We start from the raw sequence: 72089 nt of genomic DNA, 5'->3' as shown, positions 1-72089 counted from the left end.
TACACTGGGGTGAGTGGTTCTTTGTTGTAAAGTGCTTTGAGTGCCTTGAAGGTGGAAAAGTGTTAAATAAAAATGTGACCATTTACCATTTTGTTTTTCCTGTATCCATGGAGACTGTGCATGCTAGCTAAGGAGCTAACTACGGACATTTGTGGAGTTACAGGCCTTTTACACCATCTGTGGCAGCAAATGTGGCAGAAGACCTTCCAGAGGAAATACTCCTAGACTTTCTAGAGGAAACACCTGAGAGACTGAACCATTTCATTACAAACCCAAACTGGAGATGTCCTTCTGTTGTGTTGACCTGGTTCTCTCTGGACACTGCTGTGATGCTGCAGGACACACAGCAGAGACACAAAGTGTCCTGACACAGACCTGCTGACCCTTCCTGACCCATCCTCCTGTTAAACTGCACTCAGACTTTTGACTGAGACAAAGGCCACAGAGAAGTGCGGTGTATATTCTACAGTAAAACAACAACAGTTTACTGCAGCAAAAACTGAATTTCCCTTGGGATCAATAAACTCTGTATCTCTGTCTGGGGACAAGTTAATGGAATTTAAAATCTAAATCTTGCATACAGCTCCTTTAAGTCTAGAGCCACTAAGTGTGATAAACATGTACAGCCACTAGAGGGCAGTCTGTGCCTGTAGGTCAGGGCTCTCCAGCCTTTTTCCTCTCGTGAGCTAATTTTACAAAACAAATATACTAGAGAGCTTCTCATTTTAGTGGTCGTAAGAAATTGATAGAAGAAAGAGGGCAAGCCTTATACAAGGAACAGTTAGAAGTCTGTTAAGCATCATCCGTTATCCTTTCACTAGCGCACAGTGTTAGGCACCAGTGCTAATGTCATGTATCTATTTGGAGTTATTCAACATTCAGCAGTCCACTGGTAACACCTGAGCTACAGGCTGGAGACCCCTGCTGTGTGTTGAATGAGCTGGGAAAGTAATCACAATTGTGTCCACCAGGTCTGAGAGTGAAGTCACAGTCTAAAACAGGATGGACCATAATCTGACAGTAAAACAATCCTCTTTCTTTGTAAATAGTTTGAGAAATAATAAAAAGACACTAGTCACAGATAGTCACGGATAGTGTAGACCTGCTGTAGACCTTGTTAAGACCTGGTTTAGGTCCGAGTTTACACCTGGTTTAATTCTAGTGGTAAGTTTAGTTTGGGGACTGGACGTTACTTAAAAATATACTGTAAAACTCTTGTGGAAAATGTCAAAAAAGTTCTTCAGTATTCATGTAAAGGTGGTGTTAAACATGTACATCCACTAGAGGGCAGGCTAAGCCTGTAGACAGCATGAGTAAGTGTCACAGCTGTGTCCGCCACACTCCTCTGGCTGTGCAGACAACATCTTCACTTAAAAGCTCCAAAAAGTGAAAGTTTGGTGTGATGAGATGATGTGCTATGTAACTTTTATGGTGGAGGTTACACCACCTGCTTATCTCCATTCAATTAGATGTTTGGGATTTTTTTCCCCTCAAAAACATCTTGAATAGTTCAATTCTATAAACTAGGACCCGTGAGTTGCCTCTGTCTCCATGGTAACAGAAAAGCTTAAAACTATACTGTGGAACATTCAAGCACATGGGCCGTTTCCCAAAAGTGACAGTACACCTTTAAATATGACATGCTCTTTGGGGAGTCAGTTCAGAGCTATAATATATGCTGACCATTATTTTATATAGAAATATATCAGAAATATATCTAAATGGGCTTATTAATAGAGGCATGTTAAAAAGTGCAGAGCTAATAGGCCACACCCCCCTTTAATATCACTTCACCCTTTTATATGTTATGTTACATGTTCTGTGTTGTACCTGAATGCGTTCAGTGAACGATAGTTCATGAACATGTTTGTATTTTTGGGTAAACGTGACCTGAACTCACTGTATCACTGCCTGATGAACAAACTGTGAACCATTCACTCTAGAGTCTGACAACGGCATGTGCTTCTATTTAACTTCGTTCAATATGGTGCCACATTTCTTTAGTGTTCCAGGTGAAACCAGGCCAAACACACCGTAAAGAGTCTGTCAATCTCACAACACTAGCCACCAGCATCACATCGCCACATGCGTCATCAAAACAAGACAAAACAAAAAAGAATAGACTCCACTCCACGCTCTACTGTGCATGTCTCCTACACAAAGAGCTTCTGTCCACTCTGGTATCATGTCTCCTGCAGAAGACTCTCTGTCCTGTCTGTCCTGTCAGTGTCTTGTAGGATTTCAGTAGATTTCAGGCTCTCCCAGGGGGCGGGGATAGGTGTATGGATCAGGTATGAGTCTGGATGTCCAGCTGCTGAAGTTTGAGACGTTTCTTCTGGTCATTTATGAACTCGCCTGATTAACTCATATGGGTTATTAAGATGTATCCCCTTCACTAATGTTCATTTATTATCATCAGTTATTTTATCACATGGTGATAAACTGTTTTAGTGCTCACAACATCACTAGTTAGTGTTCCAACTTCATGTTAAGCTCACAGACAGCGGCGCTTTCTACACTCAAACTAATCATTTGTCTGTTCTGTCGGGGTGAAAGCTGCAGCGGCTCCTCGTGTGAACGGACAGCAGCACTGGGGAAATGCTCTTCTGATGCTAATGTGAGCCCTGGTTGGATAAAGATTCACAATTTGATATGAAGATGAAATCTAACACATAGTTTCATTGTTAAAACTGATCAAATAATTGCCACGTGTGGTTCGATATTTGGCAATGATGTCGAAACATAATTGCTCAGAGCAACATATTGAAAAAAAAATAATAATAAAATAATGATAAACTAGTTTATTTTTTTGGAACTATGAACTAACTATTAACTATAAACAATTATGAACTATGAACAAACTAGTTCATTTTGAAATGTGTGAACTGAACTTTGAACTAGTTCATGTAGAAACTAAAAGTTCCCAACACAGGTTATTGGTCAGTACAGAGAATAGGGGGCAGGTGAAAAACAAAAATGACAGGACAATACAGGATCACTGGATGCATGAATCAATCGAACAACAACTCTGACAACTTTCATGATGAGGGAACACTGTAATAACATGGTTAACCCTCATTAAAGTTCATTTCTCATAAGATGTCCTATTTAAAGCAAAATTATGTAACTTTCTTGAGGTAACACATTATCTCTTTTGTCGAAATGGCCTATCTGTTGATTTACACACGACCCCCAAGCGCTATTACAGTTTAAATGCCTGTCAATTTGAGATACTCAAAGCAGAAATGTTGTGGCAAAATACCTACGTTATGATTGAACAGTTTGGATTTAATATTTGATTTTATCATTTTCATTTTTATTACATTGTATTTTATTTTATTTCCATGTGTAGAAAACATTGTAACTTTGTTTTGAAAGGTGCTGTATGAATAAAATTGAACTGCATGGAACTGTCTCATCTTCAGTGTCTCCAGTATCACAAAGGCGACCTCTAGTGGAGATATTTGGGAGAAGATGTAGGCCTGTCAGGATTTTCTGGATAATGATAATTCTACAGTGGGAGAATTATTCGATGGACAAATTGTCCTGTGGATATGTGCTCCCTTTAGTCGGAGCCCTTTTTGAGCAGAATACAACTGTCCAAATGAAGTACACACATTCAGATAAATGAGTTTGACATTACTAAGGTATAATAAAGTGTGATCACTGTGTGCAAACAGCATCAACATTGCATCTCTAATCCAAAGACATCTGTGTCAAACCGGGGAGGTCAGGGTCAGGGTTCACTGGATCTATACAACTGTAGACGGAAAAAACATACAGTCGCTTATTTCGACGGAGCAGCCCATTGTGAGAGAACACTGGGCTGAGAGCCGGGTCCGGAGAGCAAATAGTGCAAGTGTTTTATAAGAGTACCCCCACTGACATGTATGCACGGATGTTGATCTCTCTTTCTCTGCGTGTGACCAAGAATGACACAATCACATCACAAAAATAAAAAAAAAAAAAGAGACAGAATCAGTTTGTGGTGCTCAGTTTTCAGTCTGTGGTGCTGCGTCACAGATTGACAGTGTTGGGAAGGTGACTTTTAAAATGTATTCCCCTACAGATTACAGATTACATATCCCAAAATGTAGTTTGTAACAGAATCCATTAAATTACTTAAAGTGAGTAATGTAATCTGAACACTTTGGATTACTTGATTTGCTGTAGAGAAGCAAAGACGAGGATATTGTAACATAAGATGTTTTGTCTGACAATGAAAAGCCCAGACTTTACTTAACCATATTAAAAATATTATTAATAGAGGAGGAGGAGACATGTTAAATCCTGTTTTAGTCCTGGTTCAGTCCTGGTTTAGATCTGATTTAGACCTGGTTTAGATCTAGTTTAGACCTGGTTTAGACCTGGTTTAGAGCTGGTTTAGACCTGGTTTAGTCCTGGTTTAGTCCTGGTTTAGATCTAGTTTAGATCTAGTTTAGACCTGTTTTAGTCCTGGTTTAGTCCTGGTTTAGACCTGGTTTAGACCTGGTTTAGATCTAGTTTAGATCTAGTTTAGAGTTTAGATCTAGTTTAGATCTAGTTTAGACCTGTTTTAGTCCTGGTTTAGTCCTGGTTTAGTCCTGGTTTTAGTCCTGGTTTAGTCCTGGTTTAGACCTGGTTTAGTCCTGGTTTAGTTTAGACCTGGTTTAGACATGGTTTAGACATGGTTTAGATCTAGTTTAGATCTAGTTTAGATCTAGTTTAGACCTGGTTTAGTTTCCGGCAATGAGTGGAATTAAAAAAAGGGATATAGCCCAAAATGTGACAACAGGAAAATCCCACCATGTAATCGATTTATTTCAATAAAGTAACTGTAATCTAATTACCACTCACTGAAACAGTAACTGTAACTGAATACAGTTACTCAGAATTTGTACTCTGATTACGTAACTCTGGTACATGTAATCTGTTACTCCCAACACTGCAGATTGGTTTATGTATGAGAAACACTGACACTATTTGTACCCGAAAAAAGCAGTTACATTACTGCCACGCCTTTCACCCAACGCTGTTTACACTGTACTCTGAAGGATTACAGCCAAAGAAACTACATTTCCATGGAAACAAGCAAGAAAAATCCCTCCTCCAAGTCAAAAAAGAGTCAGGTTTGTGGAGATGCAAGCCCACTCAGAGTAAGCGTGCATTTGTTTTGTTTTGTTTGTTTTTTTTCCAGTGCAATAAAACAACTAAAATGAAAAGAGAGGACAATTTTAGGCTTTAAAGTTACATAATGGGGCTTTAAGGACTTGAGGATAACTTAGTGCTGCTCCAGAGGACAGAGTAGGAGAGAAGGCTGGGGGCAACCATCCAATCACATGCAAGACTGAACTCAGCCCCGCCCCCAACACGAGTGGCCGATATGACAAACCGTTATATCATCTCATTTGATGTTGCGTTTCTATGAGTGAGAGAACACACCATTCAAAGGAGCGCCAAATGCAGGAGAGTCACTGTATGCAAACACAACACATGAGGAAAATGTCCCACCTTACTCATCAACAGAGATCATGTGACACATCACGTGACATCACTCCACTGTCCATCTTTGAAAAAGAGGTTGAATACTATGGCAGAATCATAGACTGTTTAAAGAAGTGGACATCATCTCCAGTTGACTACGTTCTGTTCATTATGAAACACGATTGTAGTGAGAGAGGCCCCGCCCCTGCACAGTGGCATTTCACAGTAGCAATGAATTTTAGTTTGGTTAATTTTAGAAAATTACTATTTAAAAAGCCTAACTGTATGAATAATCCCAAGTAAGTGCTGAGATGTGAGTGGGGCTAGCGGGTAGGTGAAAACATAACATTTTGTCAGCATTGATGGTCTCAAATACAGAACAACAGGGTCACTCAGACATGCCTGAATAAGTCCAAATACAAGCGTGAGTGAGCTCATTCTGAAGGGAAAGCATTATGACATGGTTTAAAAGCTCCTGATGTTTTTTCTCTGTGCTGAAACATGTGTTCTTCTGTCCTAAGACAAGCTTTACCCATGGGAGACAATAATGGAGTATCTTATGTGAAATCAATTTTTCCTTTAAACGTGCTGGGAGCTTTACTGTGCTGCTTATTTTGAGTCTTGCCAAAAACAAAGCTTCTAAATATAACAGCAGTGAGGGATGTGCAGGGACAGAAAAATGCATCTGATCTCACTGAAATACTAAAAATGGGACATCACAGCTCTGTGATGTAACAGTTCAGCCTGTGAGCAGGCCTTTCAACAACAGAGGACACTGACGGACACTGTACTTTTACTCCTATTTACCTCTACTTATTCAAGTAACAGTGCACTTGCTTGAGTAAAACTGCTCTTTACTCTCCCTCCATTTCAGTAAATAGTCTTATAAATCATTTTAACATAAGTGTTTCTTGTGCGTCATCTTTAAATGCACTACTTTGACTCTGTTCCATTAGTTTATGCATCATTAACACCCATTTTAAAGCCACCATGTGTAATTAAATTGGTTGACCAAACCCAGTTGTATTCTCACATGTCACCACTAGATGCTGCCTATGTTACTACTGTCTGATGTGTGCTACTTTTGGCCTAACAGAAGACCAGAGGGCACAGGTGAGCCTAAAGGGCAGGTGAGAGGAGGGAAACAGGTTTCACATCTCACTTCTACTGGCAGGTTTAAAATATCTCATTCTGATGGTAGCTTTTAGGTAACGGTCACACTGGACTACATTTTTGGCCACTACCCTCCTCTGAACAATTCAAATCCTGATTTATTCTGACAAAAACACTGGGCAAGATGTTTAATTTATTTAAGTTATAATTTGGTGTTTTGGTTCTTATAACCTTCATATCAGAAAGCTGAATGAGCCTCACATGAGTCTCTCATTTGTGTTGCAAGTTTCAAAGCTGAAATCCAGTGTGTTTAAACCTAAAATGTCTCTCTCTTTGATCTAAATGGTCTCTCTCTAAACTCCAGCTTCTGCACCAGTCATGAGTCAGTGCTAGTGCAGCATCTGCAGCTCAGGGAGGGAATTCTGGAGGCAAAATTTGTCCTTTGAAATTTGACCCATTCTTCAAGAGCGCGAGAGCAACCTGTCAGGAGTAGCTGGTACATCTCCTGATCTTGGGCTAGTTTTGGTCTTTGGACAGTTGCAGGAAAACAGTGACCTCACACAACTGGGATTCGTGCAATATTTGTGAGTTCACAAGTTCACGAGAACACACAAGAACACACTTTCCGCTGTACGGTTCAAATTTACCCAGCAGTGGATGGACCAATCATGGACCAATCACAGAGCAGCACTGAGACTGTCGTGAAAGGTAAAGCGCCCAAGCGAACCAAAACAAACATGGCAGCACCAACAGATGGAGCCTGGAGCCTGTATTTGTTCTGCTGCTGTGATGCTTTGGCCAATCAGATATTATGATCATGGTGATGATGATGATGCTGCTGCTGCTGCTGATGATGATGATCCACCTTTTCCTGAGTGTCAACTCAGAGAGAACTGCACTTGTCAATGTCGCATGAACCAGAAGTGCCACACACCCCACTCAGACACACGGAGAACATGCAAACTAGGGATGGGCATGATTAATCGATTAATCGATAATTGATCATTAAGAATTTAATCGATTATGTTAATTTTAATCGACAAACCGAATGTAGGTTGCTGTGTGTAGTGTGACCAAACAGGGGTCCGTACATGTGTCTCTGCATCAGAAGGAGCGAGACACAAACGGTAGGTCAGCCTGCAGTGTGCCGAAGCACAAATGTGTATTTAACAATGATTTGTACAAGAAATTCCACACTTTCTGTTGCGTTCAGGACAAGTGTGAGTCCATGTGCATAGTGTATAAAGCAGCACATATGTTTCGGTGTCCAGTGGGAAAAAGCTTTACGAGGTGAGAGTCGCGCAATGTCGATGACGAGGCCCCACCTCCCGTACAGTGTCCTGGTTTTGACAAACGCAAATATGGTCACACTAACCTGTATTCCACTGAATCATGTCTTTTAATCTGACAGAAATTGACCGCATCAGCGACACAAGAGTACTGTATTTTTATCTTCACTGAGTTTATGCAAATTAGCGATGTGGTTTTAAGTTTTGTTTCTGTGAGAGTTGCGCAAAAATGAATTAAACACATTATAATGTCAAACGGGCTGATGTGGCTCTAGAGTCGTTACGGTTTATATGTCGTAAAGTTGAATTTATTTATGCAGATTAGTAGTGCAGATAGTAATAATAATGATGATCATTTTAATATAAAAACGTTAATGATTAATCGATAATCGATCGTTAATTCTTCCGACGATCGATTAAGAAAATTTAATCGAATGCCCATCCCTAATGCAAACCCCACTCAGACACATGGAGAACAAGCAAACTCCACAGAGACAGGCTGGGTGTGAGCATGTGCAGTTGAGGCACTGGCCCTGGCTCAGCTGTTCCTTTATGAAATATGCATGTTCTATCTGTTCATTGTTGTATTGATGATATGATGACTTGTGTTGCACACTCTGTCATGTCCAGTAGAAGCTCTGCCCTCCTGCCCCAGCAGCTCCTTCCGCCCCTGCCCTGTTTGTGGCAACAGTGGCATTTGTGGACATTTTGCACACAGACACGGTGCACACATACACCTGCACATGCACATACACGTGCACATGCACATACACATACACATATACATACACGTGCACATACACATGCACATGCACACCCCCATACACATACACATATGCATAGACATACACATAGACATACACATACACATGCACATACACATGCACACCTCCATACACATACACATGCACATATGCATAGACATACACATACACATAGACATACACATACACATACACATAACATACACATGCACATACACACCCCCATACACATACACCTAAACATACACATACACATGCACATACACATAAACATACACATACACATAAACATACACATAAACATACACATACACATACACATAAACATACACATAAACATACACATACACATACATACACATAACACATACACATACATACACATACACATAAACATACACATAAATATACACATAAACATACACATAAACATACACATAAACATACACATAAACATACACATACACATACACATAAACATACACATAAACATACACATACACATAAACATACACATGCACATACACATACACATAAACATACACATAAACATACACATAAACATACACATGCACATTTTGCACATACACATAAACATACACATACACATACACATGCACATGCACATGCACATACACATACACATGCACATACACACATGCACACATGCACATACACATACACATAAACATACACATACATATACACATACACATGCACATACACACCCCCATACACATACACATAAACATACACATACACATACACATACACATGCACATGCACATACACATACACATACACATACATACATGCACATACACACCCCCATACACATACACATACACATAAACATACACATGCACATGCACATGCACATACACATACACATACACATCTGCATACACATACACACAAAATGTCCAGAGGCTGTGGGAAAGCTTGACTAACGCAGAGGCTAACAGTCCAAAACAACAGAAAGGCCAGGCCCTGAGGCAGCTGCCAAAATGTGATCAGCCAATCCCAGCACATTTCACTGAGGATGAGCAGTGTCATTCCGCTTCACCTGAGCACAAGTTACGGCTGACACGCGCCTCTCTGCGGGCACATCGTGTCTCCAGCCCCCGTACACGAGTCTACACCTGTAGCCTTTGGCGCGCGTGTGTGCGGAGAGCGGGGAGTCACTGGGCGCGCGCTCACCTCAAGACAAGTGAATCAAAGCTTGACAGATATTCTGGACTCGAGCTCATGTACTGGCACGAGCACAAGTTATCACCAGGCAAAAAGCGGGAGACTGGCACACGGTCAGGACGCATCTGCAGACAGGGACGCACAATACGCTCGGGCACACGCACAGGGACACGCAGAAGGACGCGCTTGGACAGAGCTGGTCTCAGGGTGCGTGAGGAGAGCCGGGTGTAAGGGTGGGGCGCGGGTCACGTTCGGGCCCGCCGTCTCTGTGCATGTGTGTATGTGTACGGGTGCGTGTGGCGCGGGGCAGAGGGAGCGGAGACATGCGGGGTACTTGCCTGGCGTTCACCGAGCCCTCTGCGGTGGCTCCCGGCGCAGCGCGCGGTGTCAGCCCGGATCCACAGCGCGCAGTGCCCGCTCCTGCCCTCCACTGTCCCCCGCTCCTCCGTCGCTCTGGTGCCGCCCTAGTGCCGCTCTGGTACCGCCCTGGTGCCGCGGTCAGCAGCGTGGATCAGACCCGGAGCGGCACGGCTGGCTTCAGGATGCGCACAGCACTGCACAGACCGGACCGGACCGGAGCGGAGACGAGAGGTTTTGTGACGAGAGGTCTCACTCCCACCAGAGGAGTGAACGTGCTCAAAGGAGACGTGCTCTACTCCAACCACGAGCACGTTCTGACATGTACACTGTACCCAGTGATGAACAATACTGTCAACACGGGTTTACGAACTCAAATACCCACTGAATACCCCAATTAAAGTATTTTGTAACATATCCCGAAGCACGGTCCAATCCGAGTATTCACAATACTCTGAATACTTTTACACCAAGTTGCCTCTATCATTTCACAGCTTTATTTTTATTTTTGTTGCCTCGTCTATCATGCCGTCAGTGTAAGAGCAGTTTTCTTATTTTCTCACTACTACTGTGCAGTTCAGAGCCAGAATTACACAATGAAGTACCGCCATGTATTACTTTTAAATTCAGAAAAGTAACTGTAACTGTACTTCAGCTTATGTCCAAATGAAAAAAAGTCATTTTACTGGAAAACAGTACAGTTAGTCAATTTTATTACTCCAGATAGGTATTTTAGTCGCCTGCATGTGTTCTGTTTGTCCTACCTCCCAACACTATCATCATTTTCACAGTCAACTGCAGGAATGATCTAAAAGAGCTTAAGAACACAAGTATCAGATCATTACATTTTATTAAAGCCAACATCACATTTGTAGTGTGTTATTTTGAGGATCTAGTCATAGAATAAATGTCTGGTGGCTCAGTCTAATCAGGGATGCACCGATCCGTTTTTTCAGTTGAATGTCTCTCATTTACAAAAAACATAAAATAAAGATGAGTGGCAAATAGAAAATGAATCAAACCAAACACCATGTGACCTGCCATAATCTCCGTGCTCTGCATGTACACACGTTCATTATACCTTGTGTTGGTCAAGAACAAATAAACGTACTGGCTTCAGGAGGAGGGGGAGGGGGGCAGCTTCTCCACACAGGACTGTACAAAAGAGACATATGGATCTTCAACTCATGTAGTTTACATATTCAAGTCGATTTTCAATTGCTAAAAATGTGTTTTGTGACTTGGCCCATTGTCATGACATGGACATGACTCTGCCACCAGCGGGAGCTCATATCACCAGGATGTTAAAATCCTTCCACTGGCTCCAGGTGTTTTTGTGTTTTTTGCTTTTGTTTTTGTTTTTGTTTTTGTTTTGTGTGTGTGTGTGCGCGCGCGCGTGTGTGTGTGTGTGTGTGCGTGTGTGTGTGTGTGTATACACTTGCACAGTCACATCACCATGTTACCTTGAATTGTTTTGAAAATGCTTTAATCAACTTACCTTTTTCCTCCATCCCTTTGCTCTCTGTGCTTAGTCACTTCCCCTTCAGAGCGACATCACAACACAATCAGTGGTTTGTCCAGTTGTCGTCTATTGTTTTGTATCATGTTTTTGTATTTTGATTTTTTATATTTCAGGAGAAATGTTGGACTGGATTGTACTGTCAACTGCAGAGGGTTCAAACTGGGCCCAGGAAAGATCGCAAGATGACTCAAACATGCATGAACCTCTTTAAGCATGTTTTGGATGAGGGAACATGGCAGAAAGCTCCAAAAAGTCGATTTTACGTAATGCCCCCTCTTTAATCATTATTTTTGTTTGGCAGGTTTTTTTTGTGTGTGTTTTTTTTGTTGTTGTTGTTGTTGTGTGTGTGTGTGTGTGTTTGTATATGGCCTGACTTTAAAGTTCAGGAGCTTCTACACATGCCTGAGGAAAGCTCCTGAGTTTCTAGAAGCGCTGATCCACTTCTGAAGTGACAGTGTGCACGAGCGCGTGACAGCCGTGTCGCGCTCTTCTCGATCACAGTGACACCTCACGCTCGCAAAGATCGTTTATGAGAGCGGCAGCGCAAGCCCCACCCCCTGAGGGGCGGGGTCAACGCGGAGAATGCGCGCGGAGAAGGTGGAGGATGAAGAGGAGGAAGAGGAGAAGGAGGAAGGAAGATGAAGAGGAGAGGAGAGAGGGAGGAGGCGGAGAAGGGGGGAGGAGGAGGAGGATGAAGGGGGGGAGGAGGAAGAGGAGGAGGATGAAGGGGGATGAGGAGGAGGAAGAGGAGGAGGATGAAGGGGGATGAGGAGGAGGAAGAGGAGGAGGAGGATGGGGGGGAGGAAGAGGAGGAGGATGAAGAGGATGAAGAAAATTAAGAGGAGGAGGAGGATGAAAAGGAGCAGGAGGAAAAGGAGGAGGAGGAGAGGGGGAGGAGAGGAGGAGGATGAAAGAGGAGGAGGAAGGAGGAGGAGATGAAGAGGAGGAGGAGGAGGAGGAGAAAGAGGAGGAGGAAGGAGGAGGATGAAGAGGAGGAAGAGGAGGAGAATGAAGAGGAGGAGGATGAAGAGGAGGAGGAGGAGGATGAAGAGGAGGAGGAAGAGGAGGATGAAGAGGAGGAGGATGAAGAGGAGGAGAATGAAGAGGAGGATGAAGAGGAGGAGGAGGATGAAGAGGAGGAGGATGAAGAGGAGGAGGAGGAGGAGGAGGAGGAGGAGAGGAGGATGAAGAGGAGGAGGATGAAGAGGAGGAGAATGAAGAGGAGGAGGAAGAGGATGAAGAGGAGGAGGATGAAGAGGAGGAGGATGAAGAGGAGGAGAATGAGGAGGAGGATGAAGAGGAGGAGGAAGAGGAGGAGCATGAAGAGGAGGAGGAGGATGAAGAGGAGGATGAAGAGGAGGAGGAGGATGAAGAGGAGGAGGAGGAGAGGATGAAGAGGAGGAGGATGAAGAGGAGGAGGAGGATGAAGAGGAGGAGGAGGATGAAGAGGAGGAGGAGGATGAAGAGGAGGAGGAGGAGACTTTGTGATGGGGCAGGCTGATGAAGCTGATGAAGAGGAGGAGAAGGAGACATTTCCACACACATTTTGCCCTAAAAAACCATGAAGCAGAAGTTTGGTGGAGCGTTGAGCGCCACACGTCCAACCGCTGTGAAAAAACACCCATTGCTCTGAGACTATACAGCTCCTCCCTATAAAGGGGCCAGAATTGTTCTGCACGTTTAACTGAAAATGTTCACATTTTGTACACTATAAAGGAGCACTGTGTAACTTTTTGGGCTGTGTACATGGAGATGTTATTGCTTTGCCTGGAATGTTCCTTAGTGTGGGATTAAATTTACGGGTAACACTTTATAATAACTACACCTTATTTAGCCTTAATAAAGCATGAACAAAGAATTAATTAATAATGATTCACACTTAGTAACTACTTAATTACTACCTGAATTAGCACTTAACTTGCACTTAATTCGTCTGTAATGTAAATAGTAACTCATAAGTATTTCTTACTTAATTACTCATGAACTAACCATTTGTGTGTGCATTTGTAAATGTATATTTAAGTACAAATTTGAGCATTTATTAATGATTAGTAAGCCATGAGAGAATGATTTATTAGTAACAAATAACACATTAACCTTAACAAATGCTTCATAAAGCATAATTCGTCTTCACTTTAGAAAAGCTCTCAGAAAGACTTAACTAACAGATAACAGCTGACTGAATGATCATTGTATTGTATTATTAGTAAATCACTCTCTCATAACTTACTAATCATTAATAAATGCTCAAATGTTTACTTAAATATGCATTTGTAAACATGCAAATGGATAGTGCATGAGTAATTAAGAAGTATAGGCGAGTTTCATTGTTGACAAAAGTGTGCGAATTATTTTGGTCGGTGGCAAGAAACACTAATTCAACATGACGGACGGACCGAGAAAACACGTAAAAGGTATTGATCCCGGTTATTTATCCACTCTAACAGCAGAGGACCCAAGACCATTTGACCAGAAATTGGTCATAAGCATCGACGGACGACAAATCACCCTTTTCAACCCCGACAAAAGGTGAAACCAAACCAAATTTCTGGTCTGAATCACCAACTACCTGGACAAATATTTACTTTGGCGATATCCACAATGACTTGGTGGAAACTCCTGGGCCATTCACAGAAGAAAAGAGGAAAACCTCCAAGAGTCTCGATGTGTTGTTGAACTTGTTGGAGTCCACGGTTTGTTAGGATCTTCTACGTTTGCTCTGTGAATGTTTGAAAACCATTTAATTCACCGTTAGTGGTTCTTTTCACTCAGAATACGAAAAAGACATTTTCCTTCTTCCGTGCTTCTATTTGTGCATCTGATAATGCAGCAGGAATTTACCATTATCACTAACACTAACTGTGTTTGACCGCTATCCTGTTTCTTGCCTCCGACCAAAATATTTCCCAGCATGCAACGCGGCCTTTTAATAACAATGACGTCAGCTGAAACTCGCCTATTGAGTTACTATTTACAGCACAGGCGAATTAAGTGCAAATTAAGTGCTAATTCAGGTAGTAATTAAGTAGTTACTAAGTGTGAATCATTATTAATTAAGTGTTTGTTCATGCTTTATTAAGGCTAAATAAGGTGTAGTTATTATAAAGTGTTACCAATTTACGATTATATTCTTTTACCATTAACAGTTTGAAACAGAGCAGAGTTTGGCAGTGTGTCAGGACAGTCTGCGCTGGCACTAAAATGACCTGGGACAGTCTGAAGCTACAACTGCAGAGACTCTCCTTCATTCAACAACACTCCCAAACCTCCAGACAAACACTCCACGTAGTAAAGACCTATACCTTACCAAGCTCTTTATTGGTAAATACAGCAGTGCTACACTCTGTATTTTTCTACAAAACAGATGAGATGAGTTCATATTATGTCCAAATGTGACGCTCTGTTTAATGAGAGTTAATCCCAATGTAAATAAACTCACACATAATCCCCCGGTCCAGCTCTGTTGGTCTAAAACAAACTCTTTCCGTCTTTATGAGTCAAAGTAACTGTATGTTCCAAACCTACTAACACTACAAGGATGATGATTATTATTTATGTTTTGATTTGTTTCTATTGTGATTTTGATGTCATTCTTATTAGCAAAGCACTTTGAATTGCTTTCTTTTCAAATTGTGCTATTCAAATAAACTTGGTTTTCCTTGATTTTCCAAGGATAGCAGGATTTGAACTGGCAACCTTTGAACTAGAAGATAAGCACTCTACCTGCTGCTGTGGGCTTTGGTGGTGAACTCTGGTGATGGGATGTTGGTGGGTGATGTTGCTTGGGCATTGTGTTTGTTCCATACACACTCCCATGCCCCTGAGCGCACAGATATAAAGGCGTCTGATAAGAAGGGAGCTGCATTTTCCACAGTGCAGAAGTAGGACAGTGTGCATCAGGGTGAACAAAGCACACAAAGCCCTCACACAGGCTCAGACCTCCTCCAGCTGAGCGAGGGACTGCAGGCCTATCAGAACATCACAAACACTCTGTGGTTTCTAGAGAGGGACCAGGAGGCAACAAAAGGTTGGGTTCATGTGCCATCAACAGAACCTCATAACACTCTAAAGCTAAATACTATTCTGCATATGCACACACTTTGTATTGGGGACAAGGCTAGAAAATGTTTTGTTTAGTTTTTTGTCTAAATGTTTATTTTTGTCTAAATGTTATTTCACTGTCAAGGTTAGTTTTAGGAACAGGAACATTTTGGATAAAGGCACAGGACAATATTTTTCACAGACCAAGTAGCATTGTGTGGCCCGCCCTCAGAAGGCGAGTTTTATAATATATGTTCTTAGAATGTACACAATATGTATACTTTCATTTCACTTTCTATGTATGGTACATAACAAGTATGTATAACGCAATTTCTGCTCATGTCTTTTGACGTAGGAAATTTGCCGTGTTTTGTATAGAGGGAATATAAACCTGGATATGTGTGTTTTTTGTGTTTGTGTGTGTGTGTGTGTGTGTGTGTGTGCGTGCGTGTAGTGTGTGTGTGTGTGTGTGAATGTGTATATACATGTGTATGTATATATAACATATACACTATAATATGTGTATATGGGTATGTGTGTTTATTTAGATGGTGTATATATGTATTATATATATGTATATGTGTGTGTGTGTGTGTGTGTACATATGTATCTTGATGCCCATCAATAGGGAGTTTAAGGGTGGGGGGGGTTTAAAAGGGAGAAAAATGCAATGCTAACTGGAATATGTATAACTGCAAATAATAACACTTAAATAAAAATTTGATCACAAAAAAGAAGGCGAGTTTTTTATTTTGGTTTTCATTCTGTGGGGCTGCGTCACAGATTTGTCTGTGTATGGGAATCAGTGCAGTACATAACCCAGTATAGAACCTTCTGGAGGTGGCACATCACCTGCATGATTCCACTGAAATAAGAAGACTAAAAACTACTGTATTTTCTGCACTTTAAGACTCTCTGGATTATAAGGCACACCGTCATTGAATGGTCTATTTTCAAACTTTTTTCACATATAAACCGCACCGGACTATAAGGCGCATTAAACGAAACACAACAGTTAGATAAGTCAAAATTGATTTAACACATTCACAATAACTCTCAAGTTTGTTCAACTGTAACATGTAAAAAAAAATACTGTGTGAGACGCTAAATTGTGATCGTATTCACAGTAAATCATAATTGTCATTGGCTCCCTTTGCAGCAGCCTCTCACCATTAGAGCTTTACACACGCTGCTCTGTTGAACCGAGAGGGGGCTGCATACGCCTGACCTCCTGCAGCTGAGAGCGCGGTGCCAAGTTAACGAGTGTGTAAAAGTCCGCATCTGCAGCCGCCTCTTTATAAACTTTTATGAGTTTATAAGGTAAACTGACCAGGTATAATCCTAATTCTTTAGCCCTTATTCATGAACATATCCAAATTCATAAATCATTGATCTTTTTAGTGCCGCTGTCTGATTGCGAGCCTGGCACTGCTACACTCGCAACACGCTGAGCTTCACAGTGCATTCTCGTGCGCCCTAGTCTTTGGCAACAGGTAATGAATGTCTCCTGCTCCTGCTACCTGGTCATAGAGGACGGAGCGCCTTACACAAGGACCCAGAAATGCGTGGGTCCCTTATAAACTCATAAAAGTTTAAAAAGAGGCAGCTGCAGCGCCGCTCCTCCTCGCGCGCACACTTAAAAAGGCAGACTTTTACGCACTTCTTAACGTGGCATCTCTAACCTGGCAGCGTGCATAAAGCTCTGCGCGCTCTAATGGAGAAAAGCACACCAAATACCCTGCTAGACGGGATCGTGGTTCTCTCTCTCTTTCTCTTTCTCATCCAAGATTAGTCCTGGAGTAGTCCTGGTTCATCGGTGTTGGTATGACGGCATCAAAAAGTGTCGGAATGGGGGCATCAAAAAGTGTCCGAATGGGGGCATGTCAGGTTGGAGGGTTGTCGGAGTGATGATGTAGTGGTCGGAGTGGGGTCGGATGTCGGAGTGGTCTGTCGGAGTGGGGGTCTGTCGGAGTGGGTATGTCGGATGTCGGAGTGGGTCTGTCTGTCGGAGTGGGGTCTGTTGGATGTATGTATGTCGGAGTGGGGGTCTGTCGGAGTGATGGTATGTCGGAGTGGGGGTCTGTCGGAGTGATGGTATGTCGGAGTGGGGGTCTGTCGTCGGAGTGATGGTATGTCGGAGTGGGGGTCTGTCGGAGTGATGGTATGTCGGAGTGGGGGTCTGTCGGAGTATGGTATGTCGGAGTGGGGGTCTGTTGGAGTGATGGTATGTCGGAATAGGGGTTGCGGCCCCGCACGGTGTAAGTCATACTAACACTCGAATAAATTCATATATAAGGCGCTCTGGATTATAAGGCGCGCAGTTTTTGGATGAAATTAAAGGCTTTTAAGTGCGTCCTATAGTGCGGAAAATACGGTACTTCAGAACATTCTCCATGGACATAGTTTCAGCCATACTTTGGAAGACTACAGCCAAAGGAACAACATTTCCATGGAAACAAGCAGAAGGAGGTCAAATAACAGTCAGGTTTATGGAGATGCAAGCCCGCAAGGGAGGAGGCATTTTTATTGTATTTTGTTATTTATGTATTATTGTTAGTAGTAGTAGTAGTATTTTCAGTACAAAAACAACTAATTAGAAGAAAAAAAAAACAAACAAAAAAAAAACATGATGTTATTTAAGTTTATTTTGGGGCAAAAACGTTACATACACTGGCTTTAAATTTTGGGCCTTTGATAGGCTACCTGGGTCATGAAAAAGACTGCTCCTACTTACATTTAGATGAGTCAGAATTCTATGGAGAAATTTGCTGTTTAACTGTCAAAATGCATTTGTTTTGTCCTGGTGTGTGGTGGTTCTAAAACTGCAGCACAAATTAAATAAGATGATGTTTTTTGGGGTTTTTTTTTTAGTATAGCTTCAAAGTGATGGTCGGACAATGGGATCACATACTAAACACAGCAACCTGGATCTAATTTAGCTGGCTGTTAATAATGTAATAAAGTCCACATTTTTCCCTCACTGATGTTCTTACTGACAATAGACCTCAGATAATATGTGGAACAGAGTAAAACATCCCCAGGGCCCAAACACAAACGTGTCTTATCTCTGAGACAAGAGTGGAGGCCTTTCAAGAGAAATGGAGCAGAATCAAACTGACTTGTAGGTTTAGGAGCGTCGTCATGGTTTCAAGCTCAAAGAATTTGCCTTTGTCAATAGGATTTCTGTCTTATTTTTAGTCACAATAATAACCGTAGTATAATTCTTTACAGCCCACATCCTTGTTACCTTTCTATAATCAGTGCATATTTCTTTGAGCGTCTGCATTGACTGGCATGCACCTCCCAAATTTTAACTACACGTCGAACCAACGCGGACAGCGGTTTGCTCTACCACTCCTCTACAGACATGTCCAGTATTCCGCTTTCCCTCTTCATTTTGTGAAGAAGATGGATCAATAAGATTAATGTTTGATCGAAGAGGTTACAATTCCTCTTTCAAAAGCTACAAAGAAAAGCTACAAATGTCAAGTAATTCATGGAGGGACACTGGCAAAAAGTGGTGTGGACACCAACAAGTTCATGCAATTTCGCAATTCAGAGCCCCATAGCATTGTGGCACTGAATTACTTTGAGGTGTATAGGCCTCGACGCAAATCCATAAATCAAAAACAATGGTGGCATTGTGCGTTGAGAACACAGAAGTATAATTCGGCCTTTACTCTGTGAGCGACACTTCTGAGGATCTACTGTTACTCTGTGGTGGCATCAGCCTCATGCACTGTATTGTCTGCTGGATGTAAGAGTATTACGGAGAGGGAGAGGAACAAGCTGGACATCAAGAAGTCCAACTCTGTCCTGGGCTGTCCCCTGGACTCAGTGCAGGAGGTGGGGGACAAGAGGGTCCCTCTCTGTGTGATGGAGAGGTTCCACAGGTCTCACAAACTTTACTGATCCACAGGGGAAATTATTTGGACCCTGTCCCTCACCCATCACATTATTTCATCATAACAAAGAGCTAAAATATAAATGGTAATTAAGTCCCCCTCCATGAACTGCCACCTTAACGTGGTGGAGGGGCCTGAGTGCCTGAATGATCCCTGGAGCTATGTTGTGGGGGGCTTTATGCCCCCATTAGAGTCAACCAAGGCAAACAGGTCAGGAGGGATGATGAGTTCAAGAAAGAGGCCAGTTACATTGTCCAGATTGGTGTGGGCCTGCTCATTGCCCCACAGCTCAACAGTGACACTTGGAGAGGGGTGATTGGGAGGAACAGCCTCCCTGATCTGAACCTGTGCAGTGTTTTGTTATTGAACTTCTGTACTAGTCACAGCTTGTCCACAACAAACACCATGTTCAAGCACAAGAATGTCCATCAGTGCACGTGGCACCAAGTCACCCTAGGTCGGAGGTCCATGATCAACTTTGTGGTCATATCATCTGACCTCCAGCCGCATGTCCTCCTCAGGCTCCCCAGTAAGGTCTATTCCTGGGACTGGAGAGGAGAATCCAACAGATAGTCGAACCTCGTATCCAGGAGGAGCAGTGTGGTTTTTGTCCCAGTCATAGAACACTGGATCCCTCCATCGGGTGCTCGTGGTTTGCCCAACCAGTCCACATGTGCTTTGGTGGACCTAGAGAAGGCATTTAACCATATCCCCCGTTGTGTCCTGTGGAGGGTGCTCTGGGAGTATGGGGTTCAGGGCCCTTTGCTAATGGCTGTCTGGTGCCTCTATGACCAGAGCAGGAGTGTGTTCACTTTGCCGGCAGTAAGTGAGACCTGTTCCCAATCGGTTTGCAGCTGAGTAGCTGGGATGAAAATCAGCTTCTCCAAATCCGAGGCCATGGTTCTTCACCAGAAAAAGGTGGCTTGTCCTGTGGGTGGAGAGTCCCTGCCTCAAGTGGAGGAGTTCAATGAACTCGGGGTCTTGTTCATGAGTGAGGGGGAGGATGGAGCGTGACATTGACAGGTGAAACGGTGCAGTGTCGTGATGCCGTCGCTGTATCAGACCGTTGTGATGAAGAGAGAGCTGAGTTGAAAGGCAAAGCTCTCGATTACCTTCAATCTTTGTTCCTACCCTCACCTATGGTCATGAGCTCTGGGTAATGATCGACAGGACAAGATCATGGATACAGGTGGCCAAAATGAGTTTCCTCCGCAGGATCCTTGGGTGTCTCCGTAGAGATAGAGGGAGGAGCTCAGCCACACAAGAGAAGCTCGGAGTAGAGTTACTGCTCCTCCCCGTCGAGAGGAGCCAGTTGAGGTGGCTCGGGCATCTGTTCTCAGTGTCTCCTGGACGCCTCCCTGGGGCATGTCCCACCGGAAGGAGGCCCCAGGGAAGACCCAGGGCACCCTGGTGGGACTGCGTCTCTTGGCTGGCCTGGGAATGCCTTTGGTTCCCCGGGAGAAGCTGGAGGAAGTGTCTGGGGTGAAGGAAGTCTGGGAGTCCCTGCTGCCCCACAACCCAGTCTCTGACTCTCTGTTTATGAATTGTTGTTCAACAGAATTATTTTTAAAAACAAACTAAAGAATCTGGCCTGGACAAAAATGGTGGTTCCCCTAGAAAAGCTGGTAAATACTTGGACAATAGGGACATGTTAAACTTAGGTGTGTCTCTAATCTGCATCACAGGTTCTTCAAACTTGTCCTCAGTCAGTGTGTCTGTTTAAAGGGGACATGTGTCATTGTGCTGTTTGGAGACATGATGAACACAACACTGAACATGGACCAGAGAAAGAGAAGAAGAAAACTGTGTCAGGAGACTAGAAAGAAAATGACAGACAAGCAAGTTAAAGATAAAGACAATAAGACCATCTCCAAGCAGCTTGATGTTCCTGTGATTACAGCTACACATGTTCTTCAGAAGTTTAAGGCTCACAGGCTGAAGCCAACCTCCCTGGACACGACTGCAAGAGGAAAACTGATGACAAATTGAAGAGATGGATCATACGAAAGGTAAGCAAAGAGCCCAGAACAACCTCCAAACAAATTAAATGTGAAGTTGAATGGCAAGGTACATTAGCCAGGCTGATGCCACCTAGTGCCTCCGCTTAATTTCATTTCTCTCCAGTGACTATGTCAGGAATCAGAATACACTACACGATTTGCAAAAAACCCCAGAAGTGCAAGTTCAGGTACCAGCCAATCAGCAAATAGCCATATATTCAGTGTTGGCAATGATTCCCAAGATCGAAGATTTAAAGCCGAAATAAAGAGAATGTTTGATGAATTTTATCAAGGGGAAAGACGTTACTGTCCTTCTTCCTACAGCATTTGGGAAATGTTTAATATACCAATTAGCCCCGTTAGCGGAGCATTACATACGTCACTGCCAAATAGCAGTGACTGGTTAAATAACAAAAGTACCCACCTACCATTGAGTGAATGAATTTCAATGCTGCAAGGTCAGACGGTTTCGCCGAAGTGAAACAAAGTGAAACTGGCTGATGAATCAGGCTAAAGGTACATCAGTGTCAGATCACACCATCCATCACTGTTTGAGCCAAAGTGGACTTCATGTGAGGACACCACTGCTGAGAACAAATCATAAAAAAGTGAGACTGGAATTTGTCACAATGCAGATTGACAAGCCACAAAGCTTCTGGGAGAATGTCCTTTGGACAGATGAGACAAAACTGGAGCTCTTTGGCAAGACACATCAGCTCTATGTTCACAGACGCAAACATGAAGCAGAGCAAGAAAAGAACACTGTCCTACTGTGAAACATGGAGGAGGTTTGGTTTTGTTCTGAGGCTGTTTTGCTGCATCTGGCACAGAGTGTCTTGAATCTGTGCAAAATACAACAGAATCTCAAAACTATCAAGGTATTTTGGAATGAAATGAGTTGCCTGGTGTCAGAAAACTTGGTCTCAGTTATAGGTCATAGGTTTTCCAACAGGATAATGACCCAAAACACACAGCTAAAAACACACAAGAATGACTAAGAACAAAACATTGGACTGTTCTGGAGTGTTCTTGTGTGAGCTCAGATCTCAGGCCTACTGAACATCTGTGAGAGGAGCTGAAATATTCTGAAACAACCTGAGACAACTACAGCCGTTTGCTCATGTGGAGTGGGTCAAAATACCTGTTGACCAGTGCAGAAATCTCATTGACAGTTACAGAAATTGTTTGTTTGTAGAGTTTGCATCAAAAAGTTGTGTAACAAAATCTGAAGTTAAGGGAAACATCATTTTTGCCCAGGCCAGTTTCATTATTTTGTTTGTTCTAATAATTCTGTGGAACCACAGGTGAAAAACAATGTTTGATTTTTGTTGGACACTTTTCAGTAAAATGTCATTTATAATTTTTTTTTTTTTAGTTTCACATTATTTCAGTGAGCATTGTTGATTTTTCCAGAGGGAACCACCAATTTTGAACACATCTGTACAAGAGGTCAGTAAGATGAAACACTGCAAAGGTGAAATAGTGATTGACATGACAGAAGGTTATAAGGGTGAGTTGTTTTAGGGAGTTTTATCTGTTCTGTAAAGGTGAGGTGTTGTTTCGTTGTATGGAGTATGGTATGAATGGTTCTGTCAGACTGAACAGTGAACAAAGCTCTGTACATGTGTTCTCAGCCTTTAATCATGTGCAATACTGAATCTTCTGCTGAATCATGTGCAATACTGAATCTTCTGCTGTGAAATTCCCAGTGCTGTAGACTTTATTTTATTATACTTGCACTGTGTTGTGTTTATTTTCTAATATTTTTGTGTATTTATTTATTTGTTTATTTATTTCATTCATCTAGTATAAAAAGACATCAGCAGTGTCCCAACATCAAACATACAAGAAATGAATGAAAAGGAGCAGAAAGAAGAAGAGACATCTTATGTTATCTGTCTCCTTTTCCCTTTTCCAGACAAAACATCAACACTGATAGTTACTAAACATTTCAAATCTGTACATTTCAGTTCGGTCACAAATAACCACTTCATTTCCTTTTTCATACATACACATTGCACTGGATTTTATGTGAGTGTGTTTTTTTTAATGCCATCATTGTACGTGAATCTTTTATATTTTTGTCAAGACTATTCCATAAATGAACTCCTTTCACAGCGATGCTTCGCTCCATAACCTTGGTTCTGAATCTGGGTTTTTTAAACATGTATGTTTCTTTTAAATTGTAGTGACTTGTTCTCATCTCAAACAGGCCTTGAATATTTACAGGTGATTCATTGCACTTTGCTTTATACAAGAATATCCTGCATTTTCAACATATTAATTTGAACGAATAATGGGTTGATGGCTCTCTGCAATGACTGTTGGTGATCATTCTCAAGGCCCTTTTCTGTAAAATAAATAATGGCTGTAGGTGAGTTTTACATATTGACCCCCACATTTCTACACAGTCCATCAGATCTAGTGCAGTTTTAGAGTTATACAGAGATAATAATGCTGCACTATTGAGTGAGAACTTTACTTTACCTAGAACAGCAATTGGTTTGGACATTTTACATTTAGTGTCATTTATATGAAACAAACTCAAGTTTAGATCTTTATCAATCATGACTCCTAAAAATGTGGATTTGTTTACTCTTTTAATCTATGTCCCATCTTTTTCTAATGTTATGTCGTCTTTTTTTTCTTTTTATCATTAAATAAAATCATTATTTTATTTTATGTATTTATTTATTTTTTTTAACCCATTTAATCCCACCAGTCACAATAGTGACCGTAAAAAAAAAAGTTTGATTTCTAAGGCTATAAAAATGTTACTGAATGATCTATCAATGCATTTTCAGCAGATATTGACAGAATAAAGGGTCTCGATGAAATCTGTGCAGTGTCACATGTTTACTGTAAATTGTCACATAACCAGAGTTGTTTACTTCTTGTTTGTGCCGAGACAAGAGGATGACAACAAGAAAGCTCCCAAAGAAAAGGAGAGTAAAGTATGTTAACATAGAGATAGGACATAGATTTTTGGTACACATCATGTTTAAGGTGTCTAGTAATGATATCTGCATTTGTAATGACTCAACTTTGTTTAATGTGCTCACAGAACTCACAAACATTTCACCAGAAACAATAGTGACCAATGGGAAAACCCATTGTACATGGAATACACACAGACTCACTGTTTTACTTGACATTCTACTGCTACACAACTTTCTAATTTTACACACATAGAAACACACACACAGACACACACACACAGACACAGACACACACATGCATGCACACATACAAACACACAGACACACACACACAGACACACACATGCATGCACACATACACACAGACACACACACACACAAACAGACACACAAATATAGACACTCACACACAGACACACACACACACACACAGACACACACACAAACAGACACACACACAGACACACACATGCAACACACCAGGTCTGGGTGCAGATTCATTTTCGGCTGGTTCAATAATGATACTTAAAGGAGGAGGTTTGTCTTTGCACTCGTTTGAACCTCATATGCACCACACACACAAAAACACTCACACACACTCACACATACTCACACACACATACATCATGGATCTATAATAAGAACTATAATAAGTTAATAGATAATAATATAGAATAACATAAAATAAATAAAACAATAAGATCTATAATAAGAACATGAATCTGTAATAAGATGTTATTATACTTCCATGACACACACACACACAAACACACACACGCACACACTGCACAGGTCATATAGACCTATATTGAGTCTGTCCAATGGTTGATACAACACAGTATTCCACTGGTCACAATTGTGACTGATCATAAACACACTTTGTTCACACACTTTTCACTTTTAATGATTTGAGATATTTTTGTGTCTGGGAAAAAATTGGGAATAAATAGGTTAAATTAAGAAACAATCCATTTAAATCAAACCATTTTTATGATGCAATCATATCACAGAGTTGTATGTTTGATATAAACTGCATGCCATCTTTGTGTTTTAAGATCTTCATTTAGTGCCTTTAGGGCTTTCATTCATCTGTTTCTTGATAATTTGACACTCTTACTTTGTTTTATTTTGTGCTTGTATTTACAAGCTGTAAATATGGGTCAATGATCACTAATGTCTGTTATTAGAATCCCACTTAATACAATATCTTCATTTACATTTGGAATGATATTGTCAATAAGTGTTGCACTTTGTGCTGTAATTCTGCTTGGTTTGTGTATCAATGGAATTAAACCCAGACTATTCATTGAGTTTAAGAAGTTGGCTGCTCCTGGTTTACCAACTTAATGTTAAAATCTCCACATATAAACAGATTTATATTTCTATAATTATCCAACATTTCTATTAGTCTGTCAGTAAATTGTTGAGCACAAGAGTCTGGTGGTCTGTATACACTTATTCAAATATTTTTGTTGTTGCAGATGTAAGTTAAACAGTTACAATTTTGATTCCATTCTTTTCAATTGTTGTTATTTCATTTACCATTTTGCTGTTCCAATCAGAATGTTTATATAATGCCACCCCTCCACCTCTTTTTCTCTTTCTATTTACTGAGAAAAGTTCATATCCATCCAACTGTAGCTCATTCATGATGTCATCTCTAAACCATGTTTCTGTGGTTGTAATAATATTGAACTCTTTCTTAAAGTTATTCATGTATTCTTTTATTCCTGATCATTTACTGTAGAGACTTGGGCTGTTTATGTGGATGATAGTCAGTATTGTCTTCAATGTTTTGATTGTTAAATTGTTCCTCATTAAAATATCCACAGTCCTTTGTAATTATATGTTCATTTATTTTTGTATCTAATTCCTGTATATGATTCAGATTTGTTTGTTTGTTTGTTCACAAATGCTAGTTGTACATATCCAACCACATGTTTTGACACACTTCATAGTTAAAGCATTTCATTTTGCTTGTTTAAATGTGTCTAGATCATCCACATCCTGACCTGTATGGCATTTGTTCCTTCACTGACCCTTATCCAGACTCGACAGTTCCAGACCCATGTTGCTAGGATTTGGTTTTGCCTTTTTAAAAGCCTTGCCTCTCTTGCAATATCTGCTTTTTTTTTTTTTTTCCTGTGAAGTGCTCATTCACATATACATTTGTGCCTTTCAATTTTTTTTGCCTGTTTCAGATCATTTTTGTGTTTTCTCTCACATGTCTCACAATATTATATCTTTATATATAATATAATATCTCACAATGATGGATGGTTTGTTTGTACAGTTCTCTTTGGTAGTGTATGACATGCACATATTGTGTCTTGTTGAGCGTTGATACCTTTATTGAGAGAAAAAAAGTGTGTTTTGTAACAGTGGAATTTTCCTGCTTGCAGGACAAATTGTTCAATCCTTTGATTTTTTTTTTTTTTTCCATTGGCTTTTGTTTTTGCAAAACTCTAAATGTCTTATTTATTAAAAAGATGTGGATTGTATCATCACACACTCAGAGATCTTCAGTTAGCCCAAAGGAGAATTATATTATTACTGTTTATTCTGTACGATCATAAACAAAAACAAAAAATCCCTAAATTTTTCATTCTCATTACTGTTTATTTTATACGATCATAAACGATAAACTCTGTGCCTTCTTCATTGCTGTTGTTGGTTTGTACGATCATAAACGAAAACAAAAAATCCTTACATTTTTCATTCTCATTGCTGTTTATTTTATATGATCCTAAATGATAAACTTTGTGCCTAGAACAGTGTTATTAGTTTGTATGACTATAAAAGAAAACATGTTTCTGCATGTGTGTATATGTTGATATGCATATGTGTGTAAACATTTATATTGAGTATATGTACTGGACATGTATGATGTGTATATGTATGTTTGTATGTACATATGTGTGTACAAGTGTGTGTACTTGCATATGTATGTAAGTATATGTGGATATGTTTTTGTATATATGTGGGTATATTTTTTTGCAAATGACAGGTAAGCACTCCAAAGGTGATAAAAAAAAAAAAAAAAAAAAAAAAAAGTGAACCACGTGATTATGTAAAACAATTGGGGTATTTTTGTTATTGTTTTTGAATTTTGTTGTACCTGGCTCAAACAAAGAAATAAATGAAATGAAATGAATGAGTATGCTAAGTACTACACATAACTCTCAGAAAAGCTCTTAACCAGGTGATAAATGAATTTATTAGTCACCAGCAGCTATAGGTGTTCACATTCAAGAATGTGATGATCTCATAATCACAGGGAGTGGACAAAGGCCTTTGTAACTTCATGGGAGAGTCACTGTATTTGAAAGAAAATAACCAAACTGTAAAGCATGAATGTTACTGTGTTGTAATCAGAGCCTTAACATGGCAGACGCAAGGCAGACTCAGCAGATACTACAAAGGCCAGTGCAAAACATTGAATTCATATAAACATGCTGAAAAGTAACTAACGTTTTGTTCAGTCAAATCCTGGACGCGCCTACAGCACCACCTACTGGTGACTCTGTGTAGTGTCCATAACTTCAAGCCTACAGAAGCTATATTCTGACCTATGAAATATTGAGAATAAATTTAGATTTTTGTAAGATAAAAACTAAATTTGGAAAGCCTGTTCTTTTTTTTTTTTAATGGTCTGTAGAGAGGTAGAACATGACATTTAGCTTGAACTGGTTCTAACTGGTCCAGACTGGTGTGAACTGAGTCAAGATTGGGTTTATCACTGGGTCTGAACAGTCAGGACCGTTTTGGACAGATTCTTAGTTTGGGTTAGTTAGGATTTGGACTAGGAATGTACCGATCTGATACTGGTATCAGATATCGATGCTACTGGTTCAGCCAATAGCCAGACATATAAGACTATGTAATGAGACTATGTAGCAGTCGTAGTTTACCCAGAAAGTTCTGGGGTTACATGAAAGAAAAGTAACAGATACACAACACATTTGGATCGTTTTTTATAATTTTATTTTATTTTAAAATGCTGTTTTTAGTCTGCACTTTTATCGGTTGTTTATTGGCAGATACTTAAAGCTACAATATAGAAATTGGTATCAGAACCACATCCCTGATTTGGACTGGCCTAAAATGAGCATGGACTGGTTCCAAGTGAGTATGGACTGGATCAAAGTGGGTCTATACAGGTTCCAGTGGATTTGGACCGGTTCTGACTGGCTGTTATTGTAAGTCGATTGAGTAACTATCTGTTCATTTCTGCCCCGGCCCATGCTCCACATGAACACCAATCACTGCACGTCTGTCCAGACAGTCAGATCACATGATGAGATCACAGAATGGCACAGCTGACCAATGCCCAGATGCAGTAGTAGCCAAAAATTGTACTCAAGTTAAAGTAAAGTCCAATCAAAATAACATTTCTCAAGTACAATAACGCAAGAGAAAAAAAATATTTGTGAAAACTATACTTAAATTTGAAGTTATTGTAATTGGAAGAACTAAATGAAAAGCACAAAATCTGGTATTCTGTGTCTGGTCTGGTAAAAATGAGACAAACTAAATCATATCTCCAATGATTTCATATTGTCAGCATAAAGCTTTTGTCACTTGTCGCTATTCACAGTGGGAAGCACAACCACAGTTTTTACTCAAGGAAATGTACTCTCACTTTAAAAAAAACAAACAAACTCAAGAGTAAAAGTATGATGCTAAAAAAGTACTCAGAAAAGTAGATTTTTTTTTTTTTTTAGTATTACTCAAGTAAATGTAACAAAGTAAATGTAACAGAGTACTACCTCTGATCCTGACTGGTTGTTACTGAACGTCGACCTGTGCCCCAGCCCACGCCCCAGTCGCCCTCCTTCATCTGTGGGATTCATTAGATTCTATGATGACATAAGTGACCAGGGCAACAGTAGCAGGGTAGTGGACTTGGGACTGGTTGCATAAGTCGGCTCACTGATAATTTATGCACAAAAACAGACTAAACATCAATTAACTTTATAAGACCAGTTTCTGTCACTTTAAACTACTGTAATTTAACCCACTTGACCTGCTAATTTATGCACATTCTGTATTACTGCTGTCAAATACTAACATTTCAGATTAATTGTGACCTGATTCTCAATACAGATTGAACATAATATTAAATGGTTGTACTTTCTTGTATATTTCTATGTGGTCTTATATGTGTGTAATGGTCAGTGGTGCAGTAGGTTCATAATGTCCATGTGTGTATACTAGTCTATGTGTCTTCTACATGTTCTGATACAAATAAACATCATTCTAAAACTATTCAGGAAATGTTCATTTCTGTCCTCTGAATGGGATATTTTAGTATCAATACCTGCTCAAATGTGTATTGCATTTGTATATCAAATTTAGTACATGTCTTTGTTATTTCTTGGTTTTATGTTGCATCATCATCACTGACAATGGCAATAAAAGCTGATTCTGGTTCTGATTGTAAAGATAATTCTTGTGGGTCAGAGACAACAGCTTCTCTGGCTTCTGGAGCAGTTATGTGAGCAGTGCTGATAAGACAGCATGATGTCAGTGGCAGACAAGAGCAGAGGTGAAACAGTCCACCTGAAGAATAACCACAAGTAATGCAAGTCCAAGAAAGCAAACATGTCCAGGATTAAAGGTTATATTGTACTATTTTCAGGTCTGTGTTATGATAGTTTCCTCATCACAAACTTACCTGGGGGTACACCGTCCACCCACTTCTCCCAATGTGAGATATAAAAGAGTGATGTTTAAAACCATCACTTAATGACATCACAAGGTGGAACAGAGCATTTTGATCTCTGGAGACGTAAACAACCTAGTAATCCAGGATTACTGAAACATGTGTGAATGAAACAAAACCCAACTCCAGGTGTGTTTTTGAAGAGGTTACAGCATTATAACACTGCTTAAACCCCAAGGTCGAAAGATGCTCAAATGGCAAAAACAGTGTTCAAAACAATAAAATAAAGAAATTAATTTTAAAAATTCCATATTAGGTTTTATAAATCACTGCAGGGGATAACTACATTTGAACAAGTTTAAAATAGTGAAGCAAACATGGGGGGGTGGGGGTGTGCCCACGTTCATTAAAGGTTCTAAATCAACCCCATTGGAGAGGGTGACGCAAAGAGAAGGTATTTTAGAGCTACAGAAACACTTTTGATGGATAAATGTAAGATAATTAAGCATGAATCACATTATGCATTATGGAACCAAGTGCTTGCGGAGGCACCACGTGCCCACCCCCAGCCTCGATTTTTACAGCCCGGGGCGGGGCACATCAAAGCGCCTGTGTGCAGAGTACCCGGATGGCTACGGCTCTGTAATGTAGCATTAAACAGGGAGCTGTTGCAGCGCAGAGCCGAACACCGCGGCACATAACGCACTGTTATGTTTATGTTTGTACTTCATCAACAAGTCAGGAGTCAGACTGCGCTCTGTGTCTGGGAAGGGATATGTGACAAGTTGGGTTTCCTAGATAACTGTACAGTTCAGTAGTTTGTGACTGTAGCAGCCCCACACAGTCTTCTTACACAGACCTGTGCACCAGGGCCCGAGGTGTAAGAGAAGTGTCCCTCTGGAGTCTGTACAGCTCAGATCAAACCATTACATTTACATTACAAACCTCCTCTCACTCTGGGACACGTATAATACACACGTATAATACACACGTATAACACACACGTATAATACACACATATAACACACACATATAATACACACATATAATACACACGTACAACACACACGTATAACACACACGTATAACACACGCGTATAACACACACGTATAATACACACGTATAATACACACGTATAATACACACGTATAATACACACGTATAACACACACGTATAATACACACACACACGTATAATACACACATATAATACACACATATAATACACACATATAATACACACGTACAACACACACGTATAACACACACGTATAACACACACGTATAATACACACGTATAATACACGCGTATAACACACGCGTATAAGACACGCGTATAACACACGCGTATAACACACACGTATAACACACGCGTATAACACACGCGTATAATACACGCGTATAACACACGCGTATAACACACGCGTATAACACACGCGTATAATACACGCGTATAACACACACGTGTAACACACTCGTATAAGACACGCGTATAATACACGCGTATAACACACGCGTATAATACACACGCGTATAACACACGCGTATAACATACACGCGTATAACACACGCGTATAATACACGCGTATAACACACACGTATAACACACGCGTATAACACACGCGTATAATACACACGTATAATACACACGTATAATACACACGTATAATACACACGTATAATACACACGTATAACACACACGTATAATACACACGTATAATACACACATATAATACACACGTATAATACACACGTATAACACACACGTATAATACACGCGTATAACACACGTAAAATACACACGTAACACAGCTGGAGTTACAGGTTAGTGTCAGATGTTTCAAAACGATGCAGTCAGACACAGTGTAGCCCGGTAACCGAGCGGCTGAGTGGCTGCTTATACGTTACTGTAGTCTAATAGCTACAATCATAATTTGCATGTAGTTACGGACCACAGCGCAGTTTGCTCGATCATTACCGGTGATGAAAGAGCGTAGCACGTGCGCACGAGACATGCGTGTCTCTGTGTGCGTCAGCTTCCTGGATAGCAGGCGTGCGCGTCCACAGTACGGGCACGCCTGAATACCGGCTCAAGCCGGTAAAGAGCTGCCAAAACAGGCCAAACAGCAAAGGAGACAGAGCCATAAGCAGCCCGTAGAAGAGGCGCAGAGCGCGGAGCAGGAGGCTGCGGGCACACGGGCCGGTCATACAGGACAGGATGGTCTAACATCTGGGGTTGTAGCCTACGACACGGACCCGCGTCTACACGTGTAGTTGCTCCGAGGTGAGTGTATGAGAGCGCAGACGTGCTCCTCCGCTCTGCTGGAGGAGGACAGTCCCGGGGTGGGATGCTCCGTGCCTTCCTCACACATCAGCTGTACCGGCTTGTTTCTCACAGTATTTAGCCGACGTCATTGTGCTCACTTTGTCTCTGCTGCTGCCACTGCTGTGCCTAAATAACACTGATCATGACCGAGGAGAGCAACAGAAGCCCGGTATGACATCAGGTCTCTGAAGTCCGCTGCACTGCAGTAGTCTACATACTTCACTCAGAGAAGGCCCGCGGCGTATATTTTCACAATGACCAAACATGTATATATGTATGTATGTATATATATATATGTGTGTGTGTGTGTGTGCGTGTGCGTGAAAAAAGAGAAGTGGGTGTTCGCAGTACAAATACAGAGCGGGCACGCACAATAGAACAAAAGAAGTTTAAACCATATTAAATTCAATAGTTTCATCATCAGATCATGTCAGGAGACAGAGTAACACACACTATGGCAAACTGTTTAAACGCTAAATTTGACTATCTGGAATTAACCTTGTAGATATTAACAACGTCTTAATTGTTAGTCATAGTCATAATTTCTGAGAATTGCCATTTGAGAGATCTGCAACTTAATTTTGACTAGACGAAAGGACAGATAGAGATATCTGCAATTCAGTTTTGACTCAGCAGAATTACAGATAACTGCAATTACATCATTTAAAACAACATTCAACTCGTCACACATCATAAATGAAAACTGCAGGTATCTGTTATTCAGTTTTGACTAGGCACATTGAAAGTTAAAGATATCTCAGACGTCATTATGACATCATGACAGAAAGCACCACGTTGACTCAGACTACAAGCAGTGCACGATTTGTCCAAAAAGCCATTTGTCTCTAAAGCTTAACAACTGTCTGTGTTAAAATTTGCTTTTGTTTTTAATGTCATTTTCAGTGAACGTTTCACTAGAGTCCATTAACAAAAAGACCCTATTGGCAATCTTACTGATAAATTAACTTTCCGTTAACAGCTCCGCTCCTGCCTGAAGTGGATCATTTGCATATAGATCTCTGCAACATCATTTCGCCTCGCCAAAACTCCAATTCAAGATATCTATAATAATATTTTGATTAGGCAGAATGACATTTACGGATATCTCCAATTTCAGATATCTCTAATCAAAATTCATTACAACATATCTAAAACTTGATCAGAGAAATCTACGACAGTTTGAGATACAACATCATTCTGACTAGTTGTAATTCCAGTTAGAGATATCTTCTATGTCATTTTGTCTAGTGAAAACTTCATTTAAGATATCTGAAATGGAGCACGTAGATATCTTCAAATGAAGTGAATTAAATATATCTTGAACCTGAAGTCAGAGATATCTGCAATACATATCCAGTTTAGGGTTTAAAATGTTAAAATGGCTTGCCATACACACACATGCACTCATGTTTGAAACACAGCGTCGCACTCTCAGGTTGCAGATATCAAAACATGCTCTATTAGATAACTGAGAGTGTGATATGTTTTTGAAATTCCTCATCAAAACATATTAAGGGTTGTGTTTCACACATGTGTGGGTATTTAGTCCATCTCCCTCTGTGTCACCTGCTGTTGTCACGAGGGGAACAGAAGTTCACCTTCGTAAAGCATCTCTTGCTTTAACAGTAATTGCCTAGTGACATCTGCTAAGAACTATGACGTTTTGTATGCACATTGATTATGGCTAACTAACTTAATTTGGTGTTTTGGTTCCCAAGATGATTGTCCAATCAGAAATTAGTCTCTCGTTTGGGTTGCCAGTTTCAAAGCTGAAATCTAGTTGGCTTAAACCTAAAAGGACTCTCTGGGATGTGGGACTATAAACCCCAGCACCTGCAGCCACTGAATACTGGAGATTCTGAGCTTTAACATGAGGCATGTCCTGTCCATACAGTGTGAGCATTATAAGAGCACAGACTCCCTACACTACATATAATGTCTTTAAAACTGCAGTGTGCTTTCACTTAAGTATGCATTAAATACTCAGCACCACTAGAGGGCGTTCTACATTAACCCTCTGCCTTCCTAGCACCTGTACTCATGTCCCTGTTGTCTCCCATAGTCCCTCCTCCTCTGTGCTGCAATGGAGGGCTGCCTGGGGACCCGAGTCTACAGCGAGGTGCCGGAGGGCGGGTGGGGCTGGGCTGTGGCTCTGGCCTTCTTTGTGGTGGAGGTTTGCACCTATGGGACCCTCAAGACACTGGGCGTGTTCCTGCAGGACCTCATGCTGGAGTTTGGGGAGAGCAACAGCCGAGTGTCCTGGGCCATCTCCATCTGTATCTTCATGTTCTCCTTCACAGGTGGGATGCAGCTTTGTTATGGAAGGAGGATAAATGTTTTTGCTGCCTTAAAACGTGAAAAACAGAGGTGTTTCATATTCAAGGGTTTGCAGTGGTCTGAAGTTCTTCCGTCACTTACCTCATGTATTCTGAGCATTTGAATTATTCACCATGATAACTTTAGAAGCACTTTCTAAGACCATAGAGTAAGGCTAACACGCACTTACCACTTACTAAATAATAAAACTATTTATTTATTGTTACTATATGTGGTTCTTCCTCACTCACTTATGCTTTCTGATATTCCTATTTATTCACTGCAATTAGTTTGTAAGCACTTATCAATAATTTTATATTATATTATATTATATTATAGTGTGTGTGTGCGTGTGTGTGCGTGTGTGTGTGTGTGTGTGTGTGTGTGTGTCGTGTGTGTGTGTGCGTGTGTGTGTGTGTGTGTGTGTGTGTGTGTGTGTGTGTGTGTGTGCGTGTGTGTGTGCGTGTGTGCGTGTGTGTGTGTGTGTGTGTGTGTGTGCGCGGGACAAGATATTTTGCTCAGATCTGTGGGAAACAGGTACAGGTCCTTCATGTATTGAAGTAGCAGTTATTTTTGCTCCTGCTGTGTGGCTCTGGTGGCCTGTGTGCATTGCTAATAGTGGGTGTGTTGCAGCACCTCTGGCCACTCTGCTGAGCACCTGTTTGGGTCACCGGCCCGTGGTGATGATGGGCGGATTCCTCATGAGCCTGGGCACCATCACCTCTGGCTTCATCAACTCCATTCACGACATGTACCTGACCATCGGGATCATCACAGGCATGCCTCTACCATACACTGTAGAAAGACTAAGAAAATGTGACGCCAACCATAGCTCCAGCCAAATGAAGCTAGTTGAGTCTAGCAGTTAGAGCAGGGCCAGATTTGGAGCTAAGATCTTTGACAAACTTCATTAATCCCAAGGGCAATTATTTAGACACACATTTGAAATTGCAACTGTGGTATCATAGCAACCAAAGAGCCAATCAGGAGGGAGGTTGATGAAGATACTTGCTCCTTCTCGTCTGCACTGCTGCTTTGACGGGCTGGGCACTTAACAATGAGTCTGTCAATCAACCTGTTTCTAACCTTAGCCAGAGCCAGCTGGAGATAGGAGCAGCTGATTGGTCTGTTATTAATGTTTATATATTTTATTTATGGACAAAATTGTGACATAAAAACACCAGGATCATGTGGAATGGACCAGACATTGGACAGACATTTCAAGACCAAAATGATGAGTCTGCAGCAGTTACAGAAATAGGGGACACCGTTCTGAATTAGACTAGATGAAGCTGAATCGCTCTCAGCAGCACTTAAACCAACACCATCCTCTCTCTCTACACATGTCTGGGTTAAACTTGTGTCCTCTCTGGTCCTCCTCCACAGGTTTGGGCTACAGTCTGTCCTTCCTGCCTACAGTCACTCTGCTGGCACAGTACTTCTCCAAGCGCCGTGCTCTGGTCACGTCTCTGGCTTCCTCCGGAGAGTCCTTTGCCATGTTTACCTTTGCCCCTGGTATGCACTGGTACCATCCATGGTGATTCTGGCTCTAAGCCTGCACTGCTGGTGCATTTGAAATAAAAGTCTACTATCTTTTCTTTCTTCCTAGCCTTTACAATACTCAAGGAGAATATTGGTTGGCGACACTGCATGGTGCTCATTGGGACCATTCAGGCATGTGTGATTGGCTGCGGTTTTCTCCTTTGTCCAATCAGCATTCAGCCTGAGCCGGACAAGGAGGAAGCCCTGTGCGAAAAGAAGCTGGAGGTCTTATTTGAGCTAGAGAATGAACAGACTCGTACCTCCATTGGCTCCTCGACGTCCCAGTGTTCTGATGACTCTGGGGTGACCTCCCTGAGCTCCTCAGAGGGAGAGCTGAAGGAGCAGGCTAGAGCAGAGCTGGGGAAACAGACTAAGACACAGCCCAGGGCCAAGCTGTTGGACTTCTCTGTGCTGAGGGATGGGGCCTTCATCTGCTACTCTCTGTTCGGACTGTTTGCCACGGCAGGCTTCTTTGCTCCACAGCTTTATGTGATCGAGCTGAGTAAGAGCCGGGGGGTGGAGCCACACATGGCCTCCTACATGCTGTCTGTGATGGCTGTGGCAGAGATAGTGGGCCGCCTCACCATCGGACTCATCCTCACCAGGGCGCCCTTCAAGAAGACGCTGGTTCTGCTGGCCTGTGTGCTGGCCATGTGCCTGGTGCTGGGGGCCTTCACATTGGCCTCAGGCTTCTGGGCACTGGTGATCTGCTGCGCCATCTATGGGTACTTTATGGGAACTGTGGGTTCCACACACATCCCACTGCTGGCGGAGGAGGATGTGGTGGGCGTGGAGAGGATGGCCTCAGCAGTGGGTGTATACATCTGCATCCAGAGCTTTGCTGGGCTGGCCGGTCCACCACTGGGAGGTACAACCCTGTACTCATCACACTACAAGACTGTAAAGCTGCATCTCCAAAATATCCACATCACAATAATTGTTATTGCAAGAAAATACATATTGATACTTTGCTGCAACATCACACTTGGGGTGTTCTACATGTATATCTATGGAGGAATGTTCACCAGTTTCCATGGAAACACAAGACACACAATAGCAAACACTGCCAAAACAGTTGTAAGATGAATAGATGAAAAAATACAAAAAGGATTTAAATTACACATTTTCAGAAGCCCGTGCTCAATACATGTTCATGGTTCCTGTTTAAGAGTTGGATTTTCAAGAAAAAGGTGAACTGAAAAACAGTTGGCTAATGCTAGCTAGCTTGAAAAGTTATTTGAGAGGGACTTGATCAACTGCACAAATCATGTTGCAGTTGTTCTAGTTAAATCAGTACTTTATGGTCAGATTGTGTTCAAATAAATCTCAGATTAAAGTCTAGCTTGAGTAACATTTCCAGACAGAGTAGTGCTTAAAGCCAGAATCATAATCCCAGGGAATGTTGATGACATCAGCTGCAAAGTATCAATATTGGCAACACAAAGTTAGTAAGTCCTGACATTAGATCTGAGTTGGTCTTGGTTTTGTCTTTGTTAAGTTTTTATTTTGACCCAGTTTGACTAGTAAATGAAGTGATGCATTTTTTGTTTTTCATTTGACGGAACTTACTATGTCAAAATGTAAATTCAAATAATAATATTATTATGACAATACAAAACATAGTATTGGAATATCGCATCTTCTTCTCATATCTTGCAGCCTTAACTGACTGTGTGTGTTGTGTTCAGATCCAGATGTTTGCATTGCTTGCTTCCTTCACAGTCATGTTGTTGTGTTGCAGGGCTACTGGTGGATGTGATGCAGAACTACGGTGCTGCCTTTGCTCTCTGCGCTGTGGGCATGGCTCTGGGCGCCATATGCCTGGCTTTAGTGGGGCCAATCAAGTCCTGCAGATGTTCTGGAGAGCCTGAGGAGCAGACTGACAAGGACAGTGAAAAGCTGGATTTCCTGGATGTGGACCTGCCCCTTGAAGACAACCCCTGAGAAGAGTGTTGCTGCTATTTGAAGTCCACTGCTCTCAGGGTCAGAGCCTCAAGGAGCTCAATTATATCTGACTCTTCCAATGAAAACCTGTGCCCTCTGTGCACCCACCTGTGATTTCTGAGCACCAACTACACTGGACTTCAAAGTGTGTACATAGCAATACCAATGAGCACAGTGCAGTGTGCCATGGTCTGGTGCGGTGGAGTAGCAGATGGAGCAGGTTTGAACATCTCAGGACTGTACACCTCACCACGCTGGAGATGACACCAAACACACATGCACACTTGTGTTTCACAGTGCAACCCTTTGGTGGTTGAGGCCTTTTGGTTTGACTTGAAAATAGACAGACTTCAGAAGCTTTATAGATCAATGCATGACTCTCTTATCCAGGGGCCTTGGTTCAAACCAGGGATGATCAAACCATTAGTTTTATGCCTTAAAGGGCCCATATTATGGTGTCTTCTAATTAGGGATGGGCATTCGATGAAATTTTCTTAATCGATCGTCAGAAGAATTAACGATCGATTATCGATTAATCATTAACGTTTTTATATTAAAATGATCATCATTATTATTACTATCTGCATTACTAATCTGCATAAATAAATTCAACTTTACGACATATAAACCGTAACGACTCTAGAGCCACATCAGCCCGTTTTAGATTATATTGTGTTTAATTCAGTTTTGTGCAACTCTCACAGAAACAAAACTTAAAACCGCATCGCTAATTTGCATAAACTAAGTGAAGATAAAAATACAGCTCTTGTGTCACTGATGTGGTTCAATTTCTGTCGGATTAAAAGACATGACTCAGGTGAATACAGGTTAGTGTGACCAGATTTGCGTTTGTCAAAACCAGGACACCGTACGGGGGGAGGGAGACGGGGGAGGGAGGCGGGGCCTCGTCATCGACATTGCGCGACTCTCACCTGGTAAAACTTTTTCCCACTGGACATCGAAACATATGTGCTGCTTTATACACTGTGCACATGGACTCACACTTGTCCCGAACGCAGTGGAAAGTGTGGAATTTCTTGTACAAATCATCGTTAAATACACATTTGTGCTTCGGCACGCTGCAGACTGACTGACTGTTTGTTTCTCGCTCCTTCTGATGCAGAGACACAAGTACGGACCCCTGTTTGGTCACACTACACACAACCTACATTCGATTTGTCGATTAAAATTTACGTAATCGATGAAATTCTTAATGATCAATTATCGATTAATCGATTAATCATGCCCATCCCTACTTCTAATGTTACTTAATTGTCAAAAACATTCCTGAAGTTGTGTTTTGTTTCATTCACACATGTTAACAGAAGATCATTCATATTTAGACTGTGTTTTTCTCTAAAGCTGAAAACACAAAACACAACTCAAGGTATGTTTTTGAGGAGGTAACAACATTCTAATATGTTTGAGGCTCACAAGAGTTAATTTGCCTAATGTAGGACCTTTAAGGAGCCTTAAATAAAATAATATTGCAGATTGCCAAGACCAAATTAGATCTACGATGAAGTTTTATTTAAATATTGTACTATTAACAAGTACACTCTACATGAATTTCCAGAAGCTGAACAACAACCTTCTCCTCCCAATGCTCTGATTGGTTAACAGTGCAAATGATGCCTCTACAAAGCAGCATCACACTGAATTACTCTGTACAGTTCACCTCAATGAGTAATGCAGTGACTAAAGTGACTGACCAAACAACCAGCTTTGAACAGCCCTGGTTTGGACCTTGCAGAATCTTGAATCCGCTTTATGTCTCTAGCACCTCCTCTGGCCAAGGGAGGCAGTTTGGGGCTTCAGATGGAGTGGATAGACACATGTACCTCGTTCACCTCATACCAGCCTGTACACCCATAGACTGCATACTTATATTATAACACAAGTGTGACAGTCCTCACTTTGCTAACAATAAGTCTTAAAATCAGCAGAGTAGTAAGTGGAGTGTTCTGGTTGATGTGTCCTTTGTGAATTAGCCACATGCTAGCTACATGGAGTACGAGAACATTGGAACAGGACTTGAAAGTGTGATGAGGTTTTACCAGAGCCAAAAAAACTGTCAACCCAAACAAGAGAAAAGAAAAGCAGAAGTAAGTAACTTTCATTGATAGATGTGTGTAAAATTCCTGTTGTCCAGGTAGAATCCATGGCAAAAGGAGAAATAAAATTTGTCAACTGGACAAAAGTTTATTTTGGTTGAATACGTTTCTCAGCTCAATGAAGCTGCTTCTTCAGTTCTGGTCAGACGCTGGTGGACAGTGCCTTAAAGCTGCCTGCAGGGAGGAGCTAACTACACTGAAACTACTCTGAAGTTAACACACCTACTTGTTGACAGTTTCTGTTTGTTAGCTTGGCCTATTCATCTGCACTGAGTGTGGGGTCTTATTAACATAATCACTGGGGCCCAAAATGGTTGCTTTCACACCTCTGGACGTGACCTGGCTATTCCTATTTTTCTCTTGTTTGTTTTGATTTAGGTTTGAGCTTGGAGTTGAGTCCTCCATTTCTGTTCAAGGATGGATTGTGTTTCTTAACAAAAATAGCCTCTTTAACTCCCATCTCAAACCAATACTTTTCTCTGGCTAAGATCTGTACATCACTGTCCTCAGAAGAGTGGCCTGTGGTTTTTAGATGGAGATGTACAGCAGACTGAGGTCCAGTGTTGCTCTCTTCTCTGTATTGTTGCATCCTCTTGTGAAGTGGCTGTTTTGTTTCTCCAATGTAGTGTTCACTGCAGTCTTTGCTACACTGAATTGGAGTAGACCACATTCTCCTATTTACAACTCCAACTTCAAACTGAAATCAAAACAAAGAAAGAAAACAATAGGGATAGCCAGGGCAGGCCCAGAGATGTGAAAACACCCATAATGGCCTTGAATGATTTTGCTAATTAGACCCCACAGCAACAGAAACTGTAAACAAGTAGGTGTGTTAGTTTCAAGATAGTTTCATTGTAGTTAGCTCCTCCCTGCAGATATAAGGAAGTGTCCACCAGCATCTGACCAGAACTGAAGAAGCAGCTTGGATAAACTGTGAAACGTATTCAACCAAATCAACTTCTGTCCAATAAACAAATTGTATTTTTCCTTTTGCCTTTCAATGATAGAGATGCAGAATAATCACATACAAACACATAAGTTGACAAAAAAGAAGACACAGAGACAGCAGGTGGATATGATGGGTGCTTTAAATATACATTTAACAATGATAGGGACTTACAAAGATGTTTAATAAAGTAAAAATGTTACTTAGTTCTGTGTTAAACTGAGATATGACCAAAACTCTCAATCCAGTGTCTAATGAAAGTTAGACTGACCACCCTTGGAACTCCTCAGATGTGATGTATAAAAGTATTCCTGACAAAACCTTGCTCTGGAGCTGATATGAGGATGTAATGACAGGCAAGAGACCAGTAGGGGTCGTCACAGAGCACAAGTGAGCTGTCAACTCTGTTCTCGGATGCACTCTGAACACAGCCTTTCCTCACACTTGAATGTTACCACTCAACATTGAACCTTTAAATGTTCTGTGATTTGTACACAATTCTGGTCTGGACTAGGTTGTATTTATTATAATAAAATGTTGTCATTACTGTGTGTGTTTATGGTATTTGAAATAGTTTGAAGTTCATATGAGATTACACATTTTATTTAAGGCGCTGTACTTATTTATTACTCTTAAAAGCTTAAAAAAACAGAACTAATTCACTTTAATAGGTTTGCATGGTAATGCATGATAATGTGCACTTCCTGATTATTGGAAAAAATAATTCTTCTGACACTACACAGCAAACATATTTTGATCTGAAAAGCCGCTTATACAAAATACTGAGGAACATTTTCTCAAGTACATTAAAAAAGTTAAAGTTAGGTCCAGGCCTTTTAGTTTGTACTAGAAAATACGTTTAGTTTCCTATTTGGATCATTTGGGGCACAAATACAAATAAACAACACTACAGTAATATCTCACATACAAAGTAATAATTACATATGACAACCTAGTCCTAAGAACTTTACAAGGAATATGTAATAAAATGCAAATATGAAAGTTAATAATATATGTGGACACTTCAGGCTGTCTTTTAAGTGCCAGTGACATGTTAGACTACCAGTTCACAGATACGACATATGTACAGGTACATGATGTTAACTAAGGCCAAAACTTGTCTTAATTGCACAGTAGTTTTGATTACTATCCCACCAAACTAAGTCATAAGTAAAAATAAATAAATCAGGACTTTAGCATTCAGTGGTCTGGTCAGGCCTGTCTTAGCACTATGGACAGCACCACTCAGTACTGTGAACAGCACCACTCAGTTCTGTGAACAGCACCACTCAGTACTGTGAACAGCACCCGTCAGTACTGTGAACAGCACCACTCAGTTCCACAGACCAGCAGTACCCAAACATTTTCCTCATAAGTACCAATAATAAACATAAATCTTTTCTCAAGGATTGGTGTAGGGGGGTGAAGCCAATAAGAACAGTGCAAAATGCATAAAACTCTAAAGCAATAGTTTTGTTGTTGTTGTTGTGATCTAAATGGTCCTGTTTGCTGTTTATTAGGTTAATTTGCACTTTTTTTCAGAGGACACGCATATAGATATGGTGACAGACTATAAAAAATAAGTACAATTCCTTTTTAAAAATATATACAGTTTTCCTGTGAGACCTGGTGGTCCGGTTCAGGGTTCCAGACCGGTGGTTAGGGCCTCCCTGGACTCTACCCCTCAGCAAGCACAACAGACAGTGCCCCTCAGGCCCCCTCAGCACCAAGGATTTAAAAACACACATTCAAAATGAAATAGAATTTCATTAAAATGTGTGTGTGTTTATTTTTAAATTTATTGTATTAATTGTTTTGTTTGATTTCCTTTGAAATGAAATGAGTTGAATGATTGTTCGTTTTTTTTGACAATCAAATGGCCATGGACCAAATATAATCACTTGCATTTTTATGACTTCCTTTTGACAGTTAAAGGGCCTATATTACTCAAATTTCTGATGTTGTTTCTGGTGTGTATGTTATAAGGAAGTGCTCCACTGTGTTTTTAAACATCTTCACCAGAATCATTTGGATCATATTAGCCTTGGAATTTCCAATGTCTACTGAACTAACCTCTAGTGATGTTTTTGATGAGGAACAACATTATAACATGACTAAAAGCTCACAAGCCAATTTTGGGTAATACAGGAACTTTATCAGAAAAAACGATCATATATTTATGAGTCTCTTATTCTCCAGATCTGGCATCCATGGTTCTCTGCTGAAGAATGGAGGGGGTGTGACATTGCCCTCTGCTGACCACTCCTAGTATTACAGGAACCATCTGTTAAGTGGATATCCTGAGCTCACAATCCTCTCAAAGCAGGGCAGTGAGTCCACCTGTGCACCACTCTCTCCTCCTGCTCCCATCGCACTCATACTCTGGACTGTAGTTTTGACCGGTGACTGTCCTTGCAGCGAGTCCCATTCAGCAGCCATGACCATCCGCACCGCACGGCCCCAGCGTGACCAGCACTACCGGCCCCGCATCCACTGCCTCAAGAAGGTGAGTGTCCAGCTATATAAGTTTGTCCAAAACCTGCTTTACTAGTATATAGGCTTGTCAAAAGTATCAAAAATCAGATACTAAAACTAGTATTGAAACTAGACACTAATTTGAGTTGGTATCAATCTTAAAAAAAAGTCACAGGACAGAAATTAATCTTTTCTGAATGTCTCAAGTGATGTTGAGCTGTATCAGAACAAGTGTCAGAGCACATAGACTAGAATACACACATGGACCAATGTGAACCTACTGCACCACTGACCATTCCACACATATAAGGACACATGGGAATAGAAAACCATTTAATGTTAAAAATCAAATTCTATTGTCTAGAGAAAGAGTGTTCTTCATTAACATTGTAGTATACAAATAAGTATTAAATATCAAGGTTTTCTGAGTACTGAACCTGTGTTTATTATCTGGAGAACACTGCTTGTATGTTGACTTGTATTGTGTAGAACATCAGGAGGAGTTTCTGGCAGATGTTAAAGGACTTCATCCATCTGAGAAAGTTTAGCCTGCTCTGTCCCTTTCTGTAGAGAAGGCCAGTCCAGTCTGACAGTGTAATCATTCTGTGGGGTACAGAATAATACAAATATTTGATCTTTTTAAAGGTCAACTGTCTCAAAATGGCACCATAAAAAAGAAGCTGAAATCCATGAACCCAGTGTCCTGCCCTTCAACTGGGATTGTGACATCATCACATTTCAGAATATGAAAACCACCTAATGGTACTTTGCAGCTACTGATCGCAGTGTTCACACATTCCCTAGGAGTGTGACGCTAACTGTAGACACTGCTCTGTCTGAAGCTCTGTTTTTCAAGTTAGACTTAAATATGTGCTTTGTTTTAACACAATCTGACCATAAAACACGCCTGAAATAGCATTACAGTCACAGGCCAGCTAGCATTACCCATTTAAAAACTTTTCTGTCAGTCTTTGTTGATGTGTGCAGTATATTACACCACATCCTATTTTCTCAGAAAATCTAAGTCAATGTTGTGAATGCAAACAGTTCTAAGGAGACAATTCGCTAAAGCAACTTGAAAGAAATAACAACGTGTACGTATGTGGAGATGGTCTTCATACGTATGTGGAGATGGTCTTCATACGTATGTGGAGATGGTCTTCATACGTATGTGGAGATGGTCCTCATACGTATGTGGAGATGGTCTTCATACGTATGTGGAGATGGTCTCATACGTATGTGGAGATGGTCTTCATACGTATGTGGAGATGGTCCTCATACGTATGTGGAGATGGTCCTCATACGTATGTGGAGATGGTCTTCATACGTATGTGGAGATGGTCCTCATACGTATGTGGAGATGGTCTTCATACGTATGTGGAGATGGTCCTCATACGTATGTGGAGATGGTCTTCATACGTATGTGGAGATGGTCCTTCATACGTATGTGGAGATGGTCCTCATACGTATGTGGAGATGGTCCTCATACGTATGTGGAGATGGTCTTCATACGTATGTGGAGATGGTCCTCATACGTATGTGGAGATGGTCTTCATACGTATGTGGAGATGGTCTTCATACGTATGTGGAGATGGTCTTCATACGTATGTGGAGATGGTCCTCATAAATTTGTGGCCAGAGGAGTTACTCACTGTTACTGTTCACACGGTTACTCCTTACTTATGTGGAAATGGCCAGAGTCTTTCACAGATCACCATAATTCCTCTATAAGCTTGTTAGAGCCCTGTGTTCAGTCACTCATCTCTCCTCTTACAGATAAAACTGTGATCTGCACTTAAATAAATCATAGAACACATAGACTATGTACTGAGAGGACAACTGAACCAGGACCAGAACAGTGATTAAGACTCATGAGTACAAACATTCCACTGTTCACTAAGACGGACGTTTAGAACTGTATACATCATATTGCAAATATTATCATATCATACAAAACATGTTTCCTGGTTTTCCCAATTTCTCAAATGTTTATGAAATTTGTGGCTTCTCAACCAAGGATATGGGGACTCCTGGGGATACAAGAGCACTTACCAGGGAGTACTTACAATGATTTTCAGTATAGAATTAAAAGAAGAAAAAATAGTAGTAGTAGTTCAGAGGATATTGGACATCAGTATTAGCAATATTTCATAATGTTAAGGACAAAAACTTTGGTGAATCAATCAAAGGAATACTGTCTAAACTAAACTCTCTCTCATTATGAGTGTGTTTGTTTTTTAATGTATGAATGTATGACTTATTTCAGATGGAGGCCCTGATGGTGGAGATGCAGGATCCCAAGAGTGGAGTGAAAGGTTCTGAGCAGAAACTGAACGTCACTAGCATCCCATACGTACTCACAGGTGAGAGGGCTCCTCTACTACAGCAGGGGACACAGGGACATAGAGACACAGAAGACACAGGGCTGAAAAGTTTGCAGGGCCCCCACAGTAATAATAATAATTTAAAAAAAACAAATCACTGTATAAACTACTTCTGCCCTGGAGTGATTAAAGTGAGGCTCCCAATCTATGCCATCAACAAAAGTGTCTTGCCTAAGGACACAACAGTTTGCAATAGATTAACAGCAGTGTCCCGTCCAGGTTCTAACCAGGCCCAAGGCAGTATGGCATCCTCAATAAATTGAATATGACTAGATGTCTCTTTGTGTCTAAATGCCTCCCTGTGTCTCCATGGGGTCTTATTCTGTGTAAAAGCTGCTAACCCTGTAGTTCAAACCTCTACAAACTGAAATGCATGAAATTCTTGCTGTAATTTAGCTGTTGATATGTCAGTGTGCCCAAAAGAAACAGAAAATGCACACCAAGATTCTTGCAGTGGTGCAAATGCAAGGAGCAGCCAGACCAGGGTGAAAAAATGCATAGCACACTCGGTTGGCCGATGTCCAAATACTTTTTTATTAACAAAATAACGTTTCGGCAAAAAAAGCCTTCATCGGATATTTTTCTTGTCTTGGACCACAGCACACAAAATGGTTGCCAGCCCAGGTGCCTATATACCCCTTCAATGAATGGGAGGTCCCAAAGTGAGGTCACCCAGTGAGTTCAGCCCACTCTACAACAAGAAACAACAGTTTAGACATTTACATAATAAACATTTTATAAAATACAGAAATAGTTTAAGTCTATCACAAAAAAACATCTTAGATCAAACTCCACATTATGTCAGTGTGCATCATAATTCACCTTAATTCATCATAACTGTGTCTTAAATCACATCACAGAGCAGGTTTACGTCCCAGTCTGTGCTGTACAGTGAGGCCACTCTTTAAGCTGAAGGACAAAAACAGAACACACCAATAGGATTAACGTTGCTTAAAGTCTGTCAAAGGTCAAAGGTCAGCAGCTCCAAGCATAAGCACTGTGACAGAGTGAAGCTGCAGGTAGAACAGTCATAGAAAAATAAGACAGGATATTACACATTTAAAAACAGAGTCACACAGTTACCACAATTACACATTTTTATTTTAGTTTACTTTTTAATTAGATATAACGGCATGATCTCTCATTTTCCAGTTGGTCGACTTTTGTCAAGCCTTTAAAGCAGACTTATTCTGCAAAATCAGTTTTTCAGATCTTTTAACCCTTTTCACTGCATGAAAAGATATTCTCTTTCTTGGAATGTCCCACACTATTGCATTAAACTTGTCTCAAAAAATAGAAGCTGAAGACCAAAATGCCACCAGGCCAAGTTACGGCTCAGCTCTGTGGACCATACTGTGGAGCATTCCAGGCATTATCATTCCCATGTTGGCAGAACCCCCACTGGAAAAGTTACATAGTGCATCTGCATATGTGCATATGTATCATATTTTAAAGGGTTTGCACCTTATCTCAAACCATGAGTCAGTTGACCTTTTAGCCCTGCCCACTCAGTGCTTTTTGTGATATTGCACCATGACAATGGGATAGTGTAATGTGGTTGCGTCTGTATTGCTCTCACATCTCTGCATGTGTTTATTTTTGACTTTTGAAAAAGTACCAGGACAGAGAATCAAGTGTTGTTTCCCATGATTATTAGTCAGAATATTCTGATTGAATGAAAAGAGATGACCCTGTCAGGAACCTCTAATAGGAATTGTGTATTTTGTAAAATGGATAGATTATATTTTGCAGTCTCAAAATTGTTCTTAATTAGGACCTTTTACCAAACAATCCATCCATCCATTTTCTTCCGCTTATCCGGGGCGAGATCGCGGGGGCAGCAGTCTAAGCAGGGACTCCCAGACTTCCTTTACCAAACAATTCATGATGCAATCTATTTATCTTGACAAGAATACATTAAAAGTGATCTACCACTTCTTCTACTCCTATTACTGTTGTCATGATACTAACAGGAAATCTGATGGATTCCAATATCACAATGATGGTGCAGATTGGCAGCTTTGCTTCCATGAGTCTGCCCCAGGGAAGCTGTGGATACAATAGTAACTTATCAGTACTGGGTATGAAATAAATGAGCAATGCATGAAATTGTAAAGTGACTCTGAGTGTGTGGAAAAGCTCTCATGCATTAGCATTATATAGACCATAGAATGTGACAACACTAAATGTCATTGCCTAAATGTGTCCTTATATCTGTGTGGTCCAGCTCAACGTCATTCTAAAGCTATTCAGGAAAGCTTCATTTCTGTCCTGTGAATGGGACTTTTCTAGTATTGGTACTTGCTCATATATATATATATATATATATATATATATATATATATATATATATATATATATATATATATATATATATATATATATATATATATATACACTACTCACAATAAGTTAGGGATATTGAGAGAGAGCCATTGAATGTCATATATACGGTGTTTGTTTCACTTCAGAAACTTTTGGGATAGGGAGGCAATTGTATTGGGGTGATAGACAAACCTCATTTTGTGTTTTCCATGTAATGGTCTCACTGTGTACAGTGTGCCTTAAATATTGGATCCAAAACCCTTTTTAATGTGGCATAAATTTCAACATTCTGTAGGTATAAAAAGCTGGTATTGTCAAGACATTCCAAGTTCACAATTCAAACGGCTATGAACACACGACGTCACTTAACAGACGAGTAGCGCCACCTAGCCATACCGCTCCTTCAGGGTCAGTGGCAGGCAGTCAAATTTTGCTCGTGAACTTGGTGTGTCTCAAAGTGTCATCAGCAGACTTGCATCAAGACACAGAACTACTGGCAGAGTTCGTGACGGACCCAGGAGTGGAGCCTCATGAGTGACAGACCACAACGATGACCTGTACCTAAGGACCTATGCACTCAGACATCGTTATGCAACTGCCACACAGCTGCAGGCTCATTTTTGAGATGTGAGGGGTACTAGGGTTTCCAGACAAACCATTTGAAACTGACTCCACCGCTTTGGTTTGAATGCCAGATGACCGTTGCAGGTGACTCCACTGACACCAAGACACCACCATGAATGTCTGTAGTGGGCACAAGACCATGTGACCTGGACAATGCAGCACTGGTCCACCGTAATGTTCACTGATGAGTGTTGTGTCATTTAGCACAGAAATGATGATCGTCAGTGTTGCTGGAGAAGGTGAGGTGAGCGATACGCCGAGGTCAACATGGTCCTCAGGGTTCGCTTTGTTGGAGGAGGTGCAACAGTCTGGGCAGGCATCACCAGTCAGCGCAAAACAGATGTGGTTACTGTAGATGGCTCAGTCACTGCACGTTCTTACCTCAGAGACTTCATTGAACCCATCATCATCCCCAATTCCGCCAGGACACCCCCAGCTTTCTGTTCATGGATAATAATGCTCCACCACATCTTGCCAGAATTGTCACAGCTCGACTTCAGGAAGTGGGAGTGCCTCATATGGTATGGCCAGCACTGCCCCCTGACCTGAACCCCATAGAGCACGTCTGGGACCAGCTGAAGCAGAGACTGGATGATCGTAGCCCACCTCCACGTGACCTGGTGGAACTGCATGTAGCACTGGTGGAAGAGTGGAACACATTGCCTCAGAACAACATCATGAGGCTTGTGAGGAGCATGAGACGTCGCTGTCAAGCTGACATTGCGGCAAAAGGTGGAAACACCCGCTACTGACATTGTTCATTTTTGTTACTTGGGGCTATCCTTTTTATTGTGTAAATTTTGGGGTAATAAATATTAAACTAATGAAAATGGTGTTTCTTCTCATTCATTCTTAGTAATATCAAAGGGAACTTTTACTTATTTCATTAAAATTCAGACCAAATAGGAAAAGCACTCATGTAAAGAACAATATCCCTAACTTATTGTGAGTAGTGTATATAGATATAGATATAGATATAGATATAGATATAGATATAAAACGTTAACACTCTGTGGCTGTGTGTGCAGGGAAGGACATTGTGGCTTGGATTGTGAACAAGATGAAAACCAGCACAGAAGGTGGGTCCTCTGCACTGTCCTCCTGATCCAGTCTGTATATACATCAGTACACACTGCTTTATAGACAGACTGGTGTATATATTATACAGACTGATGTGCATTTGAAATACATTTGTACAATACTCCAGTCTGTACTACTCACCAGTCTGTACAATACCCCAGTCTATATACAGTATACAGTACACCAGTCTGTATATACATCAGTACTGTATTAGTATGTACACCAGTCTGTATATTCACCAGTCTGTACTACTAGTATATTAGTACACCAGTCTGTGCTATTCTGTACTGAATCTGACCATGTACTCCCACTCAGAGGCACATGTGGTGGGCACCATGCTGGTGGCCTATGGGTACATCTATCCCATCCAGAACCACAAGAAGCTGGTCCTGTGCAATGACACAAGCCTCTACCGCTTCCAGGTACTCTCCCCTGATAGACAGTCATGTTCTCTGGGTACTCTCCCCTGATAGACATGTGTGTTCTCTGGGTACTCTCCCCTGATAGACACGTGTGTTCTCTGGGTACTCTCCCCCATAGACACGTGTGTTCTCTGGGTACTCTCCCCCATAGACACGTGTGTTCTCTGGGTACTCTCCCCCATAGACATTTGTGTTCTCTGGGTACTCTCCCCCATAGACACGTGTGTTCTCTGGGTACTCTCCCCCATAGACATTTGTGTTCTCTGGGTACTCTCCCCCATATACATGTGTATTCTCTGGGTACTCTCCCCCATATACAGCCACATTCCCCAGTATTCTTGCCCAATAGACACCCACATTTTTCAGTTACTCTCCAAATACAGACACCTACATTTTTCAGGTACTCTCCCCACACAGAGACACACATTTTCCAGGAATTGGAAAAGTGTTGTGAGTGTTCAAGCTCCTTGTTGTGAGTGTTCAAACTTCCAAAGAAGGAGCTTTATTGTGGTGAGACGAAGACCAGTGGAAGACCAGTAGACGACAGTTCGATGGCAAAATGCCACAGTTTAGATAATGGTTTGCCAGTGGTATGCCAAAGAAAGATGATCCTGTTACTGTAGCTCGTATGAGTCAATGTTAAAGTGAGAGATGTTCGTGGAGGATAAATTACTTAAATTCTCTTACATTCACCACCAATAGGCACCATCATTTTCCAGGTACTCCCCCACCACAGAGACACCCACATTCTCCTGGTACTTCCAACTCCTTAGACACCCTTATTTCCAGGTGCTCTTCACCCATAGACCCCTCAGGTACTCTTGCCACAAAGACACCTCACTTTATTTGTACTCTCCCCCCATTAACAGCCACACTACCCTTCTCATAGACACCCTCTTTTCCAGGTACTCTCCCTCCACAGACATCCAAATGGTCTCGGTACTCTCTCCCATAGACACATTCATTTTTGGGTAGTTTTCCTTCATGGAGAATTGTCTTTAAGAATAACTCGTATCTTTTGCCCTGCAGACTCCATACTTCTGGCCCACACAGAAATGGGTGGCAGAGGACTCTGATTACGGTGTGTGGGACTTATGTTTCTAAACTATCTCCTGATGACAGAGCATTTTAAAGGGTCTATGGAGCTCAACAGTCCTGCCTATTTCCAAGTATGCTCAGGGAAAAAAATATGAATATTAAGAGGTTCATTTATTAACTAATGAATAAATGAATGGGAAATGTACTTCCAGAATTAAGGGGGTCACTGTTGAGCTTCACTGAGACGCCACAGGGACAAACCTGTACAACACATTAGTCCTAAAAGCTCCACAAACTATTAGAACTCATTTAGAGCAGACTTGTCCACCACTTACACTAACTGTTTTGATACAGAAAGTTCTATTTTCAGAGGGAGTACATTTTTACATCAGTCATTTTAAAGGTGCACCAAGAAGTAACTTTTCAGGAGGGTGCACCACCTGCTTGTTTCCAAGGAGATGTTCTTATTTTACCTGTAAAGTTCAACAATAATGATGCTCTGTCCCCTTTCTATTGACGTACAGGTGTTTTATGCCACAAAAATACCTTGAAAATCATGCATTCTTGCTGTGAGTGGGGTCAGCTCTCCACAGATCTGACCTGTAGCTTGGCATCACTATCTTATGTACATGAAGACAGATAAGTTGAATGCCATACATAAAGACAGAAGAAATTTAGAGAGAGAGATAATTTTTGATCCCGAGGGACACTCAACTTTTGCAACAAACCGTTGCAGTTGAGTGGCTTTTGTGTCTCAGTCAAAGGTCTCAGTTTGACAAGACGACAGGTCAGGCAGGGTCAGGAAATCCTGTGGAAGGGCCAAAAGTATGTTTAATGTTTATACTGTAGTACTATATCTCCATTGAGACAAGCAAGTTGTGTAACCTCCACCAAAAAAGTTACACAATGCATCTTCAGTGTAATGTGCAGGTTGAAGCCAAGTTTTAACCATTATTATCAGCCTCTTAGTATATTTACTGCAGAATGTGAAATGATTCATTTATACACAGAACAGCATTTGTAACATCTACACTACATCTACTGGCATGCAAAATTATATATGAAATAAACTTGGCTACCACAGTAGAATGTATTTACAGACATGGACAAAATTGTTGGTTCCTGCTGGCAATGGAAAAAAAATCTTCAATCATCACTGAAATAACTTGAAACTGATAAAAGCAATAATAAATACAAATGTACTGAAAAATGTTCAAGTTCACATTTAATTTGTTTGGAGGTTGTTTTGGGCTCTTTGGTTCCATTTGTATGATCCATCTCTTCAATTTGTCATAAATTTCCCTCTTTTGCCACGTCCTGGGAGGTTGGCTTCAGTCTGTGGACCTTAAACTTGTGAAGAACATGTGTAACTGTAATCACAGGAACATCAAGCTGCTTGGAGATGGTCTTATTGTCTTTATCTTTAACCTGCTTGTCTGTCATTTTCTTTCTAGTCTCCTGACACAGTTCTCTTCTTCTCTTTCTCTGGTCCATGTTCAGTGTTGTGTCCATCATGTCTCCAAACAGCACAGTGACACATGTCCCCTTTAAACAGACACACTGACTGAGGACAAGTTTGAAGAACCTGTGATGCAGATTAGAGACACACCCAAGTTTATCATGTCCTTATTGTTCAAGTATTTACCAGCTTTTCTAGGGGAACCATCATTTTTGTCCAGGACAATTTCATTAGTTTGTTTTTAAAAATAATTTTGTTGAACAACAATTCAAACAATTCAACAATTCATTAGTTTCAAGTTAGTTCAGTGACCATAATTGATTTTTCTTTCATTACCAAAGGGGTACTAAAAATGTTGTCCATGTCTTGTACTTCCAAACATGACTTGACTGGGCCCGAGTATTCTTAGATATTGATACTTTGCAGCTGATGTCATCAACATTCTCTAACTGTAGGCACAGTTCTGTCTAGTCTTAGCTTTATTTCACTGAATCTGACTGATGATGTAGTTGAAATTTCAGGTTTCAGCAGGTGAACTGATGGGTGATGTTAAACTAAGTCCCTCAAATTCTGATTACAGTTACAAGATAGTCACTAACTGGGTCTTGACAGTTCCCATGTCAAAGCTGAAGCAGCTCTCACTAAACATGAGATTTGGGACTTGTAATGAGGCAAAACAGTCCAGGCGGAATTCATATAAAATTCCTATTCAATTGTTTAGATTTCTTTCCTGTTATTTTTTTATTTGTGGGTCCAGATTCTTCTCAGAATGGTTGAGTTGATTAAAAATAAGTGGGTTACAGATTTCCTTTCATGTTTTATATGTTTATGAGATTGAGAGTCCTCTTTTACCAGAAGCTGGACAAACAGAAATAAATGAAGAAAAAATGCAAGGGCTCCTATCAACCTTCTCTGCATGTAGAGCACCCCCCACATGATGTCACTGCAAAGTATCAATACACACAATATTTAGCCTGGTGCTCACAATGATACTGAGACTTTATATTCACTGTGTTTGTGTGTCTGCAGCCATTTACCTGGCCAAGAGGAACATCCGCAAGAAGGGCCTGCTGGAGCCATATGAGCAGGTAAAATCGGGTTATGGTTGTGTGGATTCAGAATTAGAGCTTCAGAATGGTCCATTGTTGTCCTGGTTTGGTGCTAGTTTGAGCCAAGCCCATGGCCCATATCAAATGTTTATTTTACTACAAACTATTTCAACATTGATTTTTTTCACATTTACAAGAAACTATTATGCAAAAGTTGTTCATGATTATATTTTGGTAAGAGCCAGTGATCCAACCAGAAAGCAGAATGAGCTCTGTACTTCTTTGATTAAAACAACTTTGCTGCTTTCTTTATTTTGAACATTGATGTATTTCCCAGACCAGTCCATTCTAATGCATGTGTGTGTGTGTCTGTGTGTGTGTGTGTGTGTGTGTTCTGTGTGTCAGGCTCACTACAACCACCTGCACAAATGGCTCAACCACAAGTGGGACTTCATTGTGATGCAGGCCTCAGAGCAGCACAAGTGAGTGTGCCTATACAAGTTATTTCATCTGCTCTTTTGAATGTGAATCATCATCTGTAGGACACTGTCACAAGTCACTGCACTTTATTCTGTCCCTAAACCGCACATGCTACATCTTAGTCACACACATTTATTGAACACAACACTTTTGTAGACTTTAACAGTGCTGTGTCGATGTTTATTTTTAATCGTTAAAGGTCCTATATGATGCAAAATTGATTCTTGTGAGCTTTAAGCCATGTTATAATGCTGTTACAGCCTTGAAAACACACTTGGAGTTGTTTTTTGTTTTATTCGTGTATGCTTTAGTAATCCTTTATTATTAGTCATTCAACATCTCCAAGTGCTAGTTGTTGTGGTAGTGTAATAGCTACTTTTGACCTTTTGTTCAGTAGAGAGTGGTACTTCCAAGGCTGAAATGATCCAAATGATTCTAGTGAAGGTATGGGGAGTTTAAAAACACAGTGGAGCACTTAATGTATCACCACATGACGTGCAAAGGTGGCACAGTGTTTTCTGTCTGAGAGAAGAACTAGGCCTAAATGTGTGCACTTTGGCCAAAATGTGGCATTTTACAGATTAATTTGATCCAGGAGCAAATTTAGCACAGCACCCGTAAAGCAGAGATAACAGATGCTAATCCCACTACGTCCATTTTTACCGTGTCTGTTTGTCTCATGGGAACAACAATCAGGTTACCAGTGAAGTAAATCATCAACAACATCATTTAAAGCTGAGATAAGGTTTCACATAGATTAAGTTTATGAGTTTATTTATTAGTGAAGGTTAGGAAAGTAGTGACTATGGTTAAGATTAGGACCAGCCTCCACGAAATGTAATGTCAAACGTGTGTGTGTGTGTGTGTGTGTGTGTGTGTGTGTGTGTGCGTGTGTGTGTGTGTGTGTGTACAGGGCGGGAAAGGAGCGTAAGAAGGCTGACCGTGTGGTGCTGGACTGTCAGGAGCGAGCCTACTGGGTGGTCAACCGCCCTCCGGTCAGTGGGACCTAAAGCTTCTATTATCACATAACAACATAACAGGAGGAACAGACAAACTGTGAGCTACACACATGAAACACATGGCCCACACCAGTTTAAGGGTCTGAATGTAAGATCTGTATTTAAGTTTAAATGTCATAAACATCATGTGTGTAACTGTAATACTGATTTATTCTTAATTACAAGAACACCGATGAGCAAGTCATTTTTGATGTAAGACTCTGGTAACACAGTTGCAATGGAACTTCTTTTTTAAAATAAGAGCACAGGTTAAATGTAACAGAATTGTATTCATCTGAATAGCAATTGCACATTTTTAAATGTACTTTTTAGCAGCACAATTATTCGTAGACTTTGTTAGAACATTTATCATTTAGATTATTTAGCTTATTTCAATTCACATGAGTAAATGCTTTCTGTTTATTTAGCAACCGAAAAGAGACTAAACATATCTAACCATCTGACTTGAGATTTCCCACATCAATAGCAGGACACACGTTATACCAGCCCCTCATGTTGCTCTTGTGCTTACAGAGACGCACTCACAGTGCTATGGACACAGGGCCGGAGCGCCTCCTGGACCCCAGCGCAGATGAGGTAGGTGCTCTGTCCACTCCAGTCTACTTTCTACAGATTCAAATTGGACAATGGGCAGTCTGGCACCCAGTTCTGATGGTAAAAGAGAGCTGCACAGATGAATATACATGAACACAGGGCTGGGCCTGGGTAGGACTTGGATGACAGACTGCTGGAAATTTCAGATGCCTCAGTGACAAGACAAGACACTTCATCCCCATAGTACGTATGAATGTGGCGGTGGGAGGGGCCGATGGCGCAGATTGGCAGCCTCGCTTCTGTGATTTTGTCCCAGGGCAGCTGTGGCTACAACAGTAGCTTAACACCACTCACTGTGGAGTGAATGAAGAAAGCACAAAACTGTATACAGACAGAGCATGTGGAAAAGCGCTGTATAAGACTTAGGGGTATATTTACTAAGCATGTGCTACATTTCAAGTGCAAACTGTGTACTATTTGTGGGCATGTTGCACCTGATTTATCATTAGAAACAATGCCCCTTTTTCCTCCTGTAAATGAAAAGTTTTAGCATCTGTACAAAAGGACTGCACTGTTTCTGCCCCGTGTGCATAAGCAGTCTTCCTTATATAAGTATTTTTTCAAACATTCCTCTTTTCCAACATGAATTATATTAATGCGATATTATTATATTGATCGATCTATCTATCTCTCTATCTATCTATGTACCTATCTATCTATCTATCTATCCATGCTACCTACCTGCCTTTCTATCTGCTGCATTTAGCACCATGGACAGCGTCCTGAATATACACAGTATAAGTAGAGAATGGAAACTCAACCAAAGTCCGACAGGTTTGGGTCACACTCTGACATCAGCGCGTCAGCTGTTTCCTGTCTACAATAGAACCACTCGCCCTGAGTGTTCAAAAGGTCAGAGCAAGTGCGGGGTGGATGGACCGCCCAGAACAACATATAACAAACCAAACCGGATTCATGCTTTTGTCCGGATGCTTTGAACCACCTCGCAGTCCAGCCGCAGCCTGGTCCAGCACGGAGGACAGGAGCAGCCCTCCTGTAGTCCACAGCACATTCTCACTTTTGCCGCATTGATCCAGTGCGTAGACGACGGCACGGACCCACTCGGACCCAGTCCATTGCGCACTGTTCTTTCTCGACCACCGAACCAGCACATGGAGGACGGAGTCCTGTGTTCCTCGTGTTCCTTTATCGCTGTTGCCTGAACTCAGTGCTTCTGCTCCGGCCTGATGTGCAGTAGGCTACATGCTCCTGTTTTATGAGTTCAAATGTAACCAAAACTTAATTTTTCTTGCATTTTCCCCTTACGGGGCAAAGCGCAGCAGTCGCCCAAATGCGCTTTGAGGACACCCTGCTCCACGGTCTTGGAGTTCTCCCTCTCTGTCTCTCATGTCCAAGATTAGTCCTGGTTTAGTCCTGGTTCTGTTCTGGTTTCGTCCTGGTTTCATCGGTGTCGGAACGGCGACATCAAAAGGTGTCAGAATGGGGGTCGATGTGGGGGTCTGTCGGAGTGGCAGTATGGCGAGACGTGCTTGGAAGCCCAGACTAAATGTTTACTGTAACCTACAGAGCTGTGGAAAATGCCTTGTCTGGGACACAATATATACTGGACATGAATTAGCGGGAGAAAAGATGCACTAACCGCACCTCCTCCCGTACACTGCGTGGAGTGAGTGTGGTGGACAGGGACACTCGCCTCTTTAGTGGAACAGGACCAAAGTATCACAGGTTTAGGTCTTTTTATTACACCACGTCTGTCTTCAAAACAGGGTAATTATTAGGATATTTTCATTTTGTGAATTAATGTAAAATCACTTTTACATACTGACATCACTTCTAATGCACTGTTGTTGCAGAAACTGGAAATTTCTTTCCAACGTAGAAAACGTACACACAGGTTTTGCTCCCATTGTCTTGATAAATTGACAGTGCCTGCTAAATCACTGCATCTCCATTTTCTCCTCCTTTTTCCACATTTTACCCAAAACGCCCCATTTTTCATATTCATTTAGTCCCAGGAGCAAACTCAGCGCTGCGTCTGCCTTTTTAATGTATCCAATGCATTTAGCACGTCACAGATGCTTAGTAAATATACCCAGAAGAGTGCATTATTAAACAGTGTGCAGTGCTTCATCCAAATGTTTACCTCATTCACCTTGTACATTCTAACCATCCCAATTATTCATCAGGATGAGTTTTTCACAACTTTCAGAGAAGAGAGTGACGTATTGCTGTGACAACTAGCATGCTATACACACCTCCTGATTATATTTTTTTAAAACAAATGCTTTATAATTTGATGCCATGTACAGGGCCTTTAAAATGTTTGTGGCTGAGATATTGCTGTTGAACTGTAAGTCTTTATGTAGTTGACTTGTGACTTTGTGTCCACAGAAAATCACCTTTGACCAGTACAGACGTATGGTAAGTACATCCATTCAAATCATTCTGTGACATCTCCACACTGACTGACACTGACCCTCTCTCCTCTCTCCTCTCCTGTAGAACATCTTCTACCAGCAGACCATCATGAGGTCCAGGGTCAAGTCCAGCGTGTCCCTGGGAGCGTAAGTCACTAAGGATTCATTCAGGCAAAATGCAAATGTGTAGACCTGGTTTGTGATTAATACAGAGGTGGGAAGTACTCCACTACATTTACTTGAGTAATATATCATACTCCTACCTGAGTAACATTTTTATTGAGTAAGAGTACTCTTTACTTGAGTAAAACTTGTGACTACTGTGAGTTTTCACACATGTTGCTCCGCTCTCTGGACCAACCTCAGAGAGCACTAGATTTAGTTCTGTTCACAGCTTGTTCACACACTGCACATCATTCACTCCACTATGAGCCACGTGAGCATCTATCAACTGATCAGAGAACTTATTTCTATGACAATGCACTAGCCAGAGCCCCGTGAATACATGTCCACACGCTCTCTTCATCTATATGCAGTGACCTTTCACCTGAGCCTAAATAATAAAATGATCTTGTCTAGTGACGCTGTGGTTGTGTTTTTCCAGACTGGTGAAATATGTGACCACCTACAAGAACCATGACCCATTCCTGGCCCCGTGCCTGCCCAGTAACCCCTGGCAAACGGACAACGACAGCTACTGGACACTCAACACGCGCAGGTCAGACCACAGAGTCTGTATGGTCAGTCCTCTCTGCTCACTAATGTTACAACAGCAGAGAACAAACTGTTAACCTGACATGATTGCTTTATTTGTCAGTGAAAATGTACAAAAGACAAAATGGTCTGACAGGTTAGATCACTGTAACCCTGGTGTATGATGAGTGCTGGTACCACACTCCAGCACTGACAGGACCACATCACATCACATGTAGCTGGTACCAGATGAGATCACAGATGGAAGGAAACAAACAACAAAGAGCTTCTATCAGGTTATATAATACATTACATTTATGGAATGTATATTTCTCAGTATAATGAGCCTCTCATTTGGGTTGTCAGTTTCAGTTGTGAAATCCTGTTGGTTTAAACCTGATCTAATCTGATCTACTGAATGTTCTCTACCTAAACCCCGGCACCCGCTGCCAATCGTGAGTCAGTGCTAGTGCAGCCTCTGCAACTCAGGGAGAGAATCTCTACCTGCGGGTTAAGGCTCTGGCAACCCAGGTTTAGTCGTGATTACCTTAAAAAAAACTGTAGCACAGGCTACATACACTTTTTTTGAACATCTAGTTTATTAGTAACAGGTAACATACAGAAAGCACCAGTGCAGTTCTAAATAGTGTTCTAATGTTCTATAAACGGGCTGTATTTTCAGTGTGGAGCTTCCCACTAAGATGCGTGTGGAACGCTGGTCCTTCAGCCTGTACGAGCTGCTGGTGGACCTGAGAGGACGTGATGACTTTAAGATCTTCCTCAAGAAAGAGTTCAGTGGTAGGTTCTTCACATAGTTCCTCACATAGTTCCTCACATGGTTCCTCACATAGTTCCTCACATAGTTCCTCACATGGTTCCTCACATAGTTCCTCACATGGTTCCTCACATGGTTCCTCACATAGTTCCTCACATGGTTCCTCACATACATAGTTCTCACATGTTCCTCACATGTTCCTCACATAGTTCCTCACATGGTTCCTCACATGGTTCCTCACATAGTTCCTCACATAGTTCCTCACATAGTTCCTCACATGGTTCCTCACATGGTTCCTCACATAGTTCCTCACATAGTTCCTCACATGGTTCCTCACATGGTTCCTCACATAGTTCCTCACATAGTTCCTCACATGGTTCCTCAGATAGTTCCTCACATAGTTCCTCACATGGTTCCTCACATAGTTCCTCACATAGTTCCTCACATAGTTCCTCACATGGTTCCTCAGATAGTTCCTCATGTGGTTCCTCACAGTAGGTGGTGCAGGACATGCTCTGAGCTGAGCTGTGTGTGTGTGCATGCGTGTCTGTGTGTGTGTGTGTGTGTGTGTGTGTGTGTGTGTGCGTGTGTGTGTGTGTGTGTGTGTGTGTGTGTGTGCAGGGGAGAACCTGGCCTTTTGGGAGGCAGCTGAGGAGCTCAAGTGGGGCACAGCTTCTTCCATGTCGGCCAAGGCAGAGACCATTTTCAAGTGAGTTCTCAAACACTGCACCAGAACATAGCACCAACCCATGTAGTCTCCTCTCCTCATACTCCTACTACTACTCATACTGCTGATACTACTGATACTACTCATACTGCTGATACTACTGATACTACTCATACTGCTGATATTTTGCTTTTCTGTCCCATATACTGTGGAAGCTACTGCCACTACTGTTGTATCATAAGAAAACCTGAGGCTTGGCTTATAATAAGGGTGTGTTGACATTTTACAGTCCAAACTGGTTCTAAACTAGGACTAGATCTGAAACTAAACCTGGACTATACAAGGACTAAACCAGGACTAGACCAAACCAAGTCTACATTGGTACTCAAACTAGGCTCAAACCAGGTCCAAATTATGGATGCACAGATCTATTTATTTCACTTCCGACACTGATATTGATACTTTGACTTTTATTATCTATTCAGTACCTGATATTAACCAATCTAGTGGAGCTGTTAAGGACCAAAAAAGTGCCCAATTGTTCACTTTTATGGTACAAGCATGAAACTTTGCCAGATTATTAACATCCCTAGGACCAACATTTGTGGCCATCTGCTTGTTTCTATGGTTATGTCATTGCTTGACAATACACATGTATTCAATTACAGGTGGTTTTATAGCTCAAAAATACAGGGTCACCTTTCCACAGGTTTGACCCGTAACTTGTTTTTTGGTCTCCATGATGACAGAAAGATTTAATACTATATTGTGGGCTTGTCCTGTCATGATGGTCCCTCCAGCACCTCTTCCTCTGGACCCCACTGTCTGAGACATTCTCTGAGCACCTCATCCCTCTCACGTACAGTCTCAGGGTTTGGGATGGAACCCTCTATGCATGGTCAGGAGCTTTTGTGTCTGAACATCTGTGGTCTGTATCTCCTCATTTGGCCAGTGCATGATTCCTGCAAGGATCTGATCACTGGCAGGGAGTAGCTGTTGATTGCCTGTGCCTTGTTCTTGCCATTGAGCTGCTTCTTAGGACTTGTCTCACTCTTTGCAGGTTTTTGGCCATAGCCTCTTTCCGTGTTGCCTCATCATTAAAGATCATTAAAGATGGTTAAATGTTTTTTGTTATCAAAAACCCAATAAATATGATAAATATGGCTTAGACTATAAGAAAGGGATTGTGCAGTATTTTTATCACAGCTTCATTTTTATATAATCCATTTTGTGACAGGTGCAGTTCTCAGCTCTAGTGTTAAATTAGACTTGGTACCATATCCAGAAATATTTAGTCCTGGAGGTGTTAGTGATCTGACAAAGTTTCATACTTGTACCATAAAAGTGAACTATTTTGGTCCTTAACATCTCCACTAATAGGAACTGAGAAAGGCATTTTATTTCCAACTAAACACAGTTAACATACTATAAAATGGATCCAGTTGTGATTGTCATCCAGAAATGAACTGAACATCTTTGTATGAATAAAAGTTTATCAACATGAAATGTTCTAGACCAATATTTGCCAGTAACTAGTCTTTTTACATCCAACATAAAGGTTCAGCCAGAACTGAAGGCAGAACTGATATCATGGAACTGATACCCAATCAAGCTAACTTGATCTTTTTTTTTTTTTTTTTTTTTGCAATAATCTGCCATACACTTGTACAGGTATCAGTCACAGACTGTATATATAAATGGACATAGCTAAAGTGCTAGCTGCTCTTCCAGCTCCCATTGACTTACATTGGAATATTGTGGCTCCTCTCTCTGTACCTGCTGCAGTGAACCTCTTCATTTTGGTCTTAAAATGTTCACATTAACCCGCCCTACTTGATCCTGGTGTTTTGTTTTCCATCTATCCATCCATTTTCTTCCACTTATCTGGGGCCCGGTCACGGGGCTGCAGTCAAAGCAGAGATTCCTAGATTTCCTTCAGATTTCCTGGGGTGTTCCCAGGTCAGCCCAGAGACATAGTCCCTCCAGTGTGTCCTGGGTCTTCCCCGGGGGGAGGTTGTTTTGTTTTTTGCTATTTTGTCCATCAGAATAGTCCTATTCATAATATAGAACCTGGCTCCAAACTGGCCATTAACTGCAAGCACCAATGAGCTTCATTGGACTAGAGTGGAATGCATAGTCCACTTTTGTATACAGTCGATGGTATCAGTGCATCCCTAGACCAGAGGAACAAGTGTGAACACACTATTAATGTAAGTCAGGTGCAGTTCAGGATCATCTTAAATGTTGCGTGGTGTGGCTTTAAAGATGTAATGTGTATGAGTCCACCACCAGTTTCTCTCCATACATACATTATTGCGTTTTAAATAATGTCCCACAGTCTGGTATTAAAGTTCTCTATCTCCATGGAGACAAGGAGGTGATGCCAAGGCCAAGTTACAGGTCAGGTCTGTGGAGTGATGTACACACTGTAAGAATGCAGCTTTAATTTAGCAATACAATAAAAGTAATGTTTAAGGATTTACAGTGGAACCTTCCAGGCAACGTAAAAACATCTCCAGACTTGAAGCTCACATACCTCCACCAGAAAAGTTACATGACACACCTTAAAATTAAGTTTCCCTTTCCCTTGTGGAACAATAAATTTTGTCTAACTCTAAGTTAATTGCAGGTTTACAAAGAAAAAATGGTAGCACTTTAAATTAAGTCCAGGACTTACTAGGTATACTAGTACTAGATACTGGAAATATCAGATCATTTCAGTGGTAGTTCTTGGAGTAGTTACTGTGTTACTTGTGGTGGTACTTTGGGCTGGTACTTCTGGTACATACAGTATAAATATTAGCAGCACTTTGTGGTACTTGTAATGGGACAAGAAGTGATACTTGGAGTAATTGTAAGTACTAGTAGTGAAAGTTGTATTACACTTGTGCATTTACTCATGTGGCTAATGTGTTTGGTACGTAGGACTTTCCTGGCCCCTGGCGCCCCTCGCTGGATCAACATTGATGGGAGAACCATGGGGCTGACAGTGAAGGGCCTGGACCATCCACACCGCTACGTCCTGGAGGCAGCACAGACACATGTGTTCCTGCTCATGAAGAAGGTGAACCAGTGTGGACAGACCCTGATTAACAGCCTGGACTCTTAATCATGCTTTACTTTAGTATTGATTAGGTCTGTACCCAAAATGTTTGACAACAAAAGACAGATAGAGTAGGGCAGACAGTAGGATATATACATTCAAATAAACATCAAAACAATAAAATCAACACAACCACACACACACACACACACACACTCACACACACACACACACACACACACACACACTCACTCTTGACTGTTAGACACATAATAAATCAAATTTGAACAAAAAACTAAGACAGAGTTCAAATATAGTCACAAAATACAACAAGATGAACAACAAAATTCAACAAAATTATCAAAACAATGACACAGGTTTTGTAAATACTGAACCAGACAGCACAGGATGAATCTGCAAAGACTGTTCTAGATAACGTTGAGTGGTTGGAGGATAGAAGTTGTAGTATTTTGATAAATGATATCGTAGTAATCTATGAAGAATTAGTTGTGAGATCATCTTTTTCCTGACAGAAAAGCTAAAACAATTAACGGACTGATAAAGTTTGTATGAATGTGCTGAGTGCTGAATGAGTGAGGGTCAAGCCATAAACCAAGATATATACATTTTTCAGCAGTTATAATTAGCGATGAATCAGTAAATGTCAGATTTATATAATGAACAGAAAAAGCACAGATTCATTTCTGAAACAACATAAAGTATGATTTGGTTTTATTAAGTAGTAGTTTGTTAGACTATAGCCATAATGTTGCTTATAATAGGAAGCTGAAACGCATGAATTGCTGAAAAAAGCAAACTTTCCACACTTATTCTCATGAGTTTGCTAAGTCTTATGAGTTTGGAGACTCCCGTTGAGATAATTCCAATGTAAGGTTAATCAGGCTGGTGGACCAATCACGTTTGAGGTTCATGAGGTTGCTGTGGAACCCACTTGAGTTTATTTTGGTGTCAGTACAGTAAGACCTGCAGAGGGAAACGCTTTGTGCATCTGTGGACAGAGAAGATGCCTGTGCTTTTCTCTCATCTGGATTGGATGATTTTTTTTTTTTTTTTTTTGGTGTATTCCACTGTTGTGACACTTTAAATAACTGTCATGATTTTCACATTTTCTGATCACTTTCAGACTGATTGCACATTGATCATGTGTAGAACTAATTTCCGAGTGTTGCTCATATCAGTCTGGCATGAGCCGGGTTAGAAGAATGTATTAAACAACCTAAAATTACACCTATTATTTATATTTATCTACTTTGCTACCTACCTAAGATGTTACTGTTCCTAACACAAATATTTCATGTTGTGTCAAGTTGATAAATGGAATTAAAGTTTTCCATTTGTAGCACAAACTACACTGGAATACATATGCAAGAAGCTTGAAGTGCACCATGAGAGGTTAAAAAACTCCCACATAAACAAACTACAGTCATTATGCACGCCATATAGACACTGTAAAATAAACAAGCAAAGATTTTTGGGGGTTCCAGTGTTCTGTACCTTTTCTCACAGCCCTAAATATGAGTATAACTTTTCTAGTGATACTGCTAGATGTTACTGCTTTGCCTTGATTATTTCACAGGATGGAATAAATTTGGTAATAACAATGGAGACAAGTTAATTGTCAGATCTAAGCAAGACAGATAGTAACAATTCCTGTTTTTCAAGTTATTTTTGAGCTATAAAATACATATTATTGAATTAATTCAAGGCAGAGATTCCATGGAAAGAAATAACATCTCCATGGAGACAAGAAAATAGCGAACCCTCCACCTTATAAACTACATAGTTGGCCTTTGAAATCTGAATATTTTGTGAGACAAATTTCATATGCAGCTTTCTACAGCCTTAACTGTGTGTGTTTGTGTGTGTGTATGTCTTGTTTGTGCAGGACACGTTCTTCCGGTACCTCAAGTCTCCCACGTACAAGGACATCCAGAAGAAAGCCCTGAGCCCAGAGGCACACAACTTCAGGTGAGGAACATCACCTGAGAGGGAGGAGGCCCTGTTGTAACATACACATATGTATACATATGTAACATATGCATATGTATACATATATAACATATACATATGGGGGCAGCTCAAATGAATGTTGGTCAAATGCAGAATTAGAATAGAATAGAAATAGAATAGAAAAGCTCAGGTTCAACATCTGTGAATTTACCTTTTGGATATTTCATGGTCAAATACAATTTAATCAATAGATAAATCTGTCTCTTGACCCCATCTGGGAGTATGATCACCACACTGTAGAATCTGAAAATCACAGATCAGCTGATATGGAGCAGGTACTCATGACAGTGTGTGTGTTTGCTTGTGCCTCCACAGCCCAGCGCAGCTGGAGCAGAACGCCCAGAACCGAAACCCTGGAATTCATCCCATAATTCTCTGGCAGCAGGAGGAGGCGGACAAGGCCAAGGCCGCCGCTGCTGCTGCTCCCATCGACGTCAAGGCCATGATGAGCAAAGTGGACCGCAAGAAGTAGAAGTGCGAGTGCCCGGAGCAGACACAGGGACAGGGGTAGCTGCAATTTTTGTAGACCATGATTGTAATTGTGTAAAGCACATTGTAATAATATTTTTGAAATGTGATATGCAAGTTATTGTTAATTGTACTTAATTATAATTTCCAATTAAATTAAACATTGCAAAAACACAATCTAAAACTACAAAGCTGCAAGAAGTTGTTTGATTGTAAAGAAATTCATAAAAAATAATGAAATAAAAATGCAAAACATACATTGATACATATTGGTTATTAAAACTTGAATGTATTATATTGGTTATTATATCTATATCTATCTCTAATTATATATCTATATATCTATCTATATCTCTAATTATATTCAATATATATAATCTCAATATATATATCTCAATTATATAAAATATATATAATATAACCAACTCAAAATCTGATTGGTTGAAGCAGCAGTTTCATGGACTTTTTTTTTCATGTTTGAGGGTCTGCAGAACAGATTGTGAAGGCCTCAGGCAGACTTCTTTGACTTTGACCCTGCCTGGCACCAGATGATGTCTGATCATCTGTTGCTGCTTCTGAAGAGTGCAGACGCTGTCCTTGCTTGCTCCTGCTGTTTCCTTCGTTACTTTGCTTTTTAATCAGTTTACCTCCTCCAACACTGGATAATGTGTCTATTTTTGACTTCCTAAAAGACTTTTAAACCATTTTTAAAATTTTTTAATAAATCATCTGATGAGCCAGCAACATGTCGGAGGGAAGAATCCAAGGGAATTCTATCTGTGAGCGCTGTCGGAGCTATCAAGAAATTAATGAGCTACAAGCACAGATATTTGCTTTAGAAACGGAACAAGGACTTCAGATGCTCCAAGTGACTTCCAGCGGTGAGCAGCTCACAGTTACTTCCAGAGAAGAGGATGAAAATTCTTTTAACTTAAACCTGAGTGATACTGTGTCTTTTCCAAAACTTGGTACAGACCAAAATGCTAAGATAAAGCAGCGAGTGACAAAAGACAATGCTAATATCGTTACATCATAGATCATCTGCTTCACCTCCTCGGTCCTTACCGGGTCCCTCAACCAAACTCTCCCCTGCTCGCCCTCCCCCGCCTTTCCCCAGAGCTGTTATCACCAAGAGCTCGGACGCACAGGGCCTCTGCTGTCCCAGGACATACAGTCATGATAAAGGTAACATCAGGCTGGGGCCCTGCGATGGAGCTGTATCTCCAGTTACAACACATAGACCAGCTTCCTGTACTCAATGTCAGATCTTTATGCAACAAATCATTTATAATTAATGATTTAATTTCTTCTTTTAATCTTGACTTTATGTTTTTAACTGAAACATGGCTTGACAAAACCAGGTAATGCAGTGCTGGTGGAATCAACCCCTCCCAAATTCCAATTTGAATCTGAAACTCGAACAAATAAAAAGGGTGGAGGAGTGTGTGCATTTTTTAGAGATCATTTGGTTACACACAGGTTGTCATTTGGGGTGTTTTCATCATTTGAGTATGTTTCCTTCAAAATGGAGCTAAAACAATCACCATCCATACTCTACATAGTCATATACAAACCTCCTCAGCACCGTCAAAGTTTTATTGATGATTTTATTGAGATGCTATTGCAGCAACGGGCAATGCCAGTCTGTACTACTGGATACCATGAGTGGCACTATTGAGTGTTTGATAAGGGGAGAACGCTTATGTTTTGACTTGAGCAAATACAATTAGGCTGCTATTGCGGCCATTGGCAATGCCACCATGTCAAGTCAGCGGGCACCAGTCGATGACATGAGTGCCACTGTGGTTGGAAAGGGGAGAGCGCTTTGCACTGTTGAATGATCACAACAGGCCCTATGCCACCCATGGCGCCCGGGCCTAATAATGATAAATATTGCCACAAAATCTCCAAAATGTTGTGCATTTATTTTTTGTTGCTTCACTGCTCAAAAACAGAAAGCAAAAATTTGGATAACTTTTGATGTTCCACCCTATAGCAGGCGATAATGTAACAGTGGCCAATAATGTAATAACTTGCCGGTAATGTAAGATAATGTCTGAAACAATAACGTAATAACCTAATGCCAATAATGTGGTAACATATTACATTTTTGGTTAGTTACTACCAGTGTTGGGGAGTAACAGATTACATGTACCAGAGTTAGATAATCAGAGTACAAATTATGAGTAACTGTATTCTGTTACAATTACTGTTTAAGTGAGTAATTGGATTACAGTTACTTTGTTAAAATAAATGGATTACATGGCTCCTGTTCGCACATTTTGGGCCATATCCCTTTTTTTTTTTTTTTCTCGATAATTCCACTCATTGCTGGACACTAAACCAGGTCTAAACCAGGTCTAAACTAGGACTAAACCAGGACTAAACCAGGACTAAACCAGGTCTAAACCAGGACTAAAATCAGGACAAAAAACAGGTCTAAAACCAGGTCTAAACCAGGTCCAAACCAGGTCTAAACCAGGTCTAAACCAGGTCTAAACCAGGTCCAAACCAGGACTAAACCAGGTAAAAACCAGGTCTAAACCAGATCTAAATCAGGACTAAACCAAGACTAAACCAGGACTAAACCAGGTCTAAACTATGTCTCAAACAGTATTTAACAGGACTAAATCATGCTGCGTGGACCGTGTCTCCTTTTCTTCTATCAATAATATTTTTAATTTGGATAAGTAAAGACTTTTTATTTTCTTTTAGCAGACAAAACATCTTATGTGAAGATTTCCTAGTCTTTGCTTCTCTACAGCAAATCAAGTAATCCAAAGTATTCAGATTACGTTACTCACTTTAAGTAATTTAATGGATTACATTACAAACTACATTTTGGGGTATGTAATCTGTAATCGGTAGGGGAATACATTTTAAAAGTCACCTTCCCAACACTGGTTACTACATTATTTGCTAGTTTAAAAACTGCTGCCAATTATGTAATAATTTCTTAATATCATTTAAAAGAACAGTATGTAAGAAATAACTCATAAAATCACCCTGATATATCACCAGACATTAAGGAACCACGATCAGTTCAAATACTTTTATCACCGACCAGGCCCGCACACTCACAGAAGTCAGACCCAGGCCCACACACACTCACAGAAGTCAGACCCAGGCCCACACACACTCACAGAAGTCAGACCCAGGCCCGCACACACTCACAGAGGTCAGACCCAGGCCCGCACACACTCACAGAAGTCAGAACCAGGCCCACACACACTCAGAGGTCAGACGCAGGCCCTCACACTCACAGAGGTCAGACCCAGGCCCACACACACTCACAGAAGTCAGACCCAGGCCCGCACACACTCACAGAGGTCAGACCCAGGCCCACACACACTCACAGAGGTCAGAACCAGGCCCTCACACTCACAGCAGTCAGACCCAGGCCCGCACACACTCACAGAGGTCAGACCCAGGCCCACACACACTCACAGAGGTCAGACCCAGGCCCACACACTCACACACTAGTTCAGGATAACTCCTATACACAGTTCTTTATAAATGCATATAAATAAATATAAAATTTATTAATATTTAGCTTGAATTGTTGAACTGAATTAATAATATTTATTGGATCCCCCAAAAAAAAAAAAAAATCTTCCAGGGGTCCAATAGCATGATAATCTTGCAAATACAGCAAATAACAGAGAGACAGAAATAAATGTGACTTTTTTTTAAATTATTTTTATTATTAACATCACTTCAAGTTCTTCATAGACAATCATTTTTTACAAAAGTTTTACAAAAGCTCATAAATGAATGGGAGGAGCAGTTACTTGGTCATGCCTGAGAGCCAGCCGAGTCTGAAGAGAGAGGAGGCGGCTGCGTCGTCCTCCTGCTGTGCAAGCTGTTTGAACAGACTGCCCGGCCTGTAGGGGTCCTCGCTGGCTGCTGTGGATGCTGTGGACACCTGGAGACACACACAAGTCTTTGACCAATGGTTCTGCTCCAAATCACAATATGTTTTTAAGTGTCAGAAAAAAAGCTTTGACAATGGAATAAAACTTGAAGTCTGAATACTGAAGTAGTTTTAACTACAGACTAAGGGAGTGTGACGTCACCCATTGTCTTTGATTGCAAACAAATGAAACTCATCAAGGCTAGGGTGACCATATTTCCATTTGTGAAAACCCAGCCACCTTACCTGGGGGGCAGGGTAGGGCCTCGACACTGAGCTACTCTTACCTCGCAACCTGTGCACATGGCCTCCTACTTGTCCCGACCGGGACGGAAAACCTGGAATTTCTTGTCCAAGTCATTGTTGAATGCCCATTTGCCCTTTGGCATGTTGCAGACTGACTGACTGTTTTGTGTCTGCTCGCTCCTTCTGAGTCACAGAGCTACGAGAGACGCTCCGTTTAATGTCCCCAATGAAACATCATGAAAACCCAGACATTTCCATCACTTTATGAAAAAAAACCCGGACGCCCAGGACAGGACCCCAAAAAGGGATGTTTGGTCGCTCTAATCAAGGCTAGCAGTTAGAGTGCCTAATCTGCAGCCACTGATTATATTTGAACATCCAAGTCCAAAATCAAAGCGCCAATCAAGAGAATGAGGTGCACTAGCTGTCAGTCATATCTGTTGCTATAGCTAGCAGCAGCAGACCTCAAGAAAAAAAGCTACCTGATTGCTATAATTGTTAGAATTTATCATCTTTATTTATGGACAAAACAGCAAAATCATGCAGAGGCAGTTAAAACGAACATTTTAAGAGCACAACAACAAGGCTGACAGCAGCAGTTACAGAGAGCCACAACATTTTTTCAATAGATGTCAGTTGGAACCAGACTTCAGTGGAACCTCTCTGTGCCCAAGCTCACTTGCTATATGGAACACATTGGCTAGTGGACTAGCTCTGTCCATATGTCTATGGCTTTGACTAGTTAATATTTAGTAAATAATGATACAAATTCTTTAAACTTAAATAAACTAAACCTACTAACTTGTCCAGGATTAAACTCAACACTGTAAAATCACATGAATATTACACATTTAAGTAGATTCCACATTAGGAGGAGAAACACGTACCAGCGGGTGGATGGCCTCTGTGGTCCTGCCTGTGCTCTTCGACTTTCGCGCTGGACGAACTGAGGGGCAGCAGACCAAACCTGACAGACATAAATGACTTCAAGTGAGCACATTTCCCCAAACAGGAAAAGCAGAGATTAAACACAGTGAGCTTTTACACTGATAGTATTATAAACACATGAAAACCTAATACTAATAATAATATAATATATACGTGGTTTGGTTAGTACCTGTAGTAAATATACAGGCGTGGACAAAATTGTCTTTGGTAATGAAAGAAATTCAATAATGGCCACTGAAATAACTTGAAAGTAAAAAGAGCAATAATAAATAAAAATTTACTGAAAAAACAATGAAAATCAGACACTGTTTTTGAATTGTTTAATAATAATTTTAAAAAATTAACAAATGAAACTGTCCTGGACAAAAATGGTTCCCCTAGAAAATTGTAAGTAACTGGACAATTGGGACATGTTAAACTTAGATGTGTCTCTAATCTGCATCACAGGTTCTTCAAACTTGTCCTCAGTCAGTGTGTCTGTTTAAAGGGGACATGTGTCATTGTGCTGTTTGGAGACATGATGGACACAACACTGAACA

The 72089-nt window shown here is 41.0% G+C and overlaps 2 protein-coding genes and 1 non-coding gene across 3 annotated transcripts; 2 read left to right on the top strand and 1 right to left on the bottom strand.

Moving 5' to 3' along the window:
- The first annotated feature begins 32320 nt into the window (after positions 1-32320).
- On the top strand, positions 32321-41986 carry slc16a6b (solute carrier family 16 member 6b). The gene is made up of 6 exons (XM_020933109.2): positions 32321-32535; positions 34640-34877; positions 35527-35670; positions 36280-36408; positions 36503-37303; positions 38177-41986. Exons 2-6 carry the CDS (start codon positions 34661-34663, stop codon positions 38377-38379), a joined length of 1494 nt encoding a protein of 497 aa, XP_020788768.1. The 5' UTR covers positions 32321-32535; positions 34640-34660; the 3' UTR covers positions 38380-41986.
- Positions 41987-42137: 151 nt separating this feature from the next.
- Positions 42138-66626, top strand: rgs9a (regulator of G protein signaling 9a). The gene is made up of 18 exons (XM_020933110.2): positions 42138-43769; positions 43858-43945; positions 46181-46277; positions 50276-50326; positions 50643-50749; positions 51779-51830; positions 54276-54334; positions 54701-54777; positions 55689-55770; positions 56308-56370; positions 58741-58770; positions 58852-58913; positions 59371-59484; positions 60142-60257; positions 60856-60943; positions 63827-63965; positions 65851-65933; positions 66291-66626. Exons 2-18 carry the CDS (start codon positions 43877-43879, stop codon positions 66445-66447), a joined length of 1446 nt encoding a protein of 481 aa, XP_020788769.1. The 5' UTR covers positions 42138-43769; positions 43858-43876; the 3' UTR covers positions 66448-66626.
- A 3533-nt stretch (positions 66627-70159) lies between these two features.
- On the bottom strand, positions 70160-72061 carry LOC110167807 (uncharacterized). The gene is made up of 2 exons (XR_008632065.1): positions 71490-72061; positions 70160-70368 (listed from the first exon to the last, which is right to left on the bottom strand). It is a non-coding gene; the product is annotated as an uncharacterized LOC110167807 (transcript).
- Positions 72062-72089: the final 28 nt, after the last annotated feature.

This window comes from Boleophthalmus pectinirostris, unplaced genomic scaffold (assembly GCF_026225935.1).
Source record: "Boleophthalmus pectinirostris isolate CB_2022bp ecotype Guang Dong unplaced genomic scaffold, ASM2622593v1 HiC_scaffold_17, whole genome shotgun sequence".
NCBI classification, from domain to species: Eukaryota; Metazoa; Chordata; class Actinopteri; order Gobiiformes; family Gobiidae; genus Boleophthalmus; species Boleophthalmus pectinirostris.
The sequence above is the reverse complement of the archived record's forward strand: the minus strand, read 5'-3'. Positions and strand labels throughout refer to the sequence as shown.

What these genes read in the sequence shown, in the direction of transcription:
- slc16a6b (XM_020933109.2), top strand. Translation starts at nt 34,661, where the DNA reads ATGGAGGGCTGCCTGGGGACCCGAGTCTACAGCGAGGTGCCGGAGGGC. An exon ending in CTTCATGTTCTCCTTCACAG is followed by an intron (nt 34,878 to 35,526) that starts GTGGGATGCAGC and finishes GGTGTGTTGCAG; the next exon opens with CACCTCTGGCCACTCTGCTG. An exon ending in GGCCGGTCCACCACTGGGAG is followed by an intron (nt 37,304 to 38,176) that starts GTACAACCCTGT and finishes GTTGTGTTGCAG; the next exon opens with GGCTACTGGTGGATGTGATG.
- rgs9a (XM_020933110.2), top strand. Translation starts at nt 43,877, where the DNA reads ATGACCATCCGCACCGCACGGCCCCAGCGTGACCAGCACTACCGGCCC. An exon ending in TGGACCCCAGCGCAGATGAG is followed by an intron (nt 56,371 to 58,740) that starts GTAGGTGCTCTG and finishes TTGTGTCCACAG; the next exon opens with AAAATCACCTTTGACCAGTA. An exon ending in TTGACCAGTACAGACGTATG is followed by an intron (nt 58,771 to 58,851) that starts GTAAGTACATCC and finishes CCTCTCCTGTAG; the next exon opens with AACATCTTCTACCAGCAGAC.